Raw genomic sequence first — 71,010 nt, forward strand, 5'->3', positions numbered from 1 at the left:
TACCTCTAATCTGTGCAGCACTTCCTGCGCTTGAGACAATTGGGTTTTAACATGACCAACTCTCTTTGCACTCCAGGCCTGTAGCGCACGTGTGAGGCGTTTGAGCTTGAAAGATATGCACTGTAAAGGGCACATTGGTTGCACCGGCTCCTCCCAAGAAGTGACAATCGTCTCCATAAAGCCCGGCAGCCGTACCCAAAAACTCTCAAAGTGGAACCGTTTCTTTCCTTGGACTCCATCCTGGAGACCTAAAATAAGCGGACAATGATCAGACATCTCAGTTGCATGGCTGTGTAGAACACAATCTGGATAAATATCCTCCCAGTCCGTGGTGCACAAAACCCGGTCCAGCTTGACCAATGTGGGAGAGTCTCTCTCATTAGACCATGTGTATCTTCGACCGATCAGGGGAATTTCCATTAACTCCATCTCATTGACAAATCTACGAAAGTGCCCCATCATTGCTCTGTTGACATTGTTGTTGTTTTTGTCTTCCGAACTATAAATCATGTTGAAATCTCCTGCAAGCATCCACAATTCCTATAAAGCTTGCGAGTGACAGGCAATCACTCGACTTCTACCGGTCCTATTAGCATAGCAGCTATTCGGACTCAAGTTCTGGTATTCAGTACATAGGTTCCTAGGGATATGCAACTAGGGTTTCCAGACAACTCCTAAAAACTTAATGCACAAGTATATTTATAAATGTAGATTGCAGTGTAAATAAAGTATATCCGGGGCTTGCCTTTGTTGGTGGGGCTGGGGTCAGAGATGTTAATATCTCCCGAACTTTGGTTCGGGGCTTCAGTTATATCTCTAATAATGTCCCTAGGGTCTTCAGGATTATCTCCTTCTCGTTCCGGGATCAACTGGTAGTCTCCGTCCGCGAGTGTAGTTGAATCTACATGATATGCAATGGTTTGATTTAGATGGTTCTTGAGTTAAGAGTTTTATTTCACGATAAAGTTGCAATCCAACAATTTAATGAACACAATATCACAAAATAAGAAAGTTGCATTCAAACCTATTATTTGTATCTCAATTCAATTATCCTAACCAATGGAATTAATTGGATGAAATTAACAAGATGGATTTTTATTCTGAAATCTATAAAAATTATGGTCTTGAATTTTTGTGGGTAAACTTGTTTCTAACAGAGGTGTTTATTATGAATTTTTCATAATTTTCTAAAAACAAACACTAAAGCATTTGAATTTAGTTCAAAAGTTAAGTTTAAATTTAAACCTTAGGTAAACAGTGCCATAAATTCTTGAAATATTTATTATGAACTACTTAAATACAGAACACTACATGATAAAAAGATCTAGGCATGAAAACCTTAATATCATGTTTAAATGAACTTTAACCAATTCAAGCTTGATTTGTATAAATTCAAATTAGTTCAAGCTAGAGTGCATAAATTAAGATGAAAGTTTTACACAATCTTACATATACCTTAAACATGCTGCATACCAAAAATCACATGAAAGTAAGCTAAAATGCACAAGTTATACACAAGATACCCCTTTTGCTAATCATTAGAATAACCCAAAAAGTATTTGGTTTCAAACCGAACTCTAGTAACAAAAGTTGTAGAATTTTGTTCAAGAATTTCAGCAAAACTGGTTTGACATTTTTTTGAGTTTTGTACAAATTTCTATAAATTTCCAAATATCACTGATTTTGAAATAAGGGGAGGGACTGGAATCTTGCAGCCAGGCCCTCGACAAAATTCAAATCAACGCAATTGGGTCCTGGGAACAGAGGGTTGCAACTCGCCGGCTAAATTCCGGCGATGGCTATCGCTGGCGGCGAGGGGGAATCGGCCGGGAGGATCAGGGGACTAAGGCGATCCTTTCTAGGGGTGATGTGTAGGTCGGGGGTGACCGGAGGGGGTAGAACGGCGGTGAACCAAGGCGGCGGTGATGGAGCTCAACCGCGGTGATGATGTTTCGGCACGATGGTTCATCGGCGGCGGGTCAGAGGTGGGGGAAAAGCTTCAGGGAAGTAAGATGGTTCGGTTAAGCACCTTGGCGAGGGTCGGGATGGTCGGGAAGGTAGATCTCCACGGTAGACCGAGGTGGCGGCGGAGAGGTCAGCGGCGACGGTGATGTTCCGGTGATCGTCGGCGGCAAAGGTCCTGCGCATGAGCATCAGTGAGCCATGAGAGATGCATTGCTGCATACGATCGAAGCTAACCGCTACGGGAAGGAGGTGACCGACGGCGACCGTAACGGCGGCGGAAGAGAAGCTCACCGGCGATCGTCGGGACAGCTAAATTGGAGCTTAAGGAAGTCAATTGAAGGGTGGGTGAGCTTCACAGGATCAAGATGAAGCTATTGCGGGTGCTATTGTGGTCTGAGAACAAGTGGGGCGAGCTGACAACGCGCGGTGGTCGGCAGCAGAAGGTGGGCGCGGCGGTGATCCAGTGGGGAAGAAGTCGATCAAAGCGAACGACGGCCGTGCGAGCGGGTATAAGTAGTCAAAGTGAGTTTCTGGGCATGTTGTGGAACTTAGGAAGAGGCGCGGCGAGCACTAGCTGCTGCTGGCAGTCGGCGGTGCATCGTGGCGTCCTGGCGGCGCTCGGGCAGAGGCGAGGCGGCGTGGCATGCGCGGGGAAGAGCCAGAGGGGAGGAGCTAGAGAGGTGGCTGGCCTAGAGGCGACATAGGGGAGCTACTGGAGTAGACAATGGCGCCGGCAGAGCGGCGGCGGCGGCAGAGAGAAGGCTGCTCGGGCGGATGGTAGGGCATCGTGGCGTGCTCGGGGAGGGCCAGTAGAGAGAAGCTAGGGCGGCGGGCGAGCTCAGGGGCGATGCGTGGAGCGGCGCTGGGGCAGTAACTGGCCTCGGGCAGCGCAGCAACGGCAGCGGGCGACGGCGCTGTCGCGCGGCAGAGGAGGAAGAAGAACAGGGGTGTGCCAGGGGCTACTTTGTGAATTTCAAAAGCTCCAGGGACTTCTCTATAAATCAAAATTCCCCACTGCTCTAAAGCTCAAATGAAGAAATGGTCAACATGAAAGTTGTAGAACTTTTCAAATCCTACCTCTTTTATTTAGGATTCACATTCAAAAACTCAAAGATTAGAGCTTTATTTAAAAACTTGGACTCAAATCAAACTTTCTAAAGTATTTGTCCTTGGTTAGATAAATTTCATATAACTTTGGACTTAATTACAAGTTCAGGTAATGTAATGATGATTTATATTTTTACACTTTGACCCCTATGTAAATTTAAGAGTTACCTTTGTAATTCAACATTTTTCACAAAAGGACTCATATTTTTGAACTAATTACACACAAGTCCTTATTTTCACATATGCACTCAATTTCACACATTCATCCAATTTCATTTAATTCAATGTATTTACATTTCACATTCTTCCTAATATTTTTACAATTTTAACACCTAGGGTGTCACAACCTTCCTATGTTGTTGATTTTACCTCCCATTCTTACCCAATTAACACTAAAGGGCCTAAATTTTTTAGAATTACATAAATACCCTGTTCCCTTTGCACTTAAATTTGAACACACATACACAAGATCAAACATGCACACTTTACACTAAAATCTAGTGTTTATAATTCTAAATACCTAAATGTCACATAAACGCGGTCTTGATCTGGTCTTCTTCTTTGAGTGCGATCTGGTGATAGACTGAATAACAATCAAGGAAACAAAGGAGTACACAGCACGCCGTCGAGTCGACGACCTGGTCAATGCGCGGTAGCCCAAAGTGATCCTTCGGTCAATGCTTGTTGAGGTCTGTGTAGTCAACGCACATTCTCCATTCATTGTTCTTTTTCTTTACAAGCACAGGATTAGCCACTCACTCTGGATGGATTACCTCCTTGATGAATCTAGCCGTGAGGAGTTTAGCTAATTCCTTTTTGATAGCTTCCCTCTTATCTTGAGCAAACCTGCGAAGGCGTTGCTTCTTTGGCACAGCTTGTGTGTGTACATTGAGGCTATGCTCGATCAACTCCTTGGGCACCCCTGGCATATCCGCTGGTTTCCACGTGAATATGTCTCGGTTAGCCCGAAGAAAGCTGACGAGCGCGAGTTCCTATTTCTCACCTAAGCCTGCCCCTATGACAGCAGTCTTGGATGAGTCACCCTCCTGGAGCTGGATCGTCTTCAGGGCCACGTCGTTGGTCGGCTCGACGCTCGACTGGCCCGCCTTCTTTGTTGGGATCGCCAGCTCGGCCTAGGAGAGCTGTTGCGCAGCCGCGAGTACTTCTCCTGAAGCATCTAGCACACGCGAAGTCGAAGCATACTGGATGGCCTCCTGGTTGCAGTCGTACGACTTCTTCAAGTCGCCCCGGAGAGTGAGTACCCCATTACGTCCTGGCATCTTGAGAAGCAAGTAGACATAATGTGGCACTGCCATGAATTTAGCGAGTGCAGTCCTGCCCAGTATGGCATGGTACGAAGATTTGAAGTTGGCCACCTCGAACTTGATGAACTCGGTACGGTAATTCTCCCTCGTTCCGAAGGTGACTGGGAGGACCACCGTGCTAAGTGGGTGAGCTGCATTGCCCGGAACAATGTCATAGAAAGGAGACTTGCTCGGGGTGAGCATGTCCGTCAGGTCCAAGCCCATCTTCCGCAGCGTGCTGGCGAAGATGAGGTTGAGAACACTGCCGCCGTCGATGAGCACTTTGGTGAGCTTGACTTCTGCCACCACCGGATCCAGGACCAGGGGAAACTTGCCGGGCTCCGAGAAGCTAGTCCATTGGTCGTCCCTTGAGAACGAGATGGGGACCTCCGACCAGCGGAGTGGTCGTGGTACCGCCGGCTCAACGGACATGATCTCCCGGAGCAGGAGCTTCTGTTCCCTCCTGGAGCTGAAATCGTCGTCCCCTCCGAAGATGATGTTGATGGTCTTGGAGGCGTCTTGAAATTTCGCACTGTGCGACTTGTCGCCTTGATCGTCTTCATCGGGTTCTTCCTCCGTTGACTTGTTCTGCTTCTCGTTGAGGTTGCTGAACGTTCGGCGGAGGTGGTAGCAGTCGATCGCCGCGTGCTTGGCACCTGGGTGCCACGGGCACTTCTTCTGCAGAAGCTTCTCAAACTGCTCCTGCGTCGTCATCTTCCGGCCTCGCGAGGGATGATCCACAGCCGCGACGAGATCGTCTGGCTTACGTTTTCGGGACGGACCCGAAAAGTCCCGCTGGCCTTTGTCCAAGCGGTTGTTGTTGTTCGGGCGCTTCGAGTTGTTGTAGTTGCGCCTCGGGAATCTCTCACGCATCTTCTCCTCTTGTTCGGACCAGCCGTGCATCATGTCTCGAAGGCCTGCAACGGTCTTCGGCCTGTTCCACCCGAAGTCTCTGTATATACCTAGGTCGGTGATGCCGTTGTAGAAGTAGTCAATGATGTCTTCCTCCGAGATGTTGGCGATGGTGGCCCGAACGTCGAAGAAGCGGCGCGTGTAGGAGCGTAGGAGCTCGTTACGTTGCTGTTTACATTGAGCAAGATCGTGACGAGTACCTGCGCGGGTGATAGCCCCCTGGAAGTTGTCGATGAAGACCTTCTTGAGCGCCTCCCAGGAATCAATCGAGTTGTCATTGAGGCTCTCCAACCATGTGAGCGGCGCAGGGTCCAAAGCCATCGCGAAGTAGACGACTTTGGTGGTGTTGGTGCCTCCTGCGACTTCTAGACACCACGTCTAATCCTTCGATTACTACTCTAGCGGTGATTAGGGTTTACCCGTCTTTATCAGGGGCCCTCTACTAGAGCATCCGTCACAAGAACAGATGATGAACCCGCAAATGAATAACAACAGAGAATAACTTTACCAAGAACATAAACAAAAAATAAACTTAGGTACTTACTAAAGCGATTCATACCTTTCGAGGTACAAGCCGGAGAAGGATGCCGACAAACCCGGCATTCCTCCCCACTTCTCCTCACACACTCCCTATCCTAATCTACATCGTTTCCCCACCAAGGTGCCCTGCACATGCTATCTCTAGTGCAATTTGTTTTTTCTGTATATATTATTACTCTAGAATTGATTGCTTACTTTTCCTTGTCAAATTAGGAAGTCTATGATATCGATGATGCTGCGTTCAATTTGTTTTCTGTGCACTGCTGGAATGAAATGGAAGGAATTCAAGTCCACCATAAAGCAACAGTTTTTTATGAGAAAATTTCAGAATTGAGAGCAAAACACAGTGATAGAGTCAACGATGATGATTGGAAGTTCCTCTCAAACTATTGGAGGTCACCTGAATCTGAAGTAAGTAACTGGTATTAATTACTTGTGTTCAACAAACTTTGTATAATTTAACAATGTCTATCATAGGCTCGCACGGAAATCTCGAAGTCGAATCGTTCAAAGTTGACACACCATACAGCAGGCAGTAAGAGCTTTGCTCGTTCAGTCCATGAATTGGTATTGAAACTATATCTATCACTGTTTTGGTACATTACAATTTCATATTTTCAGTCTTGAAAGTTAAAATTTTTTTGTAGGCTGGTGTTCTAGGGCGCCCTCCACGAAGAGATGAACTATATATAAAGACCCATACAAGGAAAAATGGAGTGCCATCAACAAACACAGAACCAATTATTGTAAGTGTGCTTATGAAAATGACTTGCAGTTTGTAGGAATATCTTTTTGTGTGTAACCATACATATTCCATTTGTGCAGAATAAGCTTAAATCCATTGTTGAAGCTCGTCCAGAATTGAAGCAGAAAACAATTCAACAAGGTGATGCATATGTTGCTGCTTGTGGAGAAAAGGAGCCAAGAGGACGTGTTCGTGTTTTGGGCCTCGAACCAACTCCCCAAGATGTTGGTACCCCGGGGTTGAAGTCTTACAAACCCACAAGGCTTCAAATGGAAGTTCTAGCCCGTAAAAAGGCTGAATGTGAGAATGCAACTCTACAACAACGCATTGCAGAAATGGAGGAAGATATGGAAATAATTTCACAACATGGTTCTAATTCAAGGCATCATGTGGTAAATTACTTCAACAACCTGAGTTACTTAGAATCATGGTAAAATATAATTAGTTGATGAATAATCTCATAGACATGTAAGCTCATATTAGTAGCAAAAAATAATTTTTACAAGCTCATAGCTCCTACTTGCACTATCTCTTACTTATCTTTATAGAGCCCAAGGTCTGAAGAACATGTCAATGAGGCATGTCATAATGCTCAAAATCAAGATGGAGCTTCTGATCACTCTGGTGAGGATGATTACTTGACTGTGAGAAGGCGTGTTGTGGCCCCAACAACAGCCCATCATGATTAAATGATCTTTGGAGGTGCAGCCCCAACAGTGCAGCCGCATCGGCGCATCCCTGAAGCCCCATCTTTCCATGACGAACTTGTAATCTTCTCATCCATGCTATAATTTTTTTTACTTTCATTTATTTGTGGCTCTATCTCATAAATGCATTATTTTCTTTAGGTTGGAAAGGATGTGATATTATATGCCTTGCTGCGATCTGATGTAGCAGTGGCTAAGGGAACAATTATTTCAACTGATCCAAAGAGCACGCTAGGAGATGTGGCTCTTGGAAATCAGTATTGTGAAGTGGTTTTGAATGTTGTGCTGAAGAGGAATACAGTTTTGCCTCGTCCTTATGGTTTTGTGGAGACCATGGCTGATGCACATAGGATGTCAATTGCATGGCCATACAAAAGAGTACTATACTTATCCTTGCTACATTTTTTTCATGTGTGATGAGAGTGACTGCAGCCACTAATTAATTGTTTATATTTCTGACAGTTGAAGGTAACCAAAGGATCACAATCTACCCAAGGTACAACAGGTATTTTCTGAATTTTTGCTTTCAGCAAACAGCCCACTCTTCTACTAGTACTATTTGATCTCATTTTAGTTCCAGCTTTGGGCATGTTAGAATTTGTGGTAGTCCATACAGAAAGTACACTTAGTTGTATGAATTGCACACTAATTAGCCAATTTTCCTAAGAGTAGGCAAGTCAGCTAGCTGTAGCAACATCTAGCAGTTTTGTAGATTAATTTTTACTCTTCCTTTTGTTTCTGTAGTTAACTTTCAGCACACTTTTAACTTGTTCAGATGGGAGGTCTTAGAGGTGGCATGATGGTTGATCATGTAAGCAACAAGCGGATCAACGCTCATGGACACTTATTTTGGGTAGTGCTTATGGGCACTTTTATTTTGGGTAGTGCTTATTTGGAATATCTAGGCTGGCTTCTGGCTTCCTTATTTTGTAAATGTGGGCATGTGGCTGCTGCTTGCACCGTGGTCTGTGACAATCCCAATATATGATCTAGCTAGCTTGACTTGAGCACTGTGACATCACCAATGATGTCTATGATTGAAGCTTTGCCAACCAATTATGTATTGTTTCATATATGTTGGATTCATATGAAAACTATGAGCTCTAGTTTAGTCAATACTATGTTTGATATCTGTTGGATTCAAATGAAAAACATGATCTATATACCTTCACCCAAGTGTGCTTGATATGTATTGTTTCAAAAGATTATTGGTGTTGTATGGTCAATGAGGGATTAATTATATTATTTTTTATGGATGCATAGAGTTGGACTGTTGGTTGGTAAAGAAATTTAGCTACTCACTTTCAAATTTGCTCCAGAATACAATTTCTCTGAAAGTTTCACATGGGAAAACCATGAAAACAGAGAAAACAAAATTCAGCTATTTGCTTTACAGGATTTGTGTCTCCGAATGTTTTGCTGTTGGATGCACGAGTGTTTCAAACTTTCAATAGCAGACATCAAATATTTTGTTAATATGAATTAAGAAACAAGGAGGAAATGAGCTTCAGTCAGTGATCCTTTTTTTAACAGTCTGTGGGCAGAGTGCAGACATGGAAATTATCCATGCTACACTCTAGAAGAAAAAGTGTCCAAATTACTAGAGTTGGACGGTGGTTACTGTCTCATACCAAGCTATCTTCCGCTTGATTCAATCTTCCCAGCTTCTAGTCGATCTCAGGTAGCTAGAGCTGTTTCTCCAATACCTGACCTGTAGAGAGTGCTGCTTCATGCCGGCAACGGTGTCAACTACCATTTTCTTTGTTTGCAATCTTACCAAAAATGGATACATGTGCATTGATATGGCAAACTGGCAATGGGAAGCTCATTCTTCGTGGCTAGAAACTAGAAACAATTCCACGTTCATCACAATCACAGACTTACTCGGCCTGCTGCTGAGGGGATGTAGCAGGATGATGCAGCAGATTTGATCCGAACTAAAAGCAGCAAGGTGATGAAATATGCACGGGACTAAGATATGTGGGCACTAGAGATTGTTTAGGTGCTCTATATTGGAGGAAAAATGTTTAGGTGTTCTATCTTAGGAAGTTTCCTTATGTTCTCAGGGAAGGACTTGATGGCTCTGCAATCTATGATTTCAAGTCTCCTGAGAGAGGTAAGATTCCCCAAACATTCTGGCAGTGACTGAATCTTTCTGCAATCATTCAATGATAGTGAGTGGAGTGAGCTGAGGTATTGTATGTTCATTTGCAAATTGCTCAGCTTTGGACAATCTGAGATGAGCAGTTCTTCTAGGGAGGTGAGCTCACCCAACCATTCCGGCGTTGATATCATGTCTTTGCAACTAAACAACAACAGTGCACGTAGGGAAGTGAGTTGCTTCATGATCTTCAGTGGTGCTTGCAGCTCTGGGTACCCACGTATATCCAATTCCCGGAGAGTGGTGACCTCACCCAACCATTGTGGTAGTTCTGGTTGACCATTGTCTACCAGGTGTAGTGACTGGAGGGTGGAGAAACCTCGTCTGATCTCTTGTGAAATGCATGTCAGATTGCTACAACTCTCAATTCTTAAACTAGTGAGAGCAGGGAGGTAATGCAGCAACCTCCACTGATGCAGAGGAACGTTGCTATTTCTCACGGTAACATCTCTTAGTCCTGTATAGGAGGACGCACATGTTTGTGTCCCCTCATCCCATAGTGCTAGCACATTATCACAATTCACTATCTCCCATTGCTTGGCACTAGGTGGGCATGGTTTCAGCTTCAATTTTGGGCAATCATAGAGTGTCAACCGTTGAAGGTTCGGAGACATCACAACCTGCACACTGTGTTCTTTGTCAGAATACATTGTGTTCCACACTTCCAAACATTCCATACATCTCAGTTCAAATTTCCACAGCTGAGGAAATGCACCTGCACCTCCGTAGAAGCCCTCCTCAATTTTTGTGATACTCTCCATTCCCCCAATAAGTAGTTCTCTTAGACTTCGTAATTGACCAAATTGTGGTAGACTGTTGCACTTTGGCAAACCCCACATCCTTATTTCAACAAGGTTTGGGAGGTGCTGAGAAATGGACATCATCCAGGCTGGAAAGCTGATACTATTGTAATAACCTTGCAGCTCAAGATGCCTCAAAGTTATTGGTGGTAATAGCTTTCCTAACACGTTCATGTCCTCAAAAGACCTCTCATCATTTCTATTCCACTCAAGCTCCAGTTTTTCAATTCGTTGATTTCTCATCTGCTCTATACTGAGAGCCAATTGTGCAAATGTCATGCACTCAAGTCTACTTATTTTCAGCCTTTTGTTAGGTTTGACATGCCGAAGCATATGGTGACTTGTAGAATCACCACCAGTTTGGACAACAAGGTTTGACAACCGGCCAAAGAAGTTTGGTTGACTGAGGGTGGACATATCCAGATTATAGCAGCCCTCTACCTTGAGAAGCAACAAGCAATCCATTTTAACCATACCATCTGGAAGCCTCTCTAGATTGTTACATGCTGAGAGGTCTAGGGTACGTAGCTTCCTAAGGCTGCTAATAGTTTCAGGTAGACTCACTATATTCTGATTGTGGGACAGCTTCAGATGCTCTAGATTTGTGAGTGAGCTGACATGGTCAATGAAACTGGCCATTTCAATTGTTGATAGGCCAGGAACTATAGAACTCATGCTTGATAAACCTAGATAACGTAGGTCAGTGAGATTGCTCATGGCTTTTTGCAACCCTGACAATATTTTCTTTCCCAAAAATGTTCCAGATAAATTCAAATACTGTAGTTTGGCAAGGCCACCCAAGTCTTCCACTTTACCTTTGACACAATGGCACTTTGATAAGTCCAGATATGCCAACTCTTCTAACCCCATAAACAATTCTGGTACAATGTCAAGACTTCGGCAGTTGTTTAAGTCCAAATGAACCAATTCTTTGAGATTCACAAATGATTCTGGAAGTTTCTGAATTTTCAAACAAGACGACAAGTCAATGTGCATAAGACATTTCATTTCACCAATTGACTCTGGTAGTGCTCTTATTAGAGATCCTCCAAGGTTGAGGTAGTTTAATTTGAGGAGCTCTGTGATACACATGGGAATCACATCATCTTGAATTCCCTGAGCATTAAGATATCTCAACTGCTTCAGTTCACCAATAGAATTGGGCAACTTTGGAATGTAGCATTCACTTAAATCTAAGACGCGCAGGTATTTAGCTGACAAAAATGCAGCACTGCGAAGTCCAATTCTATCATAACCTAGAAAACGCAGTGCCCTTATCTTTTCAGGAGATGCCACATATAGTTTTAGTGGACGGCTGGAATCTATGAGCAATGCATAGCGGCAACTGTTTCTCCAAGTGCATCCCATTTTGCTAGTGTCTAGAACACCATCTGCCATTATTGACCTTGCGAGATCATGCACCAAATCATGCATGTTGAATAATGTAACATTGTCACGGTGCAGTCCAATAGGCTGTAACAAAAGAAGTTTCTGGTTTAGATTTTCCATTTCCATTTATGTTATTCTTTGACATAGTTATGAAAGTCAATTCCATGACTCATTTTCACAATGCATGTCATGATACAGAAAATAAAGATTTTGCTCATAGTTTTGAGTGCAACCTTACAGTAGCATTATATTGAGGTCTCATAATGTGAACACAACAGTTAGTTGGGAGTGTATTCTTCAGCCCCATAACAGAAAAATCGAGTTATCTAAGCATCATGTAACTAAGTTGATTCCACCGCAATGTGAAACCACCAAGTCATGCTAAATCTTACCAGTGAAATGATATCGTTCACACATAATCATTTCTCAGATGAAATCATTGTGTGTTATCGACGTCCTCTATTACATTTAAATGTTCTTCATGTCATATGGAACATCACTATCTAAGTGCATTTGTAATACAACATCACATACTGCCGATGCCAGTGAGTTAACACCTTTGTTTATGAATTTGCTATGACATAGATGCAATAGAAAAAAATTGATGGCAGAATAAATTGTACTTTTCTAAAATATGACATTCTAGTTGAATATTGGGCCAATATGAACTTCGTGGAAACACAATAAGACACATCGGACTGTGCGAACAATTTCCCTTAAAGAAGAGATTGTGGGGATGGTTACATATTCCTTGGGCATGAAGTAAAGCAGTGACTAAATGTTAAGTGTAGTAGTAAAATTGATTGAACAGAAAATAAACGGTTGGGCTGAAGGGGTATTTAGTAACTTACAGAAGATGACTTTGAATGTTGCAGGAATGACATTCCCAAAAGCTGTTTAGCATACTTCTCACCAAGCTGTCTAGTTGAGAATATGCTAGACGGTGCAATAAAACCATGAGCAATCCATTGGTAAATTAGATCATTTTTGTCTAACTTATAACCTTTTGGGAAGAATGCACAATAGGCAAAACATAACTTCAGGGGTGGTGGCATACTCCTGTAGCTTAATAGTAAGCATGCAAGCACATTATGGTGTGCCAAAGATTCTTGTTCTGAAGTAGATGCATTCCAGATATCACTGTTTCTCACTGACTCCCATTCACCAAAAGTAAGAGGTTTCAACATGTATCCAAGTGCTTGAGCGGCTAAAGCAACACCTCCACACTTCATTGCAATGTCCCTCCCAACCTGCTCCAGATGTTCTTTATCATCTCTAGCTTCAAAATCACTTTTTCGTTTTATTATAGCCCAGCAAGTTTCATCTGACAAAGGTAGTAGTTTGTATGGTTGAACGGTGCAAATTTTCCTAGCAATGTGTTCATCGCGTGTGGTTACTATTACAACCACCTTGCCACCCTTTATGACCGGTAGCATAGTTTTCAATTCATTCAACTGAGAATCATTTTCCTCCCACACATCATCCAAAACAATCATAATCTTCTTGTTATAATTAGGATCAGTGAGCAGCTGTCCAAGGTGGTTGCGTATCATCTGCCTTTCGGTCAGATTGCTCTCTTCTTTTGATAGTTGGGATATAATAGAGTTGCCTATTTTATTCACATTAAGCATCTGGGACACGTAGATCCAAACCTTTGAGTGATCTTTGAAATAGGTGTCATTGAAAACTAATTTTGCCAATGTTGTCTTGCCAATGCCTCCAATGCCATATATAGGAAGGATAGTAATATCTTGTGCTATGCCCTCAGAGAGGCAAGACAGTATTTTTCTTTTCTCTTCAGTCCTCCCTACTACGAGTGTTTGATCTTCCATATAGGAGTCTGTTTCCCGTTCATCAGGAACTGGTTGCACATTAGATTTACTGTCTGTCTTGAAACTGAACTGCTGGTGTTGATCCTTTATATTCTCCACTTCCTGCCTCATCTTCTTCATCTTATTAGCAATCAAAATCTTTGAACCAACTGCAAGATACGGCATCCTAGCTGCAATCTACACGAGAATCCAATTTATCTGTCAGCACGTCCAAAAATGAGTATTTTCTTGTTCAAATTCATGGACTTAGCTGATAAATGACATCTACCCTCTTAGGCCCACATATCACATACTATGTCAAAAGAAAAAGGTGTGCCGTTCTGGATTGTTGATTGCATCATGTTTAATTTATTGAAGCATATAGTGGTACGTAGTATTACATTAGTGCAGCAGGTATACCAATGGATAACATATGAAATGTATGTGTATCATGTATACGACCGGCCGGATAACATAGTGAAACAGAGTATGGCTGGGAGAATGGATCTATTGGATCTGAAGGAGCCAAGGCTCAAGTACATATAGGCAAGGATAACCCTAAGAATAGAAAAAGAGCTAGTCTAGGAGATCCTTGCCAAACATAACCCTCCGGGCCCAAGAGCCCATACATCACGCTAACACGCCCCCGCAGTCTGAACGTCGGTGCTCAGCCACGGACATTCAGACTGGACCGAAACTCAGAGAACACCGAAGAAGGCAGCCCCTTGGTGAAGACGTCGGCGAATTGTGATGTCGTGGGAACGTGGAGAACCCGTACGGCACCCATAGCTACCTTCTCACGAACGAAGTGAAGATCGATCTCGATATGCTTTGTTCGTTGATGCTGAACTGGGTTGGAGGACATGTAGACCGCACTGATGTTATCGCAGTAGACAAGTATGGCGCGGCGAAGCGGAGTGTGAAGCTCGTGAAGAAGCTGACGGAGCCAGGAAGCCTCAGCAACACCATTGACCACGGCGCGATACTCAGCTTCAGCACTGGAACGGGAGACGGTGTTCTGATGCTTGGACGACCAAGAGACCAAGTTATCACCAAGGAACACAGCATAGCCCGAGGTGGACTTGCGAGTATCAGGACAACCAGCCCAGTCAGCATCAGAGTAGACCACCAAATCATCCAGGGTCGACGGCCAAAGGTGAAGACCCAGGTGCAGGGTACCCCGAATGTACCGAAGAATGCGCTTGAGAGCAGCAAGGTGAGGCTCTCGAGGATTATGCATGTAGAGACAGACCTGCTGCACGGCATAGGCAATGTCAGGGCACGTGAAGGTCAGATACTGCAAAGCGCCTGCAAGACTGCGGTAATCTGACGGATCGGCGACTGGAGCCCCAGAGTCGGCAGAGACCTTGGGGTTGGTATCCACTGGCGTCGTGCAAGGCTTGCACTCCGCCATTCCTGCCCGGTCCAGGATGTCGAGCATGTACTGCCGCTGAGAGAGAACCATACCATCAGCGTTGCGCTGGACCTGCATCCCCAAGAAATGATGGAGCTCGCCCAAATCCTTCATGGCAAATTCCTGCTGAAGGGCCGAGGTAACTTGCCGCAGGAGCTGGGCTAAGGAGGCGGTGAGGACGATGTCATCAACGTAGAGAAGCAGGTATGCCATATCAGTGCCACAACGGTAGATGAACAGCGAAGTATCCGACTTGGCTTCGACGAAGCCGAGAGAGACCAGGTGCGTGGCAAAACGACTGTACCAAGCACGAGGGGCCTGTTTCAGCCCGTAGAGAGACTTGTTGAGGCGGCAAACAAAGTCTGGGTGAGCAGGGTCCTCGAATCCGGAAGGCTGAGCAGCAAATACTGTCTCCGTCAGAGTACCATGGAGGAAAGCATTCTTGACATCGAGCTGGTGAACAGGCCACTTGCGGGAGAGAGCCAAAGAGAGAACCATGCGAACTGTGGCAGGCTTAACGACTGGGCTGAATGTCTCGGCAAAGTCAACACCCGGGCGCTGAGTGAAGCCACGAAGAACCCAACGTGCCTTGTAACGCTCCAGAGAACCGTCGGCAAGGAACTTGTGCTTGAAAATCCACTTGCCGGTGACAATGTTGGCATGTCGGGGGCGAGGAACCAGATCCCAAGTCTGGTTCTGAAGGAGGGCAGCATGTTCTTCTTCCATGGCGGCCCGCCAATTTGGGTCGGCAAGGGCACCGCAGAAGGTCTTCGGGACTGGAGACAGTGGTGCGGCGTGGAACAGGGATGGTACGCGAAAACCATCCTTGGCCCGAGTCGTCATGTGATGCTGATTCATCGTTGGGGCAACGGCAACAGCAGCACGAGGAAGAGGCACAGGAGCTGCGGGAGCAGCGGATGCTGCTAGAGGCGGCTCGACGGGCCGGGGACGCCTGGAGTAGACGCGCAGAGCTGGCGCCGCGCGTGGCGCGGGGACGGCCGTCGATGGCGCGGGCGATGGCGCAGTGGGCGTCGAGGAGGGAGCCGTGGCCTCGCGGGGCACAGCACCCGCACGAGGGAGGGCATGAAACCCCGGTGGAACCCGTGGCGCAGGAAGCAGCGGCACGTCCGTAGGAGGGCGACCGGCGGCAGCAGGAGTACCTGGAGGTCCTGCAGAAGACAGTGTCGGCAGCCCTATGGGAACAGGCGCCGGGTTAGGGAGTTCATCTAAAAAGGTGAAATCCGCAGCCGTGGGAGGTGAAGTTTGCTCGGCAAAGGGAAAATTGGTTTCGTCAAAGATAACATGACGAGAGATGATGATCCTATTGGTGGTAGGATCAAGACAGCGGTATCCCTTATGGTGAGCAGAATAGCCAAGGAAGATGCAGAGAGCAGAACGGGGTGCAAGTTTATGGGGAGCAGTGGCCGAAAGATTGGGGTAACACTTACAACCGAAGACCCGAAGATGATCGTAGGACGGCGCACTGCCAAGGAGGGCAAAATGCGGGGTCGAGAAATCAAGGGTCTTGGTGGGCAAGATGTTGAGGAGAAGAGTTGCAGTGTGCAACGCCTCGGCCCAATACGAAGGAGGCATGCTCGCCTGAAACAGAAGGGAGCGGATGACATCGTTAGTGGTACGAATGATCCGTTCGGCTTTACCGTTCTGCGGAGACGTGTAGGGACACGACATGCGAAAGAGGACGCCATGCGTCAGGAAGAAGGTGCGCGCGCTGGAGTTGTCAAACTCCCGGCCGTTGTCGGTTTGGACGGCTTGGACGTGGGCGCCGAACTGGGTAGAGACATAGGCAAAAAAGTTAGATAATGTCGTGAAGGTGTCAGATTTCAGCCATAAAGGGAACGTCCACAAGTAATGTGAGCAATCGTCGAGAACAACCAAGTAGTATTTGTAACCAGAGACACTGACAACCGGAGATGTCCATAAGTCACAATGAATAAGAGCAAAGTTGTTCGATGCCCGAGAAGCTGAAGTACCGAAAGGGAGACGAACATGTCGTCCTAACTGACACGCATGACATAGAGAATCCAAACTTTTATTACAAGTAGGAATAGCCGAAGCGAGTTTGGAAAGGGCCTCGCGACCAGGATGACCAAGGCGATGGTGCCACAGCGAAGCCGGCGTAGAGCTTGCGACAAGAGAGTGTGCCACGGGAAGCTGCAGAGGGTAGAGCGGACCGGAGCTATTGCACCTGATGGTCACGGTCCGCGTGAGAAGATCCTTCACAGAGCAACCATACGGGTCAAACTCCACAGAACAGTTGTTATCGATAGTAAATTGGCGAACAGAAATAAGGTTCTTGATGAGCTGAGGTGAAACAAGAACATTATTTAAAGCAAGAGAGCCAAGGTGTGCCGTGCCGGTCGCGGTGACCGGCAAGAGCGAACCATTACCGACAACGATAGAGGTGGGAGAGGGATACCGTGGGGTCGAGGTGTGAGAGAGAGAACCGTCATGAGAGGTCATGTGGGAAGAGGCACCTGTATCAAAGTACCAGTCGTTGTTCACCGGCGGAGTGAGCGTCATGGTGCTGAAAGTAGAGGCGAGGGAGCTCTGGTCCCAAGCCGGAGATCCCACCATGGGCTGGTATGGCGCCTGGGAAGGCCAGGCGGACGGCGCCGGCTGCTGCGGCTGGAACATGGGCTGGACAGAAGCTCCGTAGGCCGGCAGGAAGGCCTGCTGGTGGGGGAGCTGCTGGGCCCCCTGAAGAGCCAGCAGCGCCTGCTGCTGTTGTGGGCCGGTGCGTCCCTGGGGAAGTTGGGCCAGGGGAGGCGTCCGTGGGCCGGGCCACATCTGGATGGACCCGGTCCACGGATTGTAGAAAGAGGGCCAGGTCCCGCTGGACCCAGCAGACGCCCCGGGCGTGGAGGAGCCGCCGCCGCCAGAGGAGCCGCCGCCTCCAGGGGCAGAGGTGCCGCCTGAAGGGGTGCGGCGGGTCCTTCTGCTTCTTCTTCTTGTTCTGCTTGGGGGCGCCGGTCCGAGGAGCGCCGCCATCGATCGACGCGGGCTGGCGAGGTGCGGAGGAGCCCGTGGTGACGAGGGCGGTGGAGGGGGCAACAGGGTGCTGCACCATGTTGATCTCCTCGAGGAGGAGCTCATTGCGGACGACGGCGAAGGAGGGGAAGGGGCGCCCGTGCCGGAGATGAACACCGATGTCCCTGTAGCGCTCGTTGAGCCCGCGAATCACGTTGAGGACCAGTGTGCGGTCAGTCACGTGTTCGCCGAGGTCAGCGAGGTCGTCGGCCATCTTCTTGAAGTGCTTGCAGTAATCGGTGATGGAGAGAACACCCTGTGTAAAAGCGCGAAACTTGGCGTCGAGGTGGAGGGCGTGGGTCTCCTGGTTGCCGATGAAGTGACCCTCGATGGCGAGCCAGGCTTCACAGGCGGTGGCGCGGTGTTCAATCACGGCCTCAGCAAGATCAGAGGAGATCGTGCTGTAGAGCCAAGATTTGACAACTGCGTTCATCCGAGTCCAGTCAGGAAGGGCCGAGGTGGCGTGGTCGCTGTAGATGTGATCTTGCAGCGTGTACTTCGTGACGGTGAGGAGGAACTGCTCGCGCCACCGCGAGTAATTGCCGGAGGAGGTGTCGAGGGTGACCTGCACCAAACCGCGGGCGTTCTGGACGGAGACAGCCTGGGCGTGAAGATTGAGGATGGCAGCTGCCTCGTGGAGAGCCATGGCGTGAGAAACGTCTAGGCCGTCCCCAGGAGCCGGGTCGATGGGATCCGTCGCGGCGGCGGTAGGGTCGATGGGATCTGCCGCGGCGGCGGCATCGGCCCGGGCTTTGGCCGCCCGTGCTAGAGCAGCACGGACGCGCTCGGCGGCGGCGTCGCGGTCGTTGGAGGCAGCAGCGGCCTCCTCCTCGGCGGCCTGAGCCTCGGCGAGGGCAGCCTCGCGAGCAGTGGCGCGGGAATCCGCGAGGCACGTCCGCTCGGCTTCAGCGTCGCGGCGCGCCTGCTCGGCGGGGTGGACGATGGAGGCGGGGGGAGTCCCGACCATACTGCTAGCGCAGGGGCGCGCGGTGGCAGCGGAAGGGTGAGGGGAAGAGTCCCGGTCTCGTGATACCATGAAACAGAGTATGGCTGGGAGAATGGATCTATTGGATCTGAAGGAGCCAAGGCTCAAGTACATATAGGCAAGGATAACCCTAAGAATAGAAAAAGAGCTAGTCTAGGAGATCCTTGCCAAACATAACCCTCCGGGCCCAAGAGCCCATACATCACGCTAACACATAGCATTGCTTTAGTGCAGCAGGTTTATTGTGATAGTTACAGACACTCTGCAGGTACCTATCCTTAGCCCAAAACGTACTGAAATAAGATTTTTCAGTTCTCACATCTCACTCACCATTGCTGGTAGTACATTGAGATAGTTTTGGTGGTAACTCCAATGTAGAAATGTTTCAGCGGTATACAGTCAGTTACAAACATTCTAAAATAGCAGTCAGAATGAAACATAGTGAAATACAGCAAACACACCTTCCATCCAGGCGGTTCTGCAGTAGTTTCAAACTCGCCAAGAATGTCAGAGATGCCATACATAGCGTCCGTAAGGCGCTTCAGCCATAGCCTTACTGCCGCATCCTGGATTGACCGCCTCTCAGCATCCTGGAGCACTGCTTCCATCGAATCCAGAGTCATCTTCATCTTCCTTAAGTCATCACTGAAGTCCCACTGCAGCTTTAACTGGCCACCGACGATGGAACCGATCTGCTGCGTAACTACCTTGAGCATGGCGTAGGCGAGCATGCCCCCGACTTCGGCCATGGCTGCCTGCTCTTCCTCTCGTGCTAGCGTTTCTCCAGTTTGCGGAGGGCGTGTGGATCGGAACCAGTATGAATGCTCTGGTGGCGCCTGGAACTAAATGAACAATCCCAGTTTGGATCTGAGAAATTAAGGAAAAAGAATGGAAAACGGGGAAAGTATAGAATTGAGTAATTTCATCGATTGCAAATAATTGAGTAATAACAGATCGAGATCCAACACCCAAGCAAAGAGCGGACAAATTAAAAGGACATGCAGATCAGGGGAAGCAACATCTGACGTTGCCCGAGTCTACGGTGAGGCGTCGTTGGTGGCGAGTTCCTCACCTTCTGGCTGGCACACGCTCCGGCTGATCAAACCTCCGGTCTTTCTCCAATCTAATCCCTCCCGCGGACGCCGGCCACCATTAGCACCGCCGCTGAGTTTTACTGGAATAAGCTACTGCCCAACAGCAATCCAGTTCTGCAGGGGAGTTGGGATCCTCGGGATAACTATTTATTAGGCTGCCTAACGATTACAGCAAGGTAGCCGGATTGTTGGCTGCAAGAATGTTTGCAGTCTTCTGTTAGCCGCCCATATAGTAGTTAGTCTTTTTACTATTGAAACTTCTGAGAGATAAATAAAAGAGAAAACTCTTAAAACTTTCTCTTTTTTATCTCTTAACATATGATGAATTTGAACTTGAAATTTTATACGGTGGTAGAGTAGTCTATGAAGTATATACATAATTTTTTAAGAATTTTTTGCGACTTTTGTTAGTTGGTTTGCACTTGCACGGACGCTCTGGTTTGCACCTGATATGTTCCTGTATGTATAGTCCATTTACTGCAAGTACAACAGTGCAGACAGCTGCTGTATTTTTGTCACAAATAGACAGCTGAACAGACAGCTTGTACAATGTGTTATCTATTTGGCTGTCTGCAGAGTAATTAATTCATCCTTTAACACACAAACTCATGATGATTTGGTACATATTTGATCTTTGTAGTCATTTTGTTACATACACGAGACAACACACAGTACATTCAAATAATTCGAGCTCTGCTGTTAGAGGCCAATTTGAGGATGTGCTTGAAAGGAAAAATGTAGCCAAATGTCAGGTCTACAACTTTTATGTTGAGCGTTTTTTATGCTTACATGTGAAATTTGGAGATCCAAGGGCTGCAAGTTTCGGGTTCAGAGAGAGTGCAACTCAAATTCAGAAAATGCACACTAAGTCCGACGTATTCAGAGCCCTTTTTGAGCAAGATATAGGTTGAATTAAGCCATATGTCTGTAACAAAAATTGAAGAGGAATATGGATTCTACAAATCTCCTATTGGCCGATTTCAAAGTTCATACACAAATTTTGGAGATGTTTGGGTCTGAAATCACGGGTTCAGAAAAGAAAGGAGCAGAACACAACAGAAAACAGGGCAGCTCGAGCTTATCCATGGCCGGCATCGTCAGTCGGTTCCCGTGTAAATTCAAAGCACTCCACGCATCCTACATGCAGGAGGACAACACACCAAGCACTAGCATGAGGTGGCCAATCCTGGAGCAGTGCTAATTCAAATAAAAACCACCGTGAGACAGTCACCTTCAACCTCCCGTCATTCTCCCCCTTTGCACGAGCTGTCTTCTCCGGTGAAATTCGCCGTGGTTGCTTGCCCTCCTTTAAATTCCTTGAACACACAGCCTCACCACACCATTAGCGACCCGTTTGAGTTGTTCCCGAGTTGAATCTACCATGGGAGCACCAAATTCCGATCATCTTCTTTCTCAGTCCGCCGCCGTTCAAAAAAAGGCAGTTCCGCCACAAGCAGGCAGGCCGCCGGAATTGACCTCCTAGAGAGGAAATTCTCCCAGCGCGCGGTGGATCCGAGCTTCCGGCGTCTCCCCGCAGCAGCTCCTACAACGGGCTCCGAGTCGTCGCTCCGGCCTCGGAGCACGCGCTTCCTCCGTAGACGAACGAGACGACAAGGGCGCGTTTACCGCAGTCGTAAAGGGGGCTTTCTGCAAAATTTCATTGCATGTCCACGGGTCTCGACGAGCCGTTGTACTTGCCCTTATTTCGCTCATAAAATTTATTGGTTTTTGTGCTCGAGCCACCTGTAAGCTTATAGTCTGCTTCTCTTCCACCACTTCCACATTCCGATTTAGCCAGTTTACCGTCTTCTATTATACTTGCTCTCATAAGCAACCATCGAGAGCTACATATTCTTTTTTTAAATCCTGTTCGATAGTGGGACCAAGATAGAATAATTGCAAGATCAAGGATTCAACATGATAAACAATAGAGGAGAATTGTCTTGCCACAGGGCCCCGCGTGATAGGTGCCGGTCGAGACGATTGGTTTCCTCCGGCAGAGTTTCCAAGAAAAGCTGTGTTGCCATGTGTCCGTGTGAGTGGATGCACATTCAGCTGCTCGTTTGGTCCTGGCCTTCGTCTACTTCAGCCTTTTCAAGGCTGAGCCATTGTTAGTGGACTAGGATGTAGTATGGACCCGGCTAATATACTGCCGGCTGTAAATTAGCTCACCGTACGGCCAGTCGTAAACTAGCCAACCAGTATGACAATATTATTTTAACATATCATTTTACGCGTCAATCTCGAATCATATCGCATTGTTGCTGCGGGCAGATATATTTCTTGCCACCTCCCAGCCCACCCCAACCTAATATAATCTAGAAAAACTATTCCACAAATATGTACATAATTTGCCTAGAAAATTTTTCAAAACTGCACGCATGAACAGTGGACAAAAAAATAGAAAACACAACTAGAAAAAGGTGCGTGGCTGTTGACGGCCATTATTTCCCATTTTGACCGTCAACTTCTCGGGAATAAATTGAGCCTTGCACTATGTTCCATACATATTTTACCTAATTCTAACAAATTCCACAAGTTTTGGTAATTTAAGATGTTTTGCAGAATTATGCTCAGAATATGCAAGAAATAACACTAAATGGAGCATCTACAATGATGGTGAAACATGGATATAAGATGATACTATTATAAACATTGTCAAATACCAAATTCAACATTGCCATGTTGAAGAGCTCATCGAGATGATCGAATTGGACACTTGGATCACCCAATTTGGAGTCTGGACGCAAAAGTTATGCAAATTACAAATTCCAGACTCGTGTTGTGCAGAGGCTGCAGGCCGGCCGGGCTCACCTTGGCCGGCCGGCCCGACACCTTTGCCAAACACATCTTGCCTTGCCACAAGACCATTAGGGACCCTCCAATGAACCCCTATGCACTGGACATACAAGCAAATACAAAAGATATGACCGAAAGGTCTAGCACATGGATTAAAGGACCCATTTGCAGCACTTACCGAAATCTTTTGGCCCGGAGCACCACCATGGACTTTATGCACCCTTTGATCAAGATGTCGGTGAAACGGAGGGCAGCGAAGTGCCAACTCCAGGACGGCCGGCCTAGGGGAGGCCGGCCGGCCTACAATTTTCAACGTTGAAGCCAAGCAACCTACACCGACATCTAGAGAACATCAGAAGCGTCCACGAGAAGGTCGGCGCCAAACGGAGAAAATCCCAGACCGGCTGGCCTAGGGGAGGCCAGCCGGCCCCACTTTGTAGTGTCTCGGCCTCATCTTCGCGTGGAAGCTGCGTCAACCGACCCTCTTGCGTACAACTGACGCCTCGGCCAAATACCGACCTCTAGCTAGTATAAATAGAGAGCAACACACTCACTCTAAACACACACCAAGGAGTTCTCTCTTCTCTCACTTTTACTTTCTAGAGTAGGTTAGGTGGTCTGGGAGTTAGAGTCGAGTCGAGCTTGTTTCGGGATTCCGGAGTCGTCATCGGAAGTCGGTATAAGCTCTTGTATCTTTTCCTTTGATATTTATCAATATAAGTTATCTTCTTTTTCTTTTCGAGTCAGCTTTACTTTCCACATTTATTTACCATTCCAAGTTATCTTACTTTTGTGTGGAAGTAATTGCTCTAGCTTAAGCTTTGTATCTTTCTTGTTTATCAGGATCTTACCTTGCGGGTTTTCTCACCCGGACTAGGGAACTCAAGTTAGGTCCCTAGATTGTGGGGGATTTCCCTTGTACGCGACAAGAGAAATCCTAACACCGAGTACGGACGTGGTGTCCAAGCTTAGTGTTAGCTATAAAGTGTGTTCCACCCCACGGTACCGTTGTGGTAGGCGGCAGGTGGTGACAGCCCTGTCCGTCTCTTGTAGTCCACCACGTTCGAGTACTTTCATATCAGTAGTGCCGATTGTTGTTGGACTCCCTTCTCACCCCAGTTTGTGTCCTTCCCTGAGGCCGCCGAAGTAAGCTATACGTTCCCGATAACTAGTTAATTAGAAGCAAGGTTTAATCTAGAGAGGCTAGCTTGATAGTTTAAAAGTGTTTTAGGAGTCTTTCTCGCTCGTTGTCCTCCCAGCTGCTTACCTCTCTAAGGATTAGAGTCTCCTGTGTCAGACGGTCATCGTTGGCCATTATCTTATCTATCATATCAGGCTTACCCCTACTAAGTTAGTCGGTTGATATCTCTAGTAAAGTTTCTCATTCGATTCTTCAATACTCTTTATCATAGTGCTTCCCTAAGGAAATTACGATACCCTGGAATACTCCAAGGTGAAGTGCTACAGCGGTGATTTTGTGCGCTTGCGAAATCCATATTCTATTGAGCATAAGAAACACCACCAAGCATTTCTGGTGCCGTTGCCAGCGAAGCAATTGGCTAAAGGTATCGTTGAATAGTTTGATAAAATTTACTGATTTATCACCGCTATTTTTAGCGGGATTACCATTGCTCTCGGATATCTGTGATTTCTGCAGAGCAGTGCAGGACTAGTTTTGATCTACCATATCACTTCATCTCAGATCCAGAAGAATTGGGTGATTTGTTTGACGCATAGTCGTCCTACCAGAAGAAACTTTCCAGGATCAAGGTTTGACAACACCAGCTTCAATACCCATGGCTCAGAAGACACTTCGCCAATTCTCAGTCCCGTCCAATAGCCATATCCCTACTGGACTGACCAATGACCAAGGCACTAATGGCTTTGAGATAAAGATTGGTCTTGTCAACGTGGTCCAAGTAAGTACCTTCTGTGGAAAGGCATCAGAGGATGCCAATGCTCATCTTCAGAATTTTCTGGAAGTGAGTAGCATAATCAACCCAAAAGACACTTTGATGGATAACATTAGTCTTCGACTGTTCCCATTCTCTTTGCTTGGGTGAGCAAAGATGTGGTTCTATGCCTACAAGGAAGTATTCGACACTTGGGATGTGTGCTCCAATGCTTTTCTGGTCAAGTACTTTCTGGTGGGAAAAACTAATGCCCTCAAAACAGGATTACCAGTTTTCAACAACTCTAGGATGAAATAGTCCCAGAAGCCTGGGAACGTCTTCAAGAATACATTGCAGCATGCCCACACCACGGCATGGAAGAATGGCTTATCATTCAGAACTCCTTCCATGGCCTGAACCAGCGATCACAAGATCACATGGACGCAGCAGCGGGAGGAGCATTCCTCTCCCTCGATGTTGCAGGAGCTAAAGTGCTCATCAACAAGGTTGTTTCCAACCAGAGTTGGAAGGCAGATAGGCAGCCAGCCCATGCAAAAGGAATACATGAATTCGACAGTGTCGATAGGCTGGTGGCCAAGATGGATCTTCTCATGAAAAAGCTGAAATCTCCACACCAGGAGGTTAACCAGACTGAGTCTCGGATGACATGTGAGAAATGTAGCAATACTGGACACTCGGGCAAATCTTGCCCGTTCACTCCTTTTGGCGATCAGAAAGGCCACGGCGGCCAGTGGGTGGCGCGCAGGCAAGGCAGGTCAGTGACTCGGATTCACACGGCGCGGTCCTCACACGCGCGCTCTTCTACCAGCATCGCTGATGACGCTCCCCGACGCTGAGCCCGACGCCCCGAGCCCGAGCTGAAGACCGAGACGAATCGTGCACCACCGGCATACCGGCACCGAGGCACAGAACCGGTGAGCACCATGGATTACAACTCCGGAGGTGGAGGAAACTTCCACATGGTGTGCGAGTACTGCTGCGTCGGCGCCGAATGCAGCGCCGAAGACGACGGCGGCGGCTTGTTCGTATGCCCAACGTACTATGCCGTCCACACCTCGATGCAGGCCCCCGCCGCCAACCACGACATCCCCGGCGCCGCGTCCAGCGACATCGCGGGGCTGCGGGACAAGCGCCGGCGCGTCGGTGGAGCCGGAGGACTTGCCGGCGCGGGTGCCGGGGCTCCAGGTGATAACCCTGCTGCAGCGGCAGCTGGACCTGGTGGTGCTGATGGAGCTGCACCGGTCGGGCGTTGCGGGTCAGGCTATGACACGTTGTACAAATCAACTTTTAGAAAATAATAATAAAATTCTTGAAAACAGCAAAATAAAAACATATTTCAACCAACCGGCCACTACCAGAAGCCCCTCTACTACCGAGGTGCAATTTTTTTGATGAAATATGCAACCGAGATTCGAACTGCTTATCTCAAACCTCGTATATACTCTTCTCTCCACTATACTATGCAGTCACTTGTAAGGAAAAAATCCTGTTCCCGTCCGTCCGTATTTCTATATTTGTTCCATATTTGCAGCTAAACGAAAATGGGATGGAAAGTTCTAAAAACGGTACGGGAATTGGAACAGGGTCATAGTTACGATTCTACCAGATATGTCTTTTTTATCGGCTCCTACCAACAAAGGCTCCCTATATAGCAATCTAAAAATAACATATTCTATTGATCGATGGAATGGGGCACTTTGGGGATACGGCTTCCTCTACAGAAACAACGATACCCCTCTACCCCTCGGCAATAGTTCCTATACGGGATGGGATACAGGAGAGGGTATATCCTGCCCGTATTTTCGAGATTCCATTTTCGATCAGGATGAACCCGTATTCATCCATTTTTAATTTATACGGGATAGGCCAAATAACTTAGCCGAGTTACCAGTCCAGCCCAACATTCGAACAGGCCCAAGACGCCCATTATCCACATTACAATGCCCTCAAACCCTAACTCCTAGCCCCAGATGATGTGAACTAGTGTTTCTGATCTTCCGAAAGGTTCCGTTAATTCTCGATTTGGTGGAGTCGCGACACAATTCGACCCGGCTTCTGAACAACACATTCCGAACCCCGCAATCGCACCACCACGTCTCCTTAGGTTATCGGCCGGTGTTGCATGGCCGATCTTGCCAAGAAGGCTAATACTTGCCTGCGAATCGAAAAACACAAGCAAGAACAAGGAAGAATGCAACCAAAATTGCAAATGTATGATATACTCATGAAGTTGGGGTCTCACAAACCGATGAACGGCAAAATTGTTCTTGACAGAATAATCTAAGCAAAATCCAAACCCTAACTTGGGTGACTCTACTGAATATAAAGTGCTTAGGGACGTGCAAGACCCCTGGACGTACCCCTAATAGGCTCCAATACGATACACGGGCCAACAATCCAAAAGACGGCGGTGCAACACGGAGACAGATTCTGGACGTCCACCAGATTCAACGATTCCTGTTGACTCAGGCATCATTTGGTTGCGGGCCTGGTGCCATTGGAAGCTCTATGAAAATATCTTTCCAACCATATATGGAACGTCGAAATCAAACTCCATATGTGGTCTGGGCGTCCAATCTAAGGCAGACTGTTCCTGGACTCCGAGGTGCACTATTGGGCCTCCAAGTGTCCTAAACGTCTCTTGCTGGCCTTGTCCAACTCCAAACTCCTCTCCACACATTCTCTGGTTCTCTCCTTCGTTCCTAATCATAATATAATCATTAAATAGTAATCTATTCTCAAAATCATAAAAGGAAGTGCTTAGGAACGAGCTCACCTCTAAATTCAATTGCCGCGCGCGAGCTCTAGTGATTGGACCTTGAATGTCCAGCGGAGTGTTGTGTGCATCCGAAGGAGTGACGTCCTCATCATCCTCCCCGTCTTAAATTGAAGTCGTCCTTGACTCAAGCGCATCTTCTTCCCCAAGTAAAGCCTCAAATCTGAAATGTTAAAGATAGGAATAACTCCGAACTCGGGAGACAACTCAAATTTATATGCATTATTATTAATCTTCTCAACTATTTTGAAAGAACCATCAGCTCTAGGCATTAACTTTGACATCCTCAAATCTGTAAAACGATTCTTTCTCAAGTGCAACCACACTAAATCACCCTGTTCAAGTTTAACTTCTCTTTTACTTTTACTACCAGCTACTCTATATTTTTCAGTCATCTTTTCAATGTTGTGCTTAGTTATTTCATGCATTTTTAAAATAAAATCAGCATGTTCTTTAGCATCACTATGAATTCTCTCACTAGTAGCTAAAGGTAGAATATCAAAGGAGCACGGGATTAAAACCATACACTACCTGAAAAGGACTTACCTTTATGGTAGAATACGTTGCCCGATTGTATGAAAATTCCACATGAGGTAAACATTCTTCCCACATCCTTAAATTCTTCTTCAAAACAGCCCGCAACAGAGCGCCTAAAGTGCGGTTCACCACCTCTGTTAGACCATCAGTTTGTGGATGACAAAGTGGTAGAAAGTAACAATTTTGTACCCAACTTGTTCCACAAAGTACGCCAAAAGTGACTCAAAAATTTTGCATCATGATCTGAAACAATAGTAGCAGGCATACCATGCAAATGTACAATCTCTTTGGAAAAAGTCAGCAATATGAATAGCATCATCACTTTTATGATATGGTATAAACTTAGAAATCGATCCACAATAACAAAAATGTTTTCCCTCCACCTGTTAGTCCTAAGCAATCCCAACACAAAGTCCATAGAAATATATGCCCAAGGAATAGAAGGAACAGGAAGAGGCATGTATAAACCATGTGGATTCAACCGAGTCTTAGCTTTTTGACATGTCGTGCAGCAAGCAATGAACTGCTCAACATCTCTCCTCATCTTGGGCCAAAAGAAGTGTGAGGCCAAAACATCCTCCGTCTTCTTAGCTCCAAAATATCCCATCAATCTTCCTCCATGCACTTCGTATATTAACAAAAGATGAACGGAACCAACTGGAATGCATAGGCGGTTAGCTCTAAACACAAATCCATCATTGATCACAAACTTGTTCCATGTACATCCCTCTTTACAATTCAGCAACACATCTGATCAAGCGCATATTGGTCTTTTATTGATTCTAAGTCCAAAAATCCTACAATCAAGTTGGGACAACAATGTATATCGTCTAGACAAAGCATCGACAATCACATTATCCTTCCCTTTCTTGTGTTCGATGATGTAAGGAAACGACTCAACAAATTTAACCTATTTAGCATGTCTATGGTTCAGATTGTTTTATAAACGAAGATACTTGAGCGATTCCTAATCAGAATGTATAACAAATTCTTTAGACCACAAATAATGACGCCACATCTCTAAAGAACGTACAAGAGCATACAAATCCTTATCATAGGTAGAATAATTAAGAACAGAACCGTGCAATTTCTCTCTAAAGTATGCAACAGGTTTACCATCATGCATCAAAACACCACCAATGCCCACTCCACTAGCATCACATGCAAGCTCAAAAGTCTTACCAAAATTTGGAAGTTGCAGCAATGGCACGTGCATAAGCTTGACCTTAAAAGTGGCAAAGGGCTCCTCTTGTGCTTTTCTCCAATGAAACACCATAACTTTCTTCATCAACTCGTGCAACAGCGCAGCAATGGTGCTAAAATCTTTGGCAAAGTGGCGACAGAAACCTGCAAAACCGAGAAAACTTCTCACCTGTGTGATGGTTTGGGGTAGCGGCCAGCTCTCAATGACTTCAATTTTCTTCTCATCCACCTCAATTCCCTGTGGAGTAACAATATAGCCAAGGAAAGAAACTCTATCGGTGCAAAAGATGCACTTCTCAAGGTTAGCAAACAAACGTGCACGTCTCAAAGCATTAAAACAGCACGTAAATAATCCATATATTCAACCAAAGACTTGTTGTAAATTAATATATCATCAAAGTAAACCACCACAAATCGACCAATGAAGGCCCTTAAAACCTCATTCATCAAACATATGAAAGTACTAGGTGCATTAGTTAAATTGAAAGACATTACTAGCCACGCATACAACCCGAATTTGGTTTTAAAAGTTATTTTTCATTTATCTACAAGTTTCATCCTTATTTGGTGGTAACCACTACGCAAGTTAATCTTTGTGAAAATTATAGAGCCACATAATTCATCAAGCATGTCGTCTAGCCTACGAATAGGATGACGATGTCGAATTGTAATATTATTGATAGCTCTACAATCAACACACATACGCCAAGTAACATCTTTCTTAGAAACCAAAAGTACAGGAACAACACAAGGACTAAGGCTCTCATATACATACCCACGGTCCAAAAGGCCTTGAACTTGTCGCTGAATTTTCTTAGTCTCCTAGGGGTTGGTTCTGTAAACAGTACGGTTTGGCAAATTGGCTCCCGGAATTAAATCAATTTGGTGCTCTATCCCTCTCATAGGTGGTAGCCCCGGGGTATCTCAGCTAGAAAGATGTCCTCATACTCCTGCTAAATCTTAGTGACAGTAGGAGGCAAAGAGCTAGCAATATCATCAAGTGAAAACAAGACTCGTTTGCATATCAAAGCATAGCATACATCATCATCAGAAATTTCAGTAAGGTCACATTTTGTTGCAAGCATAACTCCCTCCTTTAATTTAATTCCCTCGGACTTTGAATTAGGTGGGGGCTTCTCCTTTTTAGGTGGGAAAATAGAATTAGCAACTTGTTGGTTTTTAGATTTAACATTGTTCGAATTAACAGCCTCTTTGCTTATCAGCTTGTACAATTTCATCAGGGGTCAAAGGAACCAAAGTATTTTTTTTCCTTTATTAATAAAAGTGTATTTATTACTCCTACCATGGTGTATAGCATCACTATCATGTTCCCAAGGATGACCCAACAAAATTGAATAAGTTTGCATAGGTACCACATGACAATCAACAAAATCAGCATAGGCACCAATAGAAAAAGAAACTCTGCAAGTTTTTATTACCTTAGCTTTTCCAGAATCATTAAACCACTGAATATGGTATGGATGTGGATGCAGTCATATGGTCAAGCAAAGTTTCTTTACCAAATATGAACTCAGCAAGTTTTGCAGCTTCCTCCATCAATAATCACACGTGCACGATGGTTCTTGATGACGAAAAAAATCTAGAACAAGCTGTGGCGCTTTAGGCTCTCAGACGGTGGCGCAAAGGATGTCCAAACAGTGGTCTTGTTTTGTTGCTCATGTCCCTGCAATTCCTTCTCTGCAAGCATAGCACACTGGAACAACCGGTTAATAGTATTAAATTCTTTATAGTCAACAATATCCTGAATTTTCCACCTCAAACCAGAATAGAACCAACAAACAGAATTCTCGGTTCCCTCCACTATGCTACAATGCATTAAACCTTTTTGAAGCTCACCATAGTAGTCCTGCACAGATTTATCTCCCTGCTCTAAGCGCATCAATTTCTTACGCAGGTCTCTAGTATAAGATCGTGGAACAAATCTATCAGGCACAGCAACCTTAAGTTCTTCCCATATACTAGTTGAAGTGCCCTCTGCAGCTAAACCAGCCCACCAAATGATTGCAGTCTTTAAATTCACTAGTGGCTTATCTAACTCTATGTTGCTCAGGAACAAGGTGGGCACTAAATTTTTGCTCTACTGTCATCTCCCAATCAAGGTATTCTTCAGCATCATAATGTCCCGAAAAAGTAGGTATGGTAAATTTAATCTTAGCATAAGGATCATCGGGAACACGATTATGATTACCAGTACCGCCCATACCTACGGTGTTATTGCGAAGACGATGTCGCAGCCGCGCTTGTCGTGTAGCTACGTGATCTATATTACCATGGGCATCATACACCTCATCCTCGGGGTGTCCGGTGTCTTCATAGGTCGGTTGACGAGTTTCCAACGCAGCAATCCTGTCAGCTAGCGTGGATACCCTCCTGTCCAACCTCTCAATGATGTTGCCGAGCTTGAGTTTAATGAATGCGTCGGTGATGGCCTTGAAGACCGTCTCCTTCATATCTTTCTGAGCATTGTCTACAACAGACTGTAGTTGCTCTTGGCTGACACACTCATTGAAGTTCTCAGGAGTGTTATTTTCATCGTCATCTAGTATTGTAGACATAAGAACAGCAACAAACAATAAAGGTTATCCCTAATAATCTACTATGCAGCGGTAGTGGTGCCTCTCAATCAACACAGAAAAAGAAAACACATTACCAAGCTCTTACAAGATTCTTACCAGCAAGACAAAGGATACCTGGGAGATGTATCCCACGAAGTAGTATGTGGAGCTATAGGAAGGCCAAGTATACGAGTGGAACACAATTCAATAACAGATAGCAATGCTAAATAAAAGTCCGAATTGCCTGTCCTTAGTTGCTGGTCTACTCGTATCCTTATAACAGTAGTGTCAACAAACAAGGAGCAAGAAAGAAACAATGAAGATCAGCAACGATACGATATGAGCAAGTATTCAGCAGCGCACACGATATCAACAAGTGTATCCTCTCTATGTGCCTCCTATTTTATTTTTTAGCACCAGTAGAAATTAATTTTTTTCTTTTTTATTTTATTTTTCTGATATTTTTTCTCAACCAGGAGCACGAGAATAGGACAACACCACAAAGTATCAGCTCAATCTAAGGTAAGATGTAATCTGTAGAAAATCATGAGCTTTCTTTAAATTGGATGCGCGAACTCCTAAGCAAAAATAGACAATCTTCTAAATTTTTTTGGAAATTCTGAAATCGCAACGAAAATTTGAAAAAAAAGAACGCCTCAATCGGAGTTCCGAGCGAAAAGTTATGCCTATTTTAAGGAGGATCCTCCGTATTAGATTTTTGTTAAGGTTGAAACTGGATCGGATGGATGAATATGGTGGCAGCGGATGTGGATCACACGATTGAACTCAGACATGAAGTAAACCAGCAACAAAAACACGAACTAGGACACAAACTCAACACTACGGGCTCTGAAAAATAGAATTATGCAAAGGCTAAACAAGGTCTGGGACAGGGAAAACCTAACGACTAAAATTTTTTGGCTTTTCTGTGGACTCTAGGACGAAAGCAAAAAAACAGGAACTAGGTTAAGAGTGAACCTGACGGTGAACCAGAACCTCTGATTACCAACTGATGTGAACTAGGATTTCCGATCTTCTGAAAGATTTGTTAACTCTCGATTTGGTGGAGTCGCGACACAATTCGATCTGGCTTCTAAACAACACGTTCCAAACCCCGCAATCTCAGCACCACGTCTTCTCAGGTTATCGGCCGGTGTTGCATGGCCGACCTCGTCAGGAAGGCTAATCCTTACCTGCGAATTGAAGAACACAAGTAAGAACAAGGAAGAATGCAACCAAAATTGCAGATGTATGATTAACTCACGAAGTTGTGGTCTCTCGAACCGACGAACGGCGAAGCTGTCCTTGACAGAATAATCTAAACAAACCCAAACCCTAACTTGGGTGACTCTACTGAATATAAAGTGTATAGGGATGTGCAAGATCCCAGGACGCACACCTAATGGGTTCCAATATGATACACGGGCCAACAGCCAAAAATACAGCGGCGCAGCACCGAGACAGATTCTGGAGGTCCGCTTGATTCGACGATTCCCGTTGACTCAGGCAAAATTTGGTCATGATCCTGGTGCTATTGGAAGCTGTATGAAAATATATTTCCAACCATATGTGGAACGTCGAAATCAGACTTCATATCTGGTCTGGACATCCAATCTAAGACAGACTGCTCCTAGACTCCAAAGTGGATTCGAAGCTGAGTTGTATTGGGCCTCCAAGGGTCCTGAACGTCCCTTGCTGGCCTTGTCTGACTCCAAGCTCCTCTCCACGTATCTCCTGGTCCTCTCCTTCATTCCTAATCATAATATAATCATTACGTAGTAATTTATTCTTAAAATTATAAAAGAAAGTGCTTAAGAACGAGCTCACCTCTAAATTCAATTGTCACGCGCAAGCTCTAGTGATTGGACCTTAAATGTCCAGCGGAATATTATATGCATCCGAATGAGTGATGTCCTCATCGTCATCCATCACGTCACGGACTCACCCCCAGCTCGTAGCACCCTCGCAGCCACCGCTCGCTGCCTGGCTGCCTACACCCCGCTTGCCCGCCGCCCGCCGCCCGCTCGTTGCTTCTTTTTCGCCTCTCCGGTCGCTCCCACCCCGCGCAGGCGCGCCTCGCCTAGTGCCTCTGGGTACCGCGGCCCCGCCCGACTCCAGCACCACGCAGGGGTGGCCGGCCGCCGTGCCAAATCGCTGCCCGCCAGTGGCCGGTGCTCCGGGCGTGACTGTTTGGATCTTTATGATTTTTTTCCTTGGCATTTCATTAGTGGTGATGTGATGTTGTGTTGGACTCATGGTTTGTGGATTATTTGTGTTGTGATAAACTATTACTATGCTGTTGAACTTGTTTGTTTATCTATCGTGCTGCCTTGCCTATGCTGCTATGTAGCAGCATGTCTGCTGGTTCGTGCTTTGAATGTGTAACGTGTAATGATATAGGTTCATGTCTTGTTACACCGAGGTGTGACGTGTAATCCTAGCGTAATTTTCCAGTTCCCGCCCGTTCCTGTTGTATTTCCGTTCGTATTTGTCTGTTTCCGTATACCCATCTATCCCGGTTCTCATCTTGTTTCCGGCTGTCCCGGTCCTGGTCCTGTTCCCGATGAAAAAAATATGGAACGGAAATGGGTAAGGGGTTTTCTCATCTTTTTCCGTCCGTTTTCATCCTTAGCCACCTATGCCTCTAAGAAGTACGCTATTCTTTTATATTAATTCTAAAATCGATTTGTAGAAGCGGATGACGCCATCGCTCACTCTTAGAAATCCATTCCACGAGCGGGTGCGTTACCCGCCCCTAAAAATATTTTTCTATTTTTTTCCAAAAATTCATTTAAATCTTTAAATATAGCAAAATTAAATAAAAAAGTGAACCTCTACATTATGGTTATCGTGAACTATAAATACAGAAAAAATATGGCAAATATAACTTCAGTTGTATGAGATACTATATAGTCGTAGCCATATGTAGGGTACAACTATTAAATTATTTTGTGATCCTAATCGGTTTTTAAAAAATAATGTATAAACTATAAAATTTTAGATCTTACCACAACAACTTTGATATGGAACTACTCTACGTATGAGATTGTTTGAAAAAATTAAAACTTCTAGCTATTGAAATTAGAGAAAGTATAATAATTTGTTGGACTATTAAATGACCTTAAATGAAAAGGTTATCAACTATAAAATTGTAGGTCTCGTCAACCTTTACAATTTTGGTATAAAGTATATGACTTCATCCGAGATTATATGAAAAAATTATAAATTTTTTTACATGGGACCATTTACAGGGGTGGGTCCCCTGAAAATCATTTTTTGGAACGGGTGACGCCACCATCCACTCTTAGAAATGCATTTTTAGGTGCGGGTGATGTCATCACCGCCCTAAAAATGGTGGCCATTTTCAGGGGCGGGTGACGTCACCCGCCCTTGTAAATTGCATTTTTAGAGGTGGGTGGATGGCGTGACCCGCACCTAAAATGATGGTCATTTATAGGGATGGGTGATGCCATCACCCGCTGTCGGTGTTTAACCGGCTGCCCACCGAGGGATATGCCCAAGGTGGTAAGTTTTAGGTGAGGAGACGCCGAGATCAGAAACTCGAAGGTGCAAGGAACACAAAACTTAGATATGTTCGGGCCGCGAGGTGCGTAATACCCTACGTCCTGTGTGGTGATTTGTATTGCCTTGGGTGTAGATGTTGTTGTGTTTTGAATGGGTCCCTGCCCCCCTTATATAACCGGGAGGTCAGGGTTATAAGAATCCTAGTCCAATACTAGATAAGGAATCGTAACCGAATACAACTCGAGTAGATTCCTTCTGTACCGACCAGCTTTATCTCTTATTCATACGAGATAAATAAGAGATAAATGAGATAAATAAGAGATAAGACGGGCTTTATCTCTTAAGCCTATCTAAACTACGTTATGTACACAGTCCCGTGGCCTCGGGTCTTACACCCGCCTCTTAAAATGCATTTCCAGGAGCGGGTGAATTGCTACAACAAACTTGCTCCATTTGCAGTAACGGGTTATGTTTTAGACTACCCTAGAAAAAAAATGAGACACCCCTACAAATTGTCTTTTAGTAGTATCACTTATTGAATAAGTGCTTCATGGTTCTCTACTCACTAAAAATGTTAGGAGGAAGCTTGCCACTCTCCAGCCAGAATGGATCCGTGGCACGTGGTAGCGTGGACAATCCATTCGTTGGGCAATAATTTGCTTCCTTGGCTAGGTCCGGTCCGGTTAGTTCTCGGCGTAGCGTGCACAAGAGTAGCTGGTTGGTGCGCCGCGACGCGAGCCGTGATCAGCTTTAGTACACGATGCATCGGTGCTGAAGGAGAGCTCTTGTTATTGATAGATCAACCGGCGTCCTAGACAATGAGATGGGATCAGATCATCTGCAACAGATTACTCATACCTCACACCTAAAACTCTCTCCATTAGGTGTGGTTGGCACATACTTGGGCCCCGCGTTGCCCTCCCCACGCGGGCGACTCGAGCGGCGGCTGGCCTTAGCCGTCGCCAGCCTTTTCCTCTCCCGTCGCACCGCCGCCAGAGCAGGCCGCCGGCAAGGCGGCACGGCTAGCCGGGATGGGGGCGGCGAGGCTCTCCCTCGCACTCAGCGGTGATGGCGGTGTGCATAGCACCAGGCCGGCGGGTCATGCCCTCGCGTGAGCGTGGGGCTTGGAGGGGTAGCCAGTCGCAGCTGCTGCGGCGGCGGGGGGGGGGGAGGGGGGAGGTCTCCTTCCTCCCTCGCTTTCCCCCTCCTCCTCACCCATGGCAGCAGTGGTGTCACGACTTGGGATGCTTTTGGAGCTCGGGCGGGCGGATCCGGTGCCTTGGAGGCCAGATCCGACGCCCCCGAGAGAGGAGGCGGCGCCCATGGTGACATTTGAAAAGACCGTGACACCCTAAGAGTGGGCTGAATTAGATATTCTAAAAACTAAGGCTCCAAGCACATATAAAAATCTATACCACAATCTATCTAGATGTGCATTAGGTTTTTCTATGTGTTGTTATCTCTACCGTACAAAAGTTTTGCACCCTAGGTTCCAACCCTACAAACTACACTTGGCAATTCTAGGAAATGTAAACACGGAATGTAAGTGTAAAGTAAGTGCGGAAGTAAATGAGGTAGATAAGGCAAACTCCCGGCGTGATGACTCGGCGATTTTTACTGAGGTATCGGAAAGCAATGCTTTCCACTAGTCCTCGTTGTTGGAGCCCCTCTCAAGGGAATGCCCGCGCAAGGGCATAAACTCCCCAGTCGAGTAACTCTGTAGGATAGCCGATGGGCCTTCCCACATGCAAGTGGGTCTCCGCCTAGCCTCTTCCGGATGCTCCCGCCGTCTACACTAGGTAGAGCTTCAACAAAACACTGAGGGCCTCTCCTCCCGCTCACAACTACCACGACCATTCCACAAACACGGTTGGAGGGTCTCGCACAAGCCCCGGATTTACAACTCTTGGTGCGCGCAGGCACCGAAAGCAAAGAGGTGTGCGAACCTCGCCTAACTCTAGGCTAACACCCAAAGCAATGCGCTAAGAGGCCTAAACTAGCACTAATCAAACCCTAAGACTTTTGCTAATTGCCTTAATCTTCTCTTGGACACTTTAGTGGATAGAGAACTTGAATATGTGTGGAACACAAGTCTACAACTTCTCCAAGCTCTAACACACTTGAAATAGCCCGGTGGAGGGTTATTTATAACCCCAACCAAACAAACTAGCCGTTGCTGCTTATGTTGCACACGCAGCATTGATAGATTAATTCAGTCAAGTATAATGATCATGACCGAATTGATCGGTAGTACATTTAGCACATGGACAATGGTAGTACATTTAGCACTTGGACAACGGTCACTGACTACTGATAGATTAATTCGGTCACTGCTGAAAAGCAGAGCACGGTATTAATCTATCATTCGTGTACTGAATTGAGATCGAGCTAGGCCCATGGATTAATTCGGTCATTATCATTTCACTGAGCATAGAATTAGTCAGTCATTCCAGTACCTTCTCCTTCTGCTGCCCATGATCACCGATTGATTCGGTGCAAGCTTCTTTTTGACCACCGAATTGATCTGTCATTGCAGTCCTTCTTCTATGGTCTTCAGCACCGACTAAATCGGTGCCCTCTTCATGGCACAACCGAACCTTACTGTCAATCAAGAAATATTTGCAGCAACAAACAACATCACCGACTAATTCGATCATGGTCATTGGAAGTGACCAAATTAATATGTTAGTGTAGTCTGAGTTTGCACAAGAACTAGGGACCACCGACTAATATTGTGGTCACTCTTCTCCCTGAGAGTATTAGTTGGTCAGTTGACAGTATTAATTGGTCAATTACATCTGCGCTTGTTTTTCTTTGTTTCTTCACAAATCTTTTCATACTTGATCATTTGAATGGCTTCCATTACATCCTTGGAATCTATAAACACCTTCAAAGGTATATCTTGACAAATACATTAGTCCTAATGGTTATGTTGTTATTCAATCACTAAAATCATAAATAACGGCAATGACGGCGGTGGCGGCAAGCTAGGGATCTGGCATCCTGGCGCAACGTTTGCGTTGAGGGCACCTTGGGCGAAAGCCTCGACAACAGTGACGCTCGTGGGTGCTGTTTCCCTGTTGAGAGCGTCATATCCCCCAGCACGTCTTACACGGGTGAAAACCCTATCCATTTCTTGGACGAGCGGCGGCAGCACTTTCGGTGTCGTTCCCTTCCTGAAGGTGTCACTATTGGAACCCGTCTCGGCCATGATGTCACTTCCGGTAGACAATCTACTCTTCTCGGCAACCGGTCGATGTGAGGAGATGGGACTAGTTGCGTGAAGTCGGAGCTGCTGCGTTGGGGCGTGGCTCAGCAACGATAACACGAGGTGAACCCCCCCCCCTCCCCCATGCGGCGCCTGGTTTTTCGCTTGGGAGGTCTGGCAAACGGCGGGGGCGGGGCGTGGGTCCTTAGCAGGAAGTCAGAGCTGCTCTTCTTGAGCTTGGCAACGATGACCTATCACAGCCTCTTGCTTCGGACCCGCTTGTTTTGGCATCGCTAGTCGTCTGGGATCGGCCCTGGGGAGTTGGAGCTGCTGACAGCTATGCAACCATGCTCGGCAACGATGACCTAGGGTTGTTGTGTGCTCTGCTGCGTCGCGTGGGTGGGTCAACCTTTGGGTGCCCAGTGTGGGCGCTTTGTTTGGTTACCCTTTCTTGTACATAAATTCTTTTATCTTAATTGAAAGGTAGAGCTCCTGCCATTATTTCAAAAAAAAAACTCTCTCGATTATTAATACTATTTTTATATTTTTGGTAATGATTGTTGCAGCGGACTAGAAAAATCCAATCACCAAGGATAGGGTAGAGGGATGATTTCTCTTCATTTAGGTGAGAGGGAGGTGTGTTTTGGTGATTACCAAAAAATTAGGTGGTGGGAATTAGATTGGTTCCGGCACCTCTAATCACTAAAATGTCATTTTTTTTGTATTCGAGAGAGGATGAGTAATCTGTTGGAGATCCTTTCATATTTTACTTTGTCGTCAATTCTTGTCCTTAGATTATCTCCAGCAGATTCCTCATCTTTCGTACCCTTTATATTTTCTCTCTCCATCATCAAAAATATTTTTTTATATTTAATGGAGCTAATGTTAAAGCACTTTACTCAAAGGATAGGAATGAGGAAAAAAATTCCTATATTTGAGTAAGAGAAAGGTGTATTTTGGTAATCACCAAAATTATTTTATATTATGAATGGAATTGGTAATACGTTGGAACACCTTCCATCATCTAAAGAATATTTTTTTGATATTGAAAAGATAGAATAATGATTTGTTGGAGATGCTCCGTACGTTGGTTGCTTGTGTTAGTCCAGCCAGGCTTACGATCTAAGCCAGGTTAGTGTAAGCCTGGCTTCAACTCTACAATATGTTATTGTTTTGATAAGCTCGTACTAGCTAGCTCTAGCTCAAGTTTGGTTGGCTGGCTATCAATGATACAGTGACCTTGCACACGGGTGAAGGTGAAGGTACCCCCGTCGAACGCCCTGCCCATCGTCTCTCCCTCGAACCAGCCTTCATCCCGCTTGGGCCCGCCTGCCGCGGCCGGCCGCCGCGACGGCGGTGAGCTCCTAGTCCGTTGTCATCTCGAACTTGGCGGCGGCGATGGGGCTGCCTTTGAGTAGTAGCAGCAGGCAGAAGTGGTGGAATTGCTTGCTGGTTGTGGATGGGTGCGGCGGTGAAGACATGGTCCTCCAGACCTCAATCGACAAAGCCAAGATTTCATGCTCAAATCGACATCCGCTACGATTGAATCGAAGTCCCGCATGGTGAAATCGAGCTCCGTTGCAACGAATTGGGCCAGCCGCGACCATGGGTAGGAGCAGCGCGAGATGCTGGTGGCCACGTGTGGGGGAGCGCCGAACCGGCCGCGAGCGGGGGAGCGCCGAGCCGGACGCGTGGGCGAGCTCCGCACGGAGCATTGAGCCGGCCGCGTGGGCGAGCTCTGCTGGTCGCGTCGAGCTGCCGCGCGGGCGCTCCGCCGGCGTGTGGGGGAGCGCTGCGGGCCACGCCGAGCCGGCTGCGTGGGCGAGCTCCGCCGGCGTGCGGGAGAGGGCCGCTGGCCGTGCCGCGTCGGCCGCGTGGGCAAGGTCTGCAGCTGGCGGGTGAGGGCCGTCGGCCGCGTGGGCGAGCTCCGCCGGCCGTGCGGGGATGCAGCGCGGGAGCGCCGCCGGCTGAGGACGAGCTCCACCGGCCGTAGGGAGCGCCGCCAGCCGCGCCGAGCCCGCCACGCGGGCGACCTCCTCCGGCGGCGGGGAGCACTTCCTCCATGGTGAGTACCGACAATGAGAAGATTAGGGTGGCCAACCTGGGCCCACCAAAATTGGCTAGTCGGGGCACAATGCAGGCTGCATAAACGGAGACACAGTTCGATTGCGTTCGCGGCTATGCACAACGTACCGGACCAAATGCATAACTGAAGCCTGGCTGAGGATCCTATTCAGCCTATCAAACAAACCAGCCATCACTATGAAAGCCTGACTAAATCGTAGTGCAGCCTACCAATCATAGCCTACCCCGCTCTCGAGAGCTAGCAACTCTACCATTGGGGCTATGTCTAGATATAGTAGTGCTAAATTTTATTCATTCACATTAAATATTTAATTGCTAATTAGAAGTATTAGAAGTATTAAACGTAAACTAATGATAAAACTAATTGCATACTGATTCGCTAATTCGTAAGATAAATTTATTAAACCTAATTAATCTATAATTAGTATATATCTTAGAGATTATACAATTATTATTAGTTCGTATTTAATCCTCCCATTTGGTATGGAAACATACGACATCGTACGGCTAAAATTTACCCCATTCATGCAAGCAGCCCTTCGAGTCTCTCTTGGACCGGGAGTTCTTTTTTTTTTGAAAGAAACGGGGAGCCAGTTTGCTGATGTCGATTCCAGTCACCGGCTGCGGTTTCCACAGTGTGCCACCCAAAGAATCTGAGAGGGGAAGAGATCGGGTGCACATGACCAGCCTGTGCACATGGTGCACATTTTGAATCAGAGCCATTGATTTCAAATCCAACAGCCCTCCTTCATCCCACCTCTCTCCTTGACGCTTTTGCAAAATTCCCCTCCCACCTCTCCTCCTCCAGGCCTTGAAAATTTAACGAAAAACCCCCTGACCGCTCAGCTCCTGGAACAGATCGGCGTACGTGCTTCCTGCTAACACAATAACAGCCCACATACACACATACTGCTCTAGTTAAGTTCAATGGAGCTATGATTTAAAAAGTTCAACATAGCTTAATCAATATTTAATAGCAGTCACACCACCAAAATAAAGTTCAAAAGATAGGCTAAATTCTAAAATAAAACAACAATAATTTATTAATGTGCTTCTTTAGTCACAATCTTGGAATTCTTTCCCTTGCGTGGCTTCGGCAATTCTTTTGCTCTCTTAATTCTTTTGCTCCTTCCCTTCAAACGAACATCAGTTGGTGGATGAATTTCAATTTGTTCTAAAAGTCTCATATTCTTGTTGAGGAGCTTGCACTGTGCTAGGCACAATTTGACTAAAAGAAGTCTCTATATTCATCACAGTTAAAAGCAAGAGATCCATACCTTCATTTGAACTCTTTACTCTTTGAATCAAATCTTCAACTTTGTTTCGTATCATTGCTATCTTTTTCGTTCTTTCCACCTCATTAGCATCCATGGATTTCTCCTCCAATATATTGCTTTTCTCGTCAAACACAGTCTCTCTAAGGGCACAAGAAAAATGGTGATCAGTACAATGTACAAACGATAATAATATAAGAAATAGAACACGTGATTAGTTTTACCTCTTGCATTTTGTCTCCCATCTTTTTAAAATAAAAAATGAAGTTCATAAAGTTTTTCACCTCTCAAAGTGAGAATAATATGGCTACATGGAATTCCTATTCTCTCAAACAGTTTGCGGTCAGGGGTTTTTTCGTTAAATTTCCAGGGCCTAGAGGAGGAGAGGTGGGAGGGGAATTTTGCAAAAGCGTCAAGGAGAGAGGTGGGATGAAGAAGGGCTGTTGGATTTGAAATTAATGGCTCTGATTCAAAATGTGCACCATGTGCACACCCGATCTCTTCCCCCTCCAGCGGCTCGCGGCGGCTCCTGCTCCTCATCCGCCGCCCCGGCGCCGCGGCGGCAGCCGGCGGCACGAATCCCCTCCAGCCCCGCGCCCTCATCGGTCACTACTATTCCCCTACGCCCCTCGCGAGATCCACCAATCTGGACACCGCCTCCTACCTCGTCGCCTCCGGCGGCCTCTCCCCCGCCGCCGCTGCCGTGGCTTCCCGCTGGGTCCGCGTCTGATCCACCGCCAAGGCCGACGCCGTCCTCGCCCTCCTGCGCCACCACGGCTTATCCGGCGCAAATCGCCCAGTTGCTTCGCGCGGCCCCGCATGTCCTACTCTCCGACCCCGACAAGATCATCCGACCTAAGCTCCGGTTCTTCGACTCCCTAGGCGTCGGCGCCACCGTCCTTGCCCAGTCGAACCTCATCACGCGCAGCCTCGACAAGTTCCTCGTACCCTGCGTCGAGTTCCTACGCGGCATCGTCGGCACGGACGCTAACCTCCGAACCGCCTTGACCCGTAGGCCGTGCTTCCTTGGTGGATTGAACCAGAGGAAGCTGCGCCCCGCCGTGGAAAATCTCCGCCGCCACGGCCTCTCGGATGAGGCCATATCGAAGCTAATCGTCCTTAATATGGGCGTCCTCGGCATGGCGCCCAACCGCATCGCCGTCATCTTTGAGGACCTTGAGGCGCTTGGCCTGCCCATCACGGACCCCCGCTTCGTCGGGTGCTTCGCTTGTATGAGTATGCTCAAGCGGGAGACAATTTGGCGTCGGATGGCGCTGTACCAGTGCTTTGGGCTTTCTCAGTGCCAGGTTGCCAGGGCAGTCATGACTCAGCCCCAGTTATTGAACCTTACAGATGGGAACATCCAGAGGAAGCTCCTCTTCTTCCAAGACGAGCTGAAGATCGCTCTGCCTCAGGTGATTGCATTGCCTAAAATCTTGACATTCAGCGTGGAGAAGAATATCCTCCCGAAATGTGCTGTGCTGAGCCTGCTAATGAGGGAATGGAAGATTCAGAGAAGCATAAATCTGCTTGGTAGTTTGGGTGTATCTGCCAAGGATTTCTCTGAGAGGTATGTGAAGAAGTATGAGAAGGATCTACCAGATGTTGTTAGGGCATATGAGGGGAAGCTAAAATTCGAAGGGTTCATGGCTCAGGATATTGAACCTTGCAGAAGCCAGGCACCAGTTTTTTAGGTTGAAATCGCTGTAGGTAAGGCAAATTCTTGTGTCAGGATAAATGGAGATGCTAGTTCTCATGCCACGATTATTCATGTATTGTTTAGCCATTGTGATCCTGCGTCGTTGGTGTATACAAATCACGCAAATGCTCTGTCTCAGGTGATTGCACATCCTAAAATCTTGACATTCAGCATGGATCCTCCCGAAATGCGCTGTTCTTAACGCGCTGATGAGGGAAGGGAAGATTTGCTGATTCGGGGAGACATCTGCACAGTCCTTTGGGTGCGTCTAGAAAGTTTTCACTGAAAGGTATGCGCAGCGCAGAAGTATAAGAAGGATGTGCCAGATGTTGTTAGGGCATGCAAGGGGAAGATTCAATTCAAAGGATTCTTGGATCAGGGTATTGAAATTCGCTAAAGCCTGGCACCAGTCTTCTAGGGTAAAGTCTCTGTTGGTAAGAATTGTGCTAGGATCAACCCTGATGCTAGTTCTCATGTCAGGATTATTCTACATAGTCTCACCATGTCACAATCTTACCCCATTTATTGACTAGCTGACTCTAGCTCTATAATTCTAGCTGTGTTTGTTCGGCGACTGTGATTTGCATTCATTGGTGAATACATATCACACATATGCTTCCATCATGTTGAAGGCAGCTTGATCTTTGTTCTCAACAAAAAAAAAAAGGAACATTTGCTTGTGGGGGTAACCGGTTATTAAATGCCTGTGTTGATCAGCCATATACTTCCAATATCTGTAAACATGTTAATGGTAATTAATCTCGATAATGTTATAATCAGATTTCTATGCTATTGTCAATAATTGTGATATCCTTGATTTGTTTAAACCTGACCTGTCTGGGCTGGTCCTTCATTTTGTTTTGGGAAGTTCCTATTTGAAACTTTCACCTCCTCACCTTTGCTTTGCATAAAATCCCCCTATTTGAAACTTTCAGCTCCTCACCTTTGCTTTGCATAAAATCCCTGAAAACCTCTCAAAATTATGGATGGCTCTCTTGTTCAAAGAGATTGTTGAAAATTGATAGGGCCTGAAGGCTCTCTGGCGCTGCACTGACTCAGAAATTCTATCACAATTCTATCAGCTTCACTGTGTCTACTATCTTATCTGTCAAGGTACATTTTCATAAACTAGTTTGCTTTATGTCCTGTAATGTGTGGTTGAGCGATTGACGTTCTGCATTACTCACGTTTAGAAATGTCATGTTTATATACCTCTGGTGTTCTAGTGTTTTTTGATGAATTCGATCTGGTGTTCTAGTTGAGCATCTTGTTTTTCAACTGTTCATGTTTCTAAACAAGTTAATATTAGATGCCTTAGACTGTTTAGAAGTGACACAAGGACTTATTTACGAAGTCATTAGGTCCACTCATTAACTGCAGTCTAAGCATCTACAATTAATTTGTGGAAGCTGCTATGGATACGTGCTTCAAACGTGGGTTTTGTATGAACTTGAAAAATACGATGCATGGCTACATAGGTAAATTGACCAATTGATCAAAAATAGTGAATGGGGATAAGGCAAAAGCAGTTGCCATTGCGCTGAGTAAACTTGGCAGTGTGCCGCAGCACTTTCTTCCTGCTGTTATTAGTCTTCCTATTTCTGACTTCGTGTTCAGGATTTGGATGAATATGGCCAGGGACAGCCCAAGGTTTGTGTGCCAAAGCAATAATATTTAACCTGTAGCACACTGCACACCCGAGCATGAACTTGAGATGCACCCTATTATCTGCCGAAACTGTGGGCGTATGAATCAAGCAATTGCTGTAGGATCCAATGGCATCCTCTGGTGATGCTCATGTCGTCAAGGGCAGAGAACTTCCAACTTTAAACTTCTGTTCAATTTGAATATGAATTTGGATTGATCTGTAGGACGGTTAGATGCATATTTACTATAGTTGTTTCCTGTTAGCTTTGCCCGAAGAGCACCGTCTATATATAACTTGCAAGGTTCATGAACAAGCATGATAAATATTGTCCATTTCTGTTGGTTTTAAAACTGCTTGGGAATTGTTTCTCTTGGTGAAACGGCGTCACAAGGAATGTTCTGAAGAGAGCACATAAGCACTGCTGTCTTTCAACGTGCGAAACAAAAATTTCAGTAAGAATTTGCCTAGGTAGTCATACTTCATTCACCCTTCTTGCAAGTGAGGATTAAGCCTGTGGTGCCTCTGATCCTTCCTTCCAGCCTCATCATGCTTAAATGCAGAATTGTTTGGGCTGGGTAGCATGCTGCATGCATCACTTGTTTTCATGCCATGTCACAGGTTTTCTTCTCTGGTTTGCTTTTACAGCGAGTCTATTTACCGTCCTTTGCAATGTAACAACGAGGGTCAACTAACCATTTTTGGAGCCTCACCCAACCCACAGATTCGTCCAGCTCGCGGTCGTCCCGGCACAGTGGCGTCCGGCAAAAGCAACTCCCTCCTCGAGTCTCCTCTCGCCGCTCTGTTATTCGTCTGCCTGCTGCCGGCCGGTGCCAGCGGCGGCGCCCGCGCGGCCGGCTCGCGCGGCAACAGCCAACAAACCGAGCCCGAGCGCGGTGCTGCTGCCGGTGAGCAAGGACGACGGCGCCACGCAGCAGTACGTGGCGGGGTTCCGGCAGCGCACGCCGCTGCTGTCCTTGCAGGCGGTGCTGGCCCAGTGGCCCTCGCGGGCGCCACGCTCTGGGTAGATTGCGAGGCCGGGTACGCATCCTCCACCTACTGCCGCGTGCCGTGCGGCTCCAGGACGTGCCGCCTCCTGCGCTCGCAGGTCTGCAGTCTGCACGGCCACCTGCTCCCGCGCGCCGGGCCCGTCCTGCCTCAAAGACACCTGCGGCGGGTTCCTCTCGAGCGTGCGGGCCAGCACGAGCGGGAACGTCATCACCGACGTGCTGTCGCACGGCGCCGGCGTTCCTCTTCACCTGCGGCGACACGTTCCTAAGGGAGGGGCTCGCGGCGGGCGCCGCGGGGATGGCGTCGCTCGGCCGCGCCCGCTTCGCGCTGCCCACGCAGCTCGCCGCAACGTTCGGGTTCTCCGGCAGCCGGCGGGCGCCGCGGGCGTCGTCGTCTTCGGCGACGCGCCCTACGCGTTCCAGCCCGGCTTCGAGCTGTCCGACGCGTCGCTCACCTACACCCCGCTCCTTGTCAACAAGTTGAATGAGTACTTCGTCGGCGTGACGGGCATCAAGGTGAACGGCCGGGCCGTGCCGCTGAACGCGGCGCTGCTGACCATCGACAAGAAGGGCGTGGGCGGGACCAAGCTCAGCACGATTGGCGCCCTACGATGTGCTGGAGTCCTCGATCCACCAGGCCGTCACCGACGCGTTCGCGGCCGCCACGGCAACGCTCCCGCGGGCCCCGTCCGTGCCGCCGTTCAGGCTGTGCTACGACGGGAGCAAGGTCGGGAGCACGCGCGTGGGTCCGGCGGTGCCGACCATCACGCTGGTGCTGGGGAGCGGCGACGCCGCATCGTGGGTGGTGTCCGGTGCGAACTCGATGGTCGCCACCAAGAAGGATGATTTAACTTATTCACATACTATGCTTGGTGATTGAAAGGACCAACGATCAAGACGATAAAACAGGCAAGATAAGCATGTAGATTGAAAAAAGGCATGTGTAACCTACATTCACATGTATAACTGCAAAAACATAGAGATTCAAGGTCCGCGAGATGAATGTAAGTGCTCTGCATTCTATTTGGATTACCTAGAACTAAAGATGATAAAAAATTATATAACTAAGAGTATGTTTGGATGCAGATGCAGCTAAAAATTAGCTTTAGCAGATATCAAAACAGGAGAGCTAACATATAGTCTAAAAATTAGCAACTTCTTAACTAAAGTTTAATCCGTTAACCCTCCAAACCCAGCTAATGAGAGCTAATTTCTAGCAGCAAATAGCAAAATATACCAAAATAACTTCTCTAAACGCTATCCTCTTGCAGCGCGTGCTTGGTATAGGGGTATAAACGGCTTTTTAGATTACAACAGCTAAAGTTTAGCCTAGATCTCCAAACAGTATAGGGTTAATTTTTGAACAATTAATTTAAACATCTAAACTTTAGCCATCGCTGAACTCTAATTTTAGTCCATCCAAACATGCTCTAGAAATTAGTACATATATGTTTGGATGTTAGGATAAAAATTAGATGGGAGATATATTAGGATTTAGAACTATCAGCTATACGCCTATACCCTTATGCGCGGGCGAACGGAGGAGAGAGGGTAAGGGAATAAAGTGGAAGGAAAATAGAGGATGTTCTAAACTTTTCGTGGTCTACTGGTTTCTCTAGGTTGATTTTAATTCAAATTAAGCACCAAGTGCCCTTTCGTTTTGAAGTGAATTCAAGTACCATGCTCACCTGAGTTGTATCGGAAACTTGAATGAGACACATTAGATTCGAAAATATTTAGACCGCGACATTCAGCTGATGTAAGGTCTGATCAAGTGGCACCCATAAGGAGGGGGAAAAAAAGTAAAAAGGAGATAAGATGCTGCACGCGATGTGCGTTTGATCACCTACCCCATCCTCAGTTCCGATCTACTACTTCCGCTTCTCCTGAGCACAACGCAAACAGAGCAGAGGGCAACGAGGGCGCTGATGGCGATGGCGGCGGCGCTGCGGGCGGCTGCCGCGGACGCGATAGTGACGTTCCTGTGGGTGCTGTGCGTCTCCACGCTGGGGGCCTCGACGGCGGCGGTGACGTCCTACCTGAAGCTGCAGGGCGTCCAGTACGCGCTCCTGGTCACCGTCTCCCTCCTCTCCGTCCTGCTCTTCGTCTTCAACATCCTCTGCGACCTCCTCGGCGGCGCCAGCTTCAACCCCACCGGCGTCGCTGCCTTCTACGCAGCCGGAGTCACCAGCCCCTCCCTCTTCGCCGTCGCGCTCCGGTTCCCGGCGCAGGTGGGCTTCACTTGAATTTGGATTCAGTCCAATTCCAGGGATTCAGAAATATCTTCTTCAGAGCCTGATTCGGGCTGCTAACTGAACTAAATCAGGCCGCCGGCGCTGTGGGCGGCGCTCTTGCCATCTCGGAGCTGATGCCGGCGCAGTACAAGCACATGCTCGGGGGGCCCTCGCTCAAGGTGGATCCCCACACCGGCGCAGTCGCCGAATTAGTGCTCACTTTCGTCATCACCATGGCTGTGCTCTGGATCATCGTCAAGGGCCCCCGCAACCCCATCATCAAGACATGGATGCTTTCCATCTCCACCGTATGCCTCGTCCTCTCCGGCGCAGCCTACACCGGCCCTTCCATGAACCCAGCCAATGTCAGTCTCTTCCCTTTTCTTCTCTCTCCCTCTTTTGCTTCTCCTGTTTGGCAAACTAGTTCATTACTCGTATTACTTTCCACTCCATTGGTAGTTTCTTCACTCACAGCGATCAAATTTTGACACCCAACTAGAAAACAGCCGCGGCGGTTTGACCTGCCACAGGGACCTTTAGCAGCTTGATTGTATGTTTGATAAATATTTGTAGGAGTTGATGGCTTTCAAGAATGTTACATCATGTGGGTAGTCTTATCTATACCATTCTTTACTGAGAAAGGTGAATTTATACCATGATGTTGAGTTATGCTTTGGCCACTGTACATCCACGGGTGTTGTATTACAAAGACCTCACAGATAGATAGATATACAAGAGATCACATAGTTAGATGGAGCTAGAACCCCGTTGTAGGAGCAAGCTGAAAGTTTATACTAACTGTAAAACAGGGGAAGAGGCCTCCCATGCATTACTTACTGAAAATAGAAATCGGAAGTGTGATAAATTAGAAACAACAGTTTGTGTGGTGTGGTCATTTAGGCTGTGTTCTGTCCCTCCTGCCCATTTGCTATATCCCTCAAAAAGCTGAAGAAAAGTGAAGTGTATCTTGCTTCAAGTCACCATCCAGAACAAAGAGCCGGTTTTGAAAGCTTAAATATCTTTGCTAACATAGAAATCAAGTATTTCTTTTGCTGGCAAGTCTTCTATCACTTGAATGATGCAAAATCAATTATATGTGAAATGATTTCAGTTTTCTGGGTACTGTGTTTAAATAAACAGTTACTATGTACACATGATTACCTATTTGTGAAGTAGTTAAGAAATTCATACATACTAAACGTAAGCCAAATCTTTATTATATGTTACAGTTTAGTCCTCTTTAGCTCACTCCTAGACTGGTTTCTGTATTTTCTTTTTCTCTTCGATAATAATGTTGCGCATGCAATTGATTTTTTTTCTAACCATGAAATCTCCATCCAATGTTATTCTCATCACCTAGAGACAGACACACATAATTGTGTGGTGATATATAGAACTGCAATAGTGGGGGAAATAATTGGACAAATGACCACCATGTTACAATAAGAAGAAAAATGTGAATAAAATTATCATTAAATCATCATACTTGGTCTTTTGAAACATCTTGTCTTTTTGACTGAAGCGTCTGTATGAAAAAATTTGCATGTCAACAACACAGTGTTGCAATGGGTTTTTTTAACAGTTGCCAACTACAGAGTCAGCATGGTGATAGGAATTAAAAAAAACACAAACGTTGTTCCAGAAGAACTCCAGAGACATAGGGTAGGTGTTTGCTAACTATTGATAAGGCATGCACATACAACATATAGCCACCTTCGTTATCTGAATTTGAACGCACATTTGCATTCTTCATTACTGAAATTTTGCCAGTGTTCATTTGTTCTATAGCCTTTTTCTTTTAGAGCGCACAGAATAGTACAACGGGAACAGTCATCTGTAAATTAAAGTCACTGGGCACTGAAATAGATTGAGATGGAAAACTGAAAAAGAAAAACAAATGTAGAACACTTAAAATCTTACTACTGTACTGTAATGAAAAAATTTATTCAGTTCCGTCAAAATGTTATAACCACAAGACAGGGGAATTTATTTAATTTCTTTCTTGAAGCTTTTTATATAACCTTCAAACTAAATTCTAGGTTTTAACCATGCTTGGACACTGGTGCTTGCAGCATGACATAGAACACATACTCATCTACCAAGGGCCTTAATCTCTGTTTTGTCAAAATCTCAAATCTTAAGAAGTCTTTTTTGAATCAGCCACCAGATGAATAGTTGCACATAAAACCCTGCATTCTAAAGGAGTGCAACAATAAACTGTGTGTTGAAGTGAACGAAACAAAAGTTAATTACCGAAGAGAAGGATATATGAGTAATATTGACAAAATATCTCGAATTGTTTATTTTGATCAGAAGTGATTTCTGAATTTGCTGTCAACACTGGATAAGCAGGGTTTGGAACAGCTACTGGCCATCGTTTAAGCACTTTGTAGTAAAGTAAGCATTCTAGTTTCCCTGTTTTTCTTGAACTTATGGATATTGTTCGAATATTATTCCACAGGCATTTGGCTGGGCATATGTCAACAATCGTCACAACACTTGGGAGCAGTTCTATGTGTACTGGATATGCCCCTTTATTGGTGCCGTCCTTGCTGCATGGATCTTCAGGGCTTTGTTCCTGGCACCACCACCTAAGCCCAAGGCCAAGAAAGCATGATGAACATCACTTGGTCATGGTCTCGTGGATGCCGGATCTGGAGAAACCAACATTAATTGCTAGAAATAGAGGAACGGAAAGAATTAGTTCCTCGTGTATTCAATCACCTCAGTTTCCCAGCATGTTGGGATTAAATTGATTATTGCGGTAACTATGTTACTCGTGCTATTGATAATTTAATGGTAAGGTGCCCCATGCGATGCAATGGCATTGCCCCATTTGTTGCTATTACAGTGACATGAATAGAAGGATATAACTGGGCTTTGGTAAAGGTAGATTAGGCAAAGCTTATGTAGAACAAGGGGTGGTAATAGATCTTGGTTCTAGTGCTCTTTTTACAAGCCAACTTGACCCTTAGGCCAATCCCAATGGGTAGTTTCATTTTTGTTGTTTCCAAGAGTGCCACATCAACAAAACACAAATGAAACCATAGATGAAACTCACATCATAATGCATTGTTTCATGTTTGTTTTTTCATAGGCTCTCGTCACATTTAATTCTAAGACTCATCAAAAGTTGTTAACCCTGCATACAGGATGAAACCCATTTCATCTCTCTCCTCATTAATCCAGTGCCATATTATCTAAAATGGTAACATGACACCCTATTTAATGTGCATGAAACTCTCATGAAACCTCAACTGGGAATGGCTTTTATGTATATTTAGCTCAAATTGAATAAAATTAGAGCATGACCCTACCCCTTTAGGGTCCGGCCCTTAGATTATCTAGGCTAGAATTTAGGAACCTTACCACCCGTATGTAGAACATATCTATTGCTCAACAGTATCGCACAAACATTTATCAGGTGATCGTTTCCTCCTTGTAGCACTGTCATAAGCCTGGAGCGTTGATTAGCATTACAGTAATCAGATCGCATCTTAAAAGAAAGAAAATAGGAATTGTTAACATTATGGCAAGTAACTATGTAACAAGTCATCACAGGAACAATATTGAAAGAGGACTACTACGACCATATCCATCACTATGTCATAATACGCTAAGGCTGGTGGGGGGAGATATCTCCCCGTCACGTCAGCTCTCACACTTACTCTCACCCCACTCTCACCCACCTCTCCAATGCACAGGCTATAGTATCAGCTCTCACTTCTCTCTCCTCCACGTCAGTTTTTCTTTTTCAGATTTAATTATTTCACTCTCTTTTGTTCGCGTACGCAAAATAATTCAATAAACTAATTTTATTCAACTAAAAAAATACTGATTACATCATAATTAAAAAAGGAAATTACATCGCAATTAAAAATAGCAAAAATACATAATAATTAAAATAAAATTCTAATCCTCCTCCGAATCCTCGTCTAGTTCAAGCTCTTTTTCCACCATCTTGACGTCCTTGAAATGAGTACGTTTTTCTGCTTCGTCCATATCCGCGGTTGATCGGGACTTTATTACGTTACATTGCTTGAATAGTTTAGCCTTCACTAAGCCACTCTACATGTTCTTCATTGCAAATGCTTTACTTGCTACCGCACTGCTTGATGAGGATTCCTTCCCCTTCTCCTTCCACTTAGTCTTCTCCTTCCGCTTAGCCGCCTTGGCCCTATCACGGCCTATTGGACGAGTCTCATTGTCCTCCTCGGTGTCTTCTGTTCCACCGGAGCTGTACTCACCCGAAACTCCGAGGCGGGTTCTCTTGCTACTCACATCGGATCCACTGCCAGGACCATGTTTCGCTGCCCACTTGGGTTCGTGGCGAACAGCTCTCCACCAATGATGACGCTTGAATGCTGTCGTCACTTTCGGGTTGTTCTCGTACCTCGCCATTGCCCCCTCCATGACCATTGCATCGTCTGCTCCACTCTGACGTACTCTTTCTTCTTGGATGTAGTATCCATTAAACAGGATCACCTCGCAGTTATACACATTCCAATGATCCTTCAGTTGCTTCGCGGTGCGATGATGGGACGGCTCCGCGGTAGAGTTGAAGGTCTCCGCTATTTGGCCCCAAAAACTCAAACCGGTCTGGTTGTTGCCGGTGATAGAGTCATTCGAGTGATAAACCCAAGCATGTACCTAGCCCGAATATATTGTTAGTTATTTGAAAAAAACATGATATTTAAATAGATGAACACTAATTAAATTACCATTTTTTCCTCCTCCGCAATTGTCCAGTCAAGTCTCTTTGGATGCTTTGGTTCGGTCGCTCCCGCTCCTTCATTTTGAGACTCAACGGAGACGGGGCTTGGAACCGTGGGTGCCGCGTGCGGAGGTGGTGGGTATGGACTATATAGAGGTGGAGCGTATGGAGGTGGAGCATATGGAGGTGGAGCGTACGAAGGTGGTGGGTACGGACCTTCAGTCCCGCTCCTTCTGCCTGGAGGTGGAGCATATGGAGGTGGTGGGTATGAGTACGGACCGTACGGATAATGATATGGCGGTGGAGGTGCCCCCGAAGCCGGAGGTGCAGCAGGGGGAATAATGCCCGGGGTCGCGGTGAAGAATTGACATCGGAGCGGCGATGCATCGGAGAAGACTCATCTTGGGGAGATGCTTGTGACCCGTCGGACTGCAAGAGATCGGTGAAGGTATGGAAATCTGGAGGCCAACCGGTCATGGTGGAAGAGATTTCGGATTGTAGAGGAGAGAAATGAGCTCAAATGGGGTGTGGAAGGAGTGAAAACCGTGTGGGGTATTTATAGGGGGGTTGGGGATGAAATTTTGGAATTTTTTGCAATTTTTTTCGAATTTTTTGGAGTTCAAACGGTCAAATAACGGCTAGTTCAACGGATAGTCCGCGTGGACCAATCGAAACGCGCCACGTCACTCCTGCCCCACCCCTCTTGCTCGCGCACACCGACGCCAGCACGCCGCCTCAGTCCTGCCCCTGCGCGCCTGCCAACGCGAGCAAGAGTGGGGCGATAGCACCCGCTCCCGCCTGGCGTGTCGGTGTTTTACCGGCTGCCCACCGAGGGATATGCCCAGGGTGGTAAGTTTAGGTGAGGAGACGCCGAGATCAGAAACTCGAAGGTGCAAGGACCACAAAACTTAGATAGGTTCGGGCCGCAAGGTGCGTAATACCCTACGTCCTGTGTGGTGTTTTGTATTGCCTTGGGTGTAGAATGATCTATTTTGAGGTTTGAGGGGGTCCCTGCCCGCCTTATATATCCGGGAGGTCAGGGTTACATAAATCCTAACTGACACTAGTTAAAGAATTATACCAGAATATATCTTGAGTAGATTCCTCCTGTATCGACTAGCTTTATCTCCTACTCAAACGAGTAGAAAAAATAAAAGATAAGACAGGTTTTATCTCTTAACCCTATTTAAACTACATTATGTACACAGCCCCGTAGCCCCGAGTCTGACACGGCGGGATCCATCCCGCCCTCTCTCTCCCACTCGACCGCCTCCCGCACGCCTCCCGCCTGCGCCATGCCGATAGGGGGGCGGTACCGCCTCCCATTGGCACCAGCCTAATATTATGGCAGCATCCATCACTATGTCATACGGGCTGAGGTATGCATTGTATGCATAAATGCAGTGACAAGGAAACCTGGCTAAATAAAGGTTCTTTTTTTTTGGATTGAAACTGCCATGTTTGGTTTCTTAGTTTTGTTCTGATAAAATAAAGCATCCTGGGGCTGTTTGGAAGCGTGAGACTGTGAGAGCAGTCTAGCCGTCAAGGAAATTTTAGGGTTTAGTGTAGAATCTTATTTAAAAAAGGGCCTTAATTGTTGAATTATAAGTGAATCATCCGCCTAGCTTTTGGGTTGAATTGGCATGTAGTACGAAGAGCTAAATTTCTTGAGTTCAAATTCTGATGGGTGCAATTAAATAAAAAAATTGCTGCTGGCTTTCATTTCCATATTTGAAGCAAATGGAGCTTACAGATGGGGATTATTGAAGTATAAGTGAATTATTCATATTTTATATCAGCTTTAGCTTTTAAGTTTAACGAGTGAAACTCAATATTGATATTACGGTGATGCCCTCCTAGTTGTTGCAGTTGCAAAAGGCTGTGCAATTCTGCGAGCTAGAGCTCTACTTGATGAAGTCGTCACGCTATTGTCGGAGGACTTAGACACATTCCTTGGTGAAGTTATGTTAATTATGACATGAGAAGAACATTATTAAAAATAAGTTTTTGTAATGAACTAGTCGGTTCATGCAACTCAATATCAACGTCAAGATTACCTTTGCCAATGAGCTCGCCGAGCTGTAGTTTTGAATCCAGTTTTTTTTTTATTTAAATTATTTATGTTGGTTACAAATTACCGTATAGGGACCTTGCTTTGATTTTTCAAAAGACCTCATTAGACCATTGCTGAACTGCAAAAACATCTATGTTCAGTTTTCGAGAATGTCCTGTTCGAACTTTACATAATTTTTTTTGAAACGGAGAAATACAAATAACTTTACATAATTATCACTCCTGAACTACCAACCCTTTTGGATGATTGATGGTTGGTGTTTTTTCACTAGAGGTAACTCCCAGTGCCTCTCAAACGCCAATCGCCCAGAAACATCTCTTCTTAATAAGATGTAATGTGCCGGTGCTCATCTTGTCAAGAGCCGAGTACTTCCAGGGTTAAACTTCAGAAATTGGACAGAACAAGGCAGGCAGTTGGATGCACGTTTGGTGATACTTAGAAGTAGAAGTTCTTCCACTGAACAGAATCTGCAGGATGAACTATCTTTTCTTAATGGCGGCAAGACTTAAAAAAAATATCGTAGGGTGGTTCGCCCACCAAACGAATAACGAATAGAGCAGGCGCGTTCACAAATGTGTTTCAGCCAATGATTTAATTATGTGCCGACATACAAGCGTGCTGATGTGTCTTGCCTTGTGGGCCCGTTGCCATCATAGTTGGCCGCTCAAGTTTCCACTCCGGCCATTGAGAAGCGCTTGATCGATCCGGCCGGTTGATGGCCTGATGCCGCATTCACACACTAGCTAGATCAATACAAGGCCACGCACCAGCGTACAGTGCTGTCCAATGCAGAAGGCCACTAGCCGACCGGTTTGCAACCAAATCGATCAAGTAACCCTTCACAATTCAAAGTGGAGACACCACTCGTCTACTAGTGCTGGCACGATGCAATCAGTGACTTCCAGGTGCTCACTCCATTCAGTCCTGGGCGGCCATAGAATGTACCGCCGCATCAGTCATCGGTACTATATAAGAAGCACCAGCCATGCTGGAGACGGCGGCGGCGGCGGCAGCAGCAGCAGCTAGTATAATCACACTGAGTTTGCACTAGCGGTTAACTCAAGAGAGAGAGAGAAATCATCATCAATGAGGCCGCTCGTTGTGCTTGGTCTGGTCCTTGTGCTTGCAGGGGTCGCGCTGGACGGCGCCGACGGCGCCGGGGAGTGCGGGAGGGCCTCCGCTGACCGGGTGGCGCTGCGGCTGGCGCCGTGCATCTCGGCGGCCGACGACCCGCAGTCGACGCCGACGAGCAGCTGCTGCTCGGCCGTGCACACCATCGGGCAGAGCCCCAGCTGCCTTTGCGCCGTCATGCTGTCCGGCACCGCCAGGGCCGCCGGGATCAAGCCGGAGGTCGCCATCACCATCCCAAAGCGCTGCAACATGGCCGATCGCCCCGTCGGCTACAAGTGCGGAGGTACGTGCGCGTATTTTAAGAATCTAGCCAAGCTCTGAATGAACCGAATCCTAACACAGAACTGCGAACAATATTAATTTGCGCAGTGCTCATCACATGAATTTGTTTGACTTCCACAGACTACACGCTGCCCTGACGACCTCGTGAGTGAGGCCGCCGCGCTAGTGATTGAAGAGATGGACGCCAGGGAAGGCTTTGTGTTGGAATAATCGAGTCCGCGCGAACCATGAACGTGGACGAGGGGCTCTAGCCCTATCACACTGGACTGTGCTTGTCGTAGTAATAATACTGTGTGTTCCACTTCATCTAATAAAATTAATAAGAATGAACGTGTTGCTTATCAAGCCCATTATTGGCTATGTAGCCGGAAAAAATTGTGTTGTGCGCCCCATGAAGCCCAAAAATATTTCTTGTTTATTTCAGTTGCTTTAATATTGTGTACAGTTATCGCGTGCATTGGTAACGAGTCCCGCTGCTACAGAATAAATAGCTCATTCCTTCAACATATTTGTCGCAGCTAGTTTTGGATCCGGGATTAATGTAGATATTAGTCCCGGGTTCAATGGCTAGGCTAGAGGAGGCACTTTTATCTCAATTGGTAGTTATATCTAGGGTACAATATATTTCTTTTAGTTCCGGTTGGATCCACCCACCGGAATAAATAACCGGGACAAAAGTGGAAGCATTAATCCCCGAGTGATGCCAACCACCGGACAAAAAATAGAATTATTTTTTCACGCATGTGCATCTACTTATCTCTCTCTCGTCTCACGATCTCACTCCCAGGCCACATCCTTTCCTTTGTTTCTTGCGCTGCCTTATCCTCTTCCCTCTGCTCTCCCTCTCCCTCTTGATCCCTCCCCTTTTCTTCCACACCAGATCGGGCACACGGCGGCGAACCAAGCGACGCGGCGGCGCAGGCCCGCGGCAAGAAGCGTGGCGCGACTGCGGCGGCCCGCAGCGAGCAGTGCTGTAAGGCGGCGGCTCGGGCCCGCAGCGAGCTACGCGGCGGCGGCTGGTGCCGCGGCGAGCGGCGTTGCACGGCGGCGGCTGGGCCCTGGCGGGCACCAGCGGGGGTGGCGCGGCCAGGCCCTAGCGTGCGGTGGCGTGGCCAGGCCCGGTGGGGGCGGCTTGTCCTAGCCCCGGTGGGCGGCGGCGGGCAAGGGCGAGCTTGGTTTTTTTACTTTTTTTCAAATATATATACGTTGCCGGGATTGATCTGTGCTTGTGATTGATTTTATGAATGATTGATTTTTGTGAATGCAATTTGGAGAAATATTTGGATTCGGAGAAGCTGACCCGCGTACCCGAGCTGGCGAGCCGAATTTTTTAAAAAATAACATTAGTCCTGATAAAAGGGTTAGAAACATTAGTTCTAAATAGATAGTCTCCGTTGGAAAACCGGGACTAAAGCCGGTTCCCAACCGGGACTAGTCAATGATTTGTACTAGCGTTCGTTACCGTTATTGCATTAACTGTCGCATGAAATCTCCAGTCGGGTGGCGGAATGCACCCGTCTAATTCTAATTTAGGAAGAGTTTGGGGAGATCTAGGAAAGCTTGATCTTAGGATGGATGAACGCAGAAATAACATGGGAATTTAGAGTGGTTCGGGCTGCTGGAGCGTAAGACCCTACGTCCACTTGTGTGCTGTATTGCTTATGAGTTCTTGCCTGAGCCTTTTGGGAATCTAAAAGAGTCCTTGAGAAAGCTTCTCCGAACTTGTATTCTAATGGGCGCACTCTCACTTTTATAGACTCAAGGGGAGCGCGTATACTGTATGGGATCCCGACAGGTGGACCCAACGACACATTAAATAATATGCATACTGGAGCCTTCTCTGCCACAGATACGGTGATCTTCCGCTCCAGCTCCTTCCTGTAGTCCTCGATCGAGAAGTTGATATGCGTATCTACATCCAGGATATGGTCATATGTCGCCTTACCGGCACAGTGCCTGCTGTCAGTGTTACGCACAGTGGAAGACGTGCTGTCACTGTTGGGTTAGTATCTTTTGACAGGCGAAGTGGCTACGTTGACCCGCCGCGCCGTCACCTCCACGCACACTGTGGCAGCGCACGCCTCAACTCTCCTGCAGCAGACCATCATTACCCCTTGCTCACGCGCGCGGCGCCGTGATGTGACTACACACCGCGCGCCCGTGCGCAGAGCATAGTGATGCGACGCGCCGTCTTGGAAACAGGCGGGCTTACCGTGGTGTCAGCATACCTGCCCAGTGTGTCAGTGGGCAGGTCATGCCCTGTCTTGGGCACGCGCAGCCCGCCTACCCGTATTTAATGCGGTAGTTGGGCCGGCGTCCCACGGAAGGTCTTCTGCCACGGACACATGGTAAGGTTAGCCTAGCTGTCGCCTCCTTGGCGGCACGTGGCGGCACCGGACCCCTTCCGCGGGGAAGGGAGGTCCGGGGCCCCGAGGCTAGTCTGGGTGGACAGGCTCATAGGGGTCTGGCTCCCACACGTGGCAGCACCGGGGGAGGTCCGGAGACCATGATCCCAGCTGTTAGGCCCGGGCCGTACGTCTCGTCACCCAAAGGCCAAGGGCGAGGCCACGGATAACCTTATGCCCATCAGGTTGAAACTCTGGTGGATGACTCCCTGGCGGACGAGACCGCCAGCCATGTAGATCTTCTCGCAGCGGACTACCACGACCTTCTGGTCGTTGAGCAGTACCTTAGCGATGATCGAGGAAAGGCGGCCGAGCATGTGGTGGTGCGCATCCACCACGATACGCTTGACGCACACGCCGAAACTGGACACGCTAGTAGGAGGTACCCCTATCCGTATGTACCGACATTAACGGACCTTGTACCCATCACGAATAACAGTGTTATTGGCAACGGACCACGCAGAGACCAGCTACCTATAACAGTGTAAAGGTAACGGGCCAGTAACAGGTCTCTATGAGGCCCGTTACCAAGAGAGTATACAGGTAACGGGCCTCCATGTTGCCCGTTACTGTAGGATTACAAAAAAAAAAACTGAAATGGATTTTGTTAACTTTTTATATACATACATACACGATTAACAGACATCCATACACAAATGTATTTCCAAGTTAGCACCAAGTGAAACATGCCTAATAAGAACTATCCAAAGTATGTACCTCTGCCATCTTTCTTCTCTTTGCAGTAACATCATTCTAATAAATGTAGGTTCATCCGACTCCCAGACAAGATAATTGTATCAACACTTATTGTATCTTTCTAGTACTAATCCCGATAATATCCTGCAACCATGAACCAAAAGCATCCAATCAATATAATTTGCAAGATTGAGAATTGGAAAACGAGAAATATCACAATGTGTAGTAAAAGCTATCTAGAATACATGCACTGTATCAGCACACATTGCATCAAAGTCCAATATAGAAAGGGCTTTGCTACGGTACACCGAAGGTGATAGTTTTAACATTTTTTCCCACGTGATGATCGACCATTAAATTGAGACAAGAAACAACTTTTTATCCCCTCCATACACGTCACATACCCTAGCAGATTGCATGTAACATTTTTTTTTGCCATCACGTGACATTTGCCGCCAATCGGATTTCTGTTTTTTTTCCCACATGATGCGCCGGCCATTAAATTGAGACAACAAATATTTTTTTTTATCCCTCCATGCACGTCACATACGCATAACAGATTGCATGTAACATATCTTTTTTGCCATCTCGTCTCATGAAATTTGCCAATCATATCTTGTGACATGGATGTGTTATGGATCTGCCAAATACGGCCTTGTTAGGTTACACATGGATTTATTCCAGATCAGGAATGATGTCATGAGTCTCTTGTTGTTCCCGGCGCGGAATAAATCCTCGTCTCATGTTCATGAGTAGTTTCTTGTTGTACCCATCATTTCCTGCTTGAAATAAATCCATATTTAACCGAACAATGCCTACAAGATTTTTAGTTTTTTCTATCTTCCGAGTGGATCTTTCTCCAAAGTAAAAAAAAAATGTGGGAATAATCTGAGTGGAGTTTTCTCCAACTCTGATCCAATCGCATTAGATCTAACACAAGCAGAATTACGTGATGCACCACCAATTTTAATTGTAACATGATTAGCCTTTTCTAATCAGGAAACGGTAATCTAATTCGTCCATTATAAAGTAGTGCACCATAACGTGCATTAAAGTTAATGGTAACATGATTAGTCTAGATAATAAATCCATGCTATCGAAGTTATCAGATCGCGTGCGGTGCACCATAACATAACATGCACGTTTTAAACCATGTACGGGATTTTAAAACATGATCATATAACACGTACTACATCATAGGATATGTGCATGCAACAATTCTTTGGCGCATGTTACATAGTGGTGGTAACGTAAGGATAAAATATCAGGTGACAGAAGTAGAGTCCATCTCACAAAAAGCTAGCTGAGAGAAAAGGAACAGAGAGCCAACTCAGGAAAAAAAAGAACAAAGAGAAAAAACGCTATATGGAAAGCCACCGAAAGAAGCGCTCTTCTGTTAGCTAGTATGCGTCAATTAGGGAGGGAATAAGCAGATTTTCCCTTAATTATTTTTCCTCCCATAAAAATCAAGGGCTAAGATTTACTTTAACACTCTTACCTCTTAAGAGGTAAGAGAAGGTGAGATGGAGTACTGTAGCACAGCACATATGGAAAACCAGACAAAGAATAGCATTGCAACAGTAAATAGTCATACATAATTTATTTCATTGCAAGGACCACAGCCAATGTTATAAATTATGCTTGGGTGCCAGATTAGAAGCCGCAGCCAAGCAGAACGGCAATCAAGCTGATACGTAGGGATGAAAATTTCGTGCGACGGTGCCGCAAACAGCCGCAGTGCGACGCCTCCGCGGATTACAGCCACGTGGAGCTCATTATCATCTAACGGAGAAACTAATCCACGGATCAATGATGCGGACCGACGGCTCCGGCTCGTATGTCTTCGGCTCGTATCTAGAATACGTTGCCTCACGTACAGGCTCAACTAGCGCCTCAGCCAACACACGTCCTCGATCGCGATAGATCTGTTGAGACAAAGTGCCGCCGCCTCAACCACGCCGCCGACGCCATCAGCTCAGCCACGCCGCCGACGCCATCGCCTCAGCCACACCCCCATGGAAACTTATCCCTCGTTGTCCTCAACTCTAGGACACATGGACATTGATGGAGATCATGATGCACCTGAACCTCCGTCTACACAATCCGCGGCCAAAGTAGTTGTCGGGCCCGAGGATGATCTGAACAATGCAACTATCGGGAACCAAGGAGATGAAGCGAGCAAAACTCATGTAAGGCCTTCATAGTTGTCTGTTTATCTGTTATTTTTTATATTAGGGTTGTTTGATCCTGCATGAATGTGCTTATTTTTCATTCTCATGGAAAAATAAACATGTGTACTTATTTTTCTTAACCCGTGTACAATAGGTGAATGATAAAATCAGTCAAACTTCGATTATTCCTGCAATTGGTATGGCTTTCGATTCAGAGGACAGTGCTTATGACATGTACAATTATTATGCCGGTAAAATTGGATTTAGTATTAGAAAGAGCACGACGAGATACCGATCGGATCGTAGCTTATCTCAGAAATATCTAGTTTGTAGTTACGAAGGAAATGCAAAAGATGATCCATTAAAAGGCATGACTAGGACAGGTTGTGAAGCTCGTGTTCAATTCAGTGTTAGTAAAGAAGGGATTTGGGTAGTGCAGAAGGTTGTATTTGAACATAATCATTATCTTGCTAGTCCCAATAAGAAGAAAAACCTAAGGTCACAAAGGCGTGTCACAGAAGCAGATAGGAAGTTAATTGGACAGATTAGAGAGGCTGGGATGAGGCCTGCCCAGGTGTATGAGTTCATGAAGGAGTTTTACGGAGGAGCTGCTAATGTGCCATTTACTAAGATAGATTGCAATAACGAAATTGGTCGTGAGCGCAAGAAGTATTTAGAATCCAATGATGCGCAGACACTATGCAACTATTTGAGGAATAAGCAAATAGAGGATCCTACATTTTTTTATGCAGTTGATCTTGATGAGGTAACCGGTTGTATAGCTAATTTTTTTTGGGCAGATGGTCAGTCTATAATGGATTATGCATGCTTTGGTGATGCCGTGTCATTTGACACCACATTTCAAACTAATAAGTTTGAAATGCCTTTTGCTCCAATCCTCGGCACCAACCATCACAAGCAAACAATAATTTTTGGTGCTGCATTGATATTTGATGAATCAGTTCCATCATTTGTTTGGCTATTTGAAACTTTTTTGGAAGCAATGTCAGGCAAGCATCCAAAAACAATTTTCACAGATCAAGATGCAGCCATGGCGGGTGCAATTGCCTATTTACTACCAAACACAAGACATCATCTTTGTATATGGCATATTTATCTAAATGCTGCTAAACATCTTGGGCATGTAATTCAGAAGCATCCTGAAAAGTTTCTACCTGCTTTTAAGAATTGTGTTTATGAAGACAGATCTGAATTTGACTTCGATAAGAAGTGGCAAGAGTTGTTGACAGATTATAATCTTGAGAAAAATAAGTGGATGTCAGACCTATATGCTTTGAGAAAAAAATGGGCAATTGTCTACCGTGACTCATTTACAGCTGATATGACTTCTACTCAAAGGAGTGAAGGAATGAATAATGTTTTCAAGAAAAGATTTTGTAGGAAACTCGGTCTTTCGGAGCTACTTGTAGAATGTGAGAAGGTATCTGCTAGTCTCCGTGAAAATGAGCTGAATGCAGATTTTCATTCACGCCGAAAGATCCCAGTTACTTACAGCCCCAATTTACCTATGTTAAAGACTGCAGCTGAATCATATACAAGGAGAATGTTCTCAGAGTTTGAGACAGAATTTAAGGATCAATTTCTGTTAACTGGACAATTGTTACAAACAGAGGGGTCAGTTTTGACATACATGGTTACACACATGCAAGAAACTAATGATGTTCCTCCAGTTTTGACGGACTGTTCTACAAGCACAATATCAGGTAAAATATCATTTAGAGTGCCTCGTGTGGTAAAAGGCTCAAAGAATAAACGATCAGTTCTATCACTCGAAAAGAGGAAAGGAAAGAAAAAGAAAAGTGGCAACAGCAAAGGTATTGATCCTACAAACTGTAGCAATTTTCTGAATATGTAGTGTCCCATTTAATTTATTGGTTGTTTTAACTTGTATCGCTTGATTACATGAGAAGAAGATAAAATTGTAACTGAACAGAGGCATGAACCCACTTATATGTCCGGCCATCCTTCAACTGTGGCAATTCCATCAATCCAAAGCAATTATCGTAGTGCCACAATACCACACTTTAATATGTATGTGAGTGCTTCAGAAATGGATACCCGTGGTGTGCAAGGAGAATACACAAGACTTTTACTTGGAGTTGATCAAGATGCCGCATCAGCTGTTAGGAAATTACATTTTGATGGTGTGCCAAATAATGAAAAGATATGACAGCTGTTGTGCTGGTTATTTGTAATATAATGCAACTATTTCATTTGTAAGCTGACAGATTAAGGCTAATTTAGTGCCAGCTAATACTGTTTATTATTAGTTCAGAAATTCGAATTCTTTCAGTTCACAATAATCTCGCCGAGCACAATAAGTCTGACATGCTCTACAGATTGCAATAATCTTGCGGTCAACAACCATAAAAGTTGATTACCGAATTCAATATTTTACTTCCATACAAGTGTGAAAAACATTATACGTCCTCTCAATGTGTCTGCACACAGATCTTTAGAATGTACAGAGGAAGACGTAGCAATGCTTGTTTGCAAACCAAAATCGCAGCAGGTTCAATCAACAGCTGTTGTGTACTTGTTTCATAAAACAGTTGCTTTGTTTCTGTTAGCCCACGCTAGCACTAGCGTAGTAGACATTAGCAGCAGCAGCATGACTTTGTTGAACACAGGTTCATCTTCCTATTTCACCTAAATCAGACTCACAAAGGGACTTTCTTCAACACGTCTTGCTCCATCCCTCATCAGAGTCAAGCAGAACTTGTAATCAATAGCCTCTTGCTCCAACTTCTGATCAAGTGCTACTTGAGACTTCCTCTTGAATATCCAAGCACCACCATCTCTTTCAAGTCACTGAAAAACATTAATAATTTTACACACGAATTTGTGCAAAAAGAATGATTGAATTCACTGAACTTATACGGTGTCGTACTGAATATTGCTTTTACTTGGCATTTCATCGAACACTCACCAATCCTGGGAAAAGGCACAACACGGCTGATAGAAAGTTCAAAAAATTTCACAACGGCAGGTACCTAGTGGGGTGCAGATGATAGCAAGACACATATCTGGGAGAGAAGGAATCGGAGGTCTAACCTGGCAGCGGCGTATTTTGCCGGCGGATGAGTCCGGGCGGGAGGTGCAAGAAAGGTCCAAGGCCATCCTGATCTGATTCTGGTTACGAGCCGAAGTGCTGCGGACGTGATGGGGCTGCAAAACGAGCCGAAGACATACGAGCCGAGCCTCGTCCGCATCATTGATCCGTGGATTTCCGTCTCCGTTAGATGCTAATTTCCTCCACGTGGCAGGAATCCGCGAAAGCGTCGCACTGCAGCTGTTTGCGGCACCGCCGCACGAAATTTTTTTCCATACGTAGGAGGGGCGGAGGACCCGGTACGGCGAGCGCCATACCTTAATTCCTCCATGAGTAATCCTTGCAGATCATCGTCTGGACGTTCTTGTCTGAATCTGCCATGGCTATCGGCCACTCATCTTCTGTTCTCGCTGGAGCAAGAGGGATATGAGGAAGAACTCAATGTTTTTTTGCTAGTACTAGTGGGCTTCAACATGATTGACACCTGTGAGACTAATCAATAACCAGCTTCTAGCCCATCCATCTTTCCTAACGCTAGGCTTGGAGACACCAAGCACCACGCACGTGCACGCATCTGCTTCGCAAGATACGGACACGATCCATCGTTCTTCATGGAAGTAGAATGTAGAGCCGTCAAGCGATGTTGGGCAACGGTGCGGGGCTGCGATGTCGATCCGGCGGGCGGCATGCCAATGCGATCATGTACTTAGCTGGTGCCGCGAGTCGACACGAGATACTCCGACTCCGAGTCTCCGAGGCTCCGAGCAGCCAAGCAGGCAAGTAACCTGCTGTACTTAGTTGTTCTTACCTTTCATTTATTTCATTGACAGTTGGTGTTCAATTTAGCAAACACGGTGATTTGGTGAAACTAATTTGGTAACGATGCACCGAGAAACACAGCACGATCAATGCCAAAATGATATGTGTAAAGCGTAGGGTAGTTTTGAAACTTTTGTTATTTACACTATCAATCTCACCATACCTTAATTTTATTTCGTCCTCCGCCACTTATACGTAGCAATGTTTAACCAGCTGCTTTGAACCAATCAATCAATGTCGGGTTTTATCCGGCTGCCCACCGAGGGGTATACCCAAGGTGGTAGGTTTTGGGTTAGGATGCGCCGAGATCAGGAACTCGAAGGTGCCGACAACATAAGATTTAGACAGGTTCAGACCACAATATGCGTAATGCCCTACGTCCTGTATGATGGTTTGTATTGCATTGATGTTGATCTGGTGATCTTGGTTTTGAGGGGGTCCCTGCCCGCCCTTATGTATCCGGGAGGACAGGATTACATGAATCCTAGCCTGATACTAGCTTAGAAATCGTACTCAAATACAACTCGAGTTGTTTCCTTCTATATCGACTAGTTCTACTCCGCATGCGGGTAGAATACAACATAAATAAGGTACAGGACACGTCCTATCCCCTAGCCCAATACGGATTCCTTGATGTACACAGCCCCGTGACCCCAGGTCTGACAAGCCCCCGAGCTCTTCGTAGCTGAGTACTGCAGGCTCTTCGAGTACTTCTGAGGCAATCTTCGACTTCTTTCGAAGCTCCGTCTTGAAATTTCTCTTCGAGTACTCTTCTGACTGCATCGAAGCTATGAGGTGCTCATGCCCCGAATTCTTTCTTCTGTATGGGGTGCGATGAATAATCGCACTCCATATGGAGTAGCCCCCGAGCCTTAGGTTGAATCAAAGAATCAAGCTGAGGGTCAAACTAGTCTTGAATCTTTTCTTCTTATCCTTCGAGTACTTTCGGAAAATAAGTAATCGATGCCACGTGTCTCACAGCCCCCGAGCCTTGAATCCAAATCTCTCAAATTTTGAAAAAAGGATCCCAAAGGTCGTGGCAAAAATATTCCCTGTCGAGAAAATATAGTTCAGGATGATGTAATTGGCAGAAATTGAACTCGAAATTCGAAAAACCTCTTTTTTCGGGACAATTAACCCTGAAAAAATGGTTAATCAAATAACTGCCCAAGAAATTCACCAAAAACCGCTCGTATTCCAAGTATTCCTTTTATGCGACGCTTCATCTTTTGCGCAGTAAACCACTGCCTGACCGCTGGTTATTTAACCTCGCAGTCAGTTAGGGTTTTTCCCATGCCTTCAGATCTTACATCGCCGCCAAACAAAACCCCGATTGGATCTCACCTTGCCGTCACCCCTCCACCGCCCTGCGTAGTCGAAATCCTTCGGGCCTGCGACCGTAGCCCCCGAGCATTGTGTGAACTGCTCGTGGCTTAACAAACTCGAAATGGCGCCGAAGAAAACCAACCAGAAGGACTTGAAAGAAGCGCAAGCGGCAACCGGCGAGTGGACAATTAGTAAGTGTTCTCGCCACAATCTCGCAAATTTGGTGTTGGGGGGCCTTCTGCAAGAAAGGGATCTCATCAATTGGCGCCTTCCCTTTCGCGACCCCTTTCCCATGGAAAATGTCGACGAAATTGTCTCTTTTTGTTCTTTTTCTGAACGGGGATTGGCCCTCCCCACTTGTTCGTTCTTCCGTGGCCTCCTTTATTTCTACGGGATTGAGCTGCAACACCTCAACCCTAACTCAATTTGCCACATCTCCATTTTCATCCACTTCTGTGAAGCCTTCCTCGGAATTGAGCCCCATTGGGCTCTTTTCCGTTATCTTTTCCGCATGAAGCCGCAGCCCACCTCAAAAGATCCATCTGCGATAGGGGGCGCTGGCATCCAGCTTAGGCAACATGCCAGTAAAAAATACATATCTTACAAATTCCCGTCCAATGTCCCCGGGTGGAAGCAGCAATGGTTCTATATTGCAAACCACGCCCCCCAACTCCCTGAGCGTTCAGGCAGATCTCCCGTTCAGCGCCCCGAGTGGACCCTGGAGCCTGCTCAGGCAGAGATGGACTAGGTGAAGGAGCTGCTAGAGTTGATCACCACGCACAAGGAGGCGGGGGTAACCGGGGCATCCGTAATGATGTCATTCTTCAAACGCCGAATCCAACCCATCCAACAGCGCCACACATTAGGATTCGAGTACATGGGAACTGAAGACCCATCTCGTATGTGCGCAGAGGAACTCGGAGACGACGCAGCGCTTGTTCGCGTCAAGCGAATTCTACTGGATGTGGAAACCGTTCCATACATTCCCGCAGGATTTTCAGCCTAGAACCGGCCACCATCAGTAAGTAATCGACTTCTCGACTTCCTTTGTGATGTTGTGAAGTATAAGTGACTGATAAACTTGTTACAGGATCGAACGGCGTTATACCGGAATTACCCGCCGCAGCCTGATCTGCCCCGACCATATCACTTGTTGCCCAGCGCCGCGGCCGAAGCAAAAAAAATGAAGAGCGCTGGCAACGAGTCGACCGAGAGCAGCAGGCCAAACGAGAGAAGGGCGCAAGCAGACAACTCCTTCGGATCATCCGTGGAGTGGTCCGACGACGCGCCTCTGATCCCTCGGCGGCATCGGGAGATGCAGAAACATAAAGCCGGCGCCACTGACCTTGCCAGGTAAGTGCCTATCAAGCTGTGAAGTTATCGAGTTGTTCTGCTGAATACTGATAACACTATTTTGTAGTCCTTCGTCTTCTTTGCCCAGCCCCCAGCGACGGAAGGTAGTTGAGATACCCTCAACCGAGGATGATGCACCAGTAGTCATGTCTGCGAGAGCTGCTGAGGCGGACCCGTCATCCTCTCCTGCAAACGACATAACCATCGCCGTGGCGGGCGCTGCATCGGGGCAGCTCGCGCCCTCGACTGAAGCAGCTCGCTGCCAGCCCCCTCGACTTGTATACCTGCACCTCCAGCCGCAAGCGCCGTGGTGAAGAGGCCATTGAAAGTGGAGTTGAGGAAACCAACGATAATCCGATCCCAAGTGTAAGTAATGCTCTGGATCTTGCCATTTGCCATGTGTGGTAATCACAGTAATGATGCTTTACTGTTGTCTTGAACAGATCAGCAGCAGCGGTGACGCTGGACGAGCCAGAACTCGAGTTGGCTCCTCCAGCCCCCGAGCCCTGCCCGAGCAAGCCAACGCACCGGAACCAGCAGAGGGAGCAGATGTGGCCCTGCCTGACTCACCGCCGCCCGAGCTCCAGCGCGCGGAACTCGAAACCACTGGCGATGAGCAAGTCGAAACCACCGTTACCGTACCCACCGAGGTTGCAGGTAGATGATCCAGCTGCCTTCTGCCATAATCGTCGCTGTGTTAAACACTTGTTTGTTGCAGAGACCACGCAGCCATCAGTCTTGGAGGGTGCGGGTACTCCTGGCGAAGCAACCGTGCTGCCAACCCCTGGAGGAGAGATCGACGACGCACTCCAAGTAATGCGCCTCCTGAGGGACGACCTAAGCCGCGTGCGGCAGATGATCAAGGCGATCGATAAGTTTGCCCTGGTAAATCTTGACGAAACCATTGGTGGCTGTATGGTCGAGTTGTCTGTCTCTGACGTCCGAAAACGTGCAGGATAGGAGCCAGAAAGCTGATGAGCGGGCTGTGAAGCTGGAAGAGTCCGCCAAGCATATTGACAAGCTAATGCAGGAGCGGGCCGGCTTCGAGCAGACTATCACCGAGCTCCAAGGCCGACTCAAGGAGCAGCGAAAAGCCCATCAAGGTACGTTGAGTTTCATTCTCGAAAGTGTACCCATAGTCAATAACTCCATGGTCCGAAAACTTAAAAAACTCTTAAATTATAAAGAGGGGTTGCTTACTGATTTGAAGAACATGCTGAATCACCGCGCAGATGAAGTCGAGAGTCTGCGGAAGGTGATGGCCGACACAGAGAAACAGTTCGTCGACTGCCTTCAGCAGATCAAGACTCTAGGCGAGGAGAAGGAGCGGCGCCAGAAGGAACTCGACGACTTGAAGGCAGCAGCCCAGGAACTCATGGAGATGGTGGACCCTCGGGAAGACGGCACTGAAAATGAGCCACCGCTGCTGGATCGACTTCGCGGGGCACCGCAAAAGATCCTCAACTTCGTCACCGAGGCCGCCACAACATACGTGGGTCATGCTTTAGGCCTTGTGAAGTCCTTCTGGCCAAAGGCTCGGCTAGAAATACTCGCAGGGGGCACAGCTGCTGATTGTACTGATGAAAACTTTCGCGAGTACTTGCTAGAGGTCCGGCCAGTAGCTAAAAAAATTGTAGAAAACATGGTCCAGGATTGAACCGTTAGTGTTTGTGACGTTTGTAATATAAGAAACCACCTTAATCCTCCTGTGGCCTTATATGAAGTTTGAGAGTCCCGTCTGCTCTGTAGTGGGGACATGCTACCTCTGAGTGCAGCAACTCAGAAAGTAGTCGATATAGCTCGTGAGCTCATCGGGTAGGCTAGATAAGATCCGACCGAGGGGACCCAACATGCCCGGAACGCGCGGTTTATGGCGCGACGACTAGGATGTCTCATAGCAAACAGTCGAGAACTACCCTGAGTGCGACGACTTCAGGAGTAGTCGATATGGCCCATCATGTGGACATGTCAGACAAGTTAGATAGAACCCGAGCCAGACGGGCCTAACTAGTTTGAAAGAAACACGATTGTTATCGCGTCGACCCATATGCCTGTAGCAAGTAGTCGATTTGTATAACACTTGAACGTGGCCAAAGCCTCCGCATTGTATTCAAGAATTTACATTTCGGGTCGTGTGGCACAAAGCCGCCATATTGACCCAAAAAAGAAGAATGTGCCCTTGGTGCGTACAGGAATTGAAAACGAGTCTGCTTAGGGGTAGAACCGTCGCAGGTGTTGGATATTCCATGAATTGGGTACATCCTGACCGTCGGGGTGTTGTAGTCGATAAGATCCTGGTCTTGTAACCCTCGTGACAATGAACGGTCCTTCCCATCGTGAGTTAAGCTTGTGCAAACCCGACTCATCCTGAACACGACGAAGGACGAGGTCGCCTATGCTAAACGACCGTTCCTTAATATTGCGATTATGGTATCGCCGGATCCCCTGTAGGTAACGGGCTGACTGAACGAGAGCAGAGCAGCGAGCCTCTTCGACAGAA

General features: G+C 46.5%; 4 protein-coding genes, 1 non-coding gene and 1 pseudogene across 9 annotated transcripts; 4 read left to right on the top strand and 2 right to left on the bottom strand.

Annotated features, from left to right (window-relative positions):
* Positions 1–782: 782 nt before the first annotated feature.
* LOC112886541 (putative disease resistance protein RGA3) lies at positions 783–20,164 on the bottom strand. 5 transcript variants are annotated; one of them, XM_025952473.1, is made up of 4 exons: positions 19,961–20,164; positions 19,350–19,755; positions 12,482–13,639; positions 783–901 (listed from the first exon to the last, which is right to left on the bottom strand). In XM_025952473.1, the coding sequence occupies exons 2-4, from the start codon at positions 19,635–19,637 to the stop codon at positions 866–868; spliced, it is 1,482 nt and encodes a 493-aa protein (XP_025808258.1). In that variant the 5' UTR covers positions 19,638–19,755; positions 19,961–20,164; the 3' UTR covers positions 783–865. The 5 variants fall into 5 exon arrangements, with proteins under 5 accessions (XP_025808258.1, XP_025808254.1, XP_025808256.1 ...); XM_025952469.1 differs by lacking the exon at positions 783–901 and adding an exon at positions 8,650–11,714 and having other exon boundaries at positions 19,350–19,730; XM_025952471.1 differs by lacking the exon at positions 783–901 and adding an exon at positions 8,650–11,357.
* A 4,777-nt stretch (positions 20,165–24,941) lies between these two features.
* On the bottom strand, positions 24,942–25,049 carry LOC112888230. The gene has a single exon (XR_003227769.1). It is a non-coding gene; the product is annotated as a small nucleolar RNA R71 (small nucleolar RNA).
* Positions 25,050–42,336: 17,287 nt separating this feature from the next.
* On the top strand, positions 42,337–44,356 carry LOC112885318 (transcription termination factor MTERF4, chloroplastic-like). Its single transcript, XM_025950961.1, has 2 exons — positions 42,337–43,588; positions 43,717–44,356. The coding sequence occupies exon 1, from the start codon at positions 42,337–42,339 to the stop codon at positions 43,570–43,572; it is 1,236 nt and encodes a 411-aa protein (XP_025806746.1). The 3' UTR covers positions 43,573–43,588; positions 43,717–44,356.
* Positions 44,357–45,039: 683 nt separating this feature from the next.
* Positions 45,040–47,216, top strand: LOC112885319 (annotated as a pseudogene).
* Positions 47,217–48,068: 852 nt separating this feature from the next.
* LOC112888157 (aquaporin SIP1-2) lies at positions 48,069–51,311 on the top strand. Its single transcript, XM_025954517.1, has 3 exons — positions 48,069–48,463; positions 48,559–48,831; positions 50,928–51,311. Exons 1-3 carry the CDS (start codon positions 48,161–48,163, stop codon positions 51,081–51,083), a joined length of 732 nt encoding a protein of 243 aa, XP_025810302.1. The 5' UTR covers positions 48,069–48,160; the 3' UTR covers positions 51,084–51,311.
* A 4,947-nt stretch (positions 51,312–56,258) lies between these two features.
* Positions 56,259–57,072, top strand: LOC112886500 (non-specific lipid-transfer protein 4-like). The gene is made up of 2 exons (XM_025952410.1): positions 56,259–56,668; positions 56,788–57,072. The coding sequence occupies exons 1-2, from the start codon at positions 56,341–56,343 to the stop codon at positions 56,802–56,804; spliced, it is 345 nt and encodes a 114-aa protein (XP_025808195.1). The 5' UTR covers positions 56,259–56,340; the 3' UTR covers positions 56,805–57,072.
* The last annotated feature ends 13,938 nt before the right edge of the window (positions 57,073–71,010 follow it).

Source organism: Panicum hallii, chromosome 3, assembly GCF_002211085.1.
Source record: "Panicum hallii strain FIL2 chromosome 3, PHallii_v3.1, whole genome shotgun sequence".
Lineage (NCBI taxonomy): Eukaryota > Viridiplantae > Streptophyta > Magnoliopsida > Poales > Poaceae > Panicum > Panicum hallii.

What these genes read in the sequence shown, in the direction of transcription:
- LOC112886541 (XM_025952469.1), bottom strand. Translation starts at nt 19,637, where the DNA reads ATGGCCGAAGTCGGGGGCATGCTCGCCTACGCCATGCTCAAGGTAGTT. An exon ending in CAGAACCGCCTGGATGGAAG is followed by an intron (nt 13,640 to 19,349) that starts GTGTGTTTGCTG and finishes ATTCTCGTGTAG; the next exon opens with ATTGCAGCTAGGATGCCGTA. An exon ending in AACATTCAAAGTCATCTTCT is followed by an intron (nt 11,715 to 12,481) that starts GTAAGTTACTAA and finishes CTTTTGTTACAG; the next exon opens with CCTATTGGACTGCACCGTGA.
- LOC112886500 (XM_025952410.1), top strand. Translation starts at nt 56,341, where the DNA reads ATGAGGCCGCTCGTTGTGCTTGGTCTGGTCCTTGTGCTTGCAGGGGTC.
- LOC112885318 (XM_025950961.1), top strand. Translation starts at nt 42,337, where the DNA reads ATGGCTCTGATTCAAAATGTGCACCATGTGCACACCCGATCTCTTCCC.
- LOC112888157 (XM_025954517.1), top strand. Translation starts at nt 48,161, where the DNA reads ATGGCGATGGCGGCGGCGCTGCGGGCGGCTGCCGCGGACGCGATAGTG. An exon ending in CGCTCCGGTTCCCGGCGCAG is followed by an intron (nt 48,464 to 48,558) that starts GTGGGCTTCACT and finishes GAACTAAATCAG; the next exon opens with GCCGCCGGCGCTGTGGGCGG. An exon ending in CTTCCATGAACCCAGCCAAT is followed by an intron (nt 48,832 to 50,927) that starts GTCAGTCTCTTC and finishes ATTATTCCACAG; the next exon opens with GCATTTGGCTGGGCATATGT.